Raw genomic sequence first — 72,089 nt, forward strand, 5'->3', positions numbered from 1 at the left:
CTACTGTGAAACACGCCTACTTAAATAACTTCTAGCGAGGTGACAATTCCCCCCTGAGACAAGAGTCCTTTAGGATGCATTCCATCAACACTGTTTCCAAGAGGTATAAACGAGGAACTAAATATAGAACCTTTTCTATAAAATGTGTTCTGCTCACAGAGTTTATGGCTATACAAGATATAGCTTGTCAATTTGACGTCTTAAGTCGATTTTTGGGGCGTTTTAGCTAACCCTACACTTAACCCAATTGTCCTAACCTGCTATGTTTATTCTCCTAACCTGCTTCGTAAGTTCTCCTAACCTGCTATGAAAAGTCCATTCTGACATAAGCTGTATCCATTCTAGTCAAAACCGCTGATAGGGTTTCCATTTTCCCTATATAATACAGTATTGTATACAAAATGATTGAACACATTGGTCTCATCTGTTTTTAATTTATTGCAAAGTCATCTATATTACTTGACATGGATACACAAACCAACATGTATTCACGTTTTTCCATGTCTACTGTGTAATATGTATTGGTACGTTAATGTACTATATATATGTATTCAATTGACCGGATGAACATGCCTCTCGAGGTTATTTGAGTCGCCGTGTTTCACAGTGGCGTGCGATGTGACGAAGATCCAACTCGGATCAATACGTTGTCTTTTTTGGGCATCTGTTACAATCACCATGGGAGCGTACCAGAGTTGCGGACATTCTTTTCTCGTCAAATGAAACAGAACATGTTTCCCCCATAGTCTGTGAGTACAGTATAGAACTAGGGAATGACTTTTCCCCCTTGAGCCAGACAGGTACATTAACTCAGAATACCAGTATCTCAGAAATTGCTGCAGGGAGGTGTCCAGACAAAAGTCTCGCTTTTAATTTTGTTAGTCGATTTCCATTTTCAGGCCATCACTGGCGATAAGGCAGCCGTGAAAAACTAGAAATGCCATTTCCCTTTTAATTCCTGTATCGTCTCCTCTCCTCCTGTCATCTCTGCTCTCTGCAGTAACCCTCCATTGTCCTCCTGCTGGTATTGTTCTGTGGGCTTTGTCGATATTACTGGCCCCCTGTTGCATCTGCCAGCCATGAGCCATTGTTCAGCGCCATGCCACACAAACAGAGCTCAATTAGGCAGTCCTTTCTGTAGCAACGTGATTGTTTTGGCCAGATCTCCATCGCAGCACCTGTCTCACACATGTTCAACCCATTGATGGACCCGTAACTTCACCCCTCTCAAATTATTACCATATAAATAGCACACGTCGCACATGCCTAGTTCCTAGGGAAAAAAAGGACTCATCTCATGAATACTTAAAACGAACAGTTAGATAGAAAGATGGAAATGACACCCTCTCTTCTGTTGCGTTTGACATTCTATATCCTCAATGAGGATCTTTAATGAGAGAGGGCACGACTGGAGCATCATGCCTTACACCCCAGGTTTGTATCCCAGAAAAGAGCATTGTTGTTCAGGCTGTGGCCGGTCCATCTCTGGGTCCAACGGGGGTCCTGTGGCTGGAAGTGGAAGTCCCCAACGGCTAGTTAGTCAGTCTGTGGGTTGGATGCAGGAAGTACAGAGCGGTGATTGCATAATGAAAGCCAGGCAGTGGGCAGGATCCAATCTTCTTAAAGAGGAACCATGTGGTAGTCCCTTCCTAAAACACAAATCCACCAAGGGACAAACACACATGCATATGTACAATAACACACACACACACACACAGATTACAAATTCACAGAAAGAGTCATGTGCACTCACACACAATACATGCTACACTGCTGAATTGCAATGTCATTATGTACCTCTATATGGGAACCTATGAGCCCTCCACTCCTGTAAGTCAGTGCTGGAGGCCCTTCCTCACCAGTAGGACTGCATTTGTGACCCCTGATCCCTCAGTTGCTGCCACATGTCAAGGTGACGTGACCAGGCCATTACCACGGAACCCTGTTGCCTGTAAGGTGGTGAGATGAAACAAGTGACCTCATTAACCCAACCCATCAAAGACCCATTAATGGCCAATTCATTAGGCCCTTTCAAATGCCTCACCACCACAAACGTCTTAAAAAGGGATATTTCAGGATTCTACTTCCCCAGAGTCAGATGAACTCATGGTCGTGGAAACCATTTTTATGTCTCTGCGTGCCTTTTGAAGGAAGTTGCTAACTAGCATTAGCACAATGACTGGAAGTCTATGGTAACTGTTGGCATGATACTATAGACTTCCAGTCATTGCACTAGCGCTCATTAGCATTGGCTCACTAAACTCTCTGACTCTCTAATCTCGAACTTCCTTCATACTGGATGCAGGAGTTCATCTGACTGAGGAGTAGATAAAGGGATACTTCGGAAAGTTGGCCCTTTAACAATAACAGACAGACGGCAAATAGAGGGGAAGACATGCCTAAGAATATCATGTTAATTCAAGGGAGCATATTTCTCTGTGTGTGTGTGTATGTGTGTGTGCGTGATGTAACAATGTGTGGCTGACACACAAGCATGTCACATGAAAAGCGAAGGGTTTTCTTGTTGTTTGCCATCACAGTGCTTTTAGACACTATAAATAAATAACTGAACCAGTGGTAGACAGTATTAAGAGATATCCATATCCATCCAACTGTTGTCACATCATAAGGTTAATTAATATGTAATAAGATCAGCTATCACCAAAGGATTTATTGTACCTACTCTTAGATGGCACCTTTTTTTTCTAGAACCTAAAAGGGTTCTTCAGCAGTCTCCATAGGAGAACCCTTTGAAGAAACATTTATGGCTCCAGGTAGAACCCTTTTTGGTTCCAGCTAGAACCCTTTTTGGTTCCAGCTAGAACCCTTTTTGGTTCCTGGTAGAATCCTTTTTGGGTCGAGGTAGAAACCTTTCCACAGGGAGGGTTCTACCTGGAACCCAAAAGGGTTCTCTTATAGGGACAGCCGAAGAACCCCTATGAAACCATTTTTTCTAAAAGTGCAATGTGGGGAGGAGGAACTTCATACGATAAAAGCATCATTGTTATTATTTACAGCACAGTTTGGTGCATTCTACATATCAGCATTAAAAGGATCATTCAACTGACCACACAACAGTCTCCACCTCCTCAGAATGACATACCTTTCTGTTAGGTTTACGATGGCATATCCTCGGGACAAATAATAAAGTGTGCTTGTCACAGACAGTTACGTCAGCAATGTGTGCTCCACTTTCTATTAACACCCAAGCTGTGATTATTTCATTCAGTTTTACAGTACATAAAAAATTATACATAAACAGACAAAAACAAACGAGTGCATTAGAAACCGTACTAATGTGTCTGTGTACACATCATTCTGTGGAACACAGTTTTTTTTTTTTACCTATTATCTGAAGAGACTTCAAAAAAAGCTATAAACTATATAATTGATACCATTTATATTATCATCCATTTTGATCAACACAACTACTGCTATCTAATTCAACAGGGTCACCTCTGATGGAATACATATTATCTTGTCACTGAAATAGATACTCTTAATCTCTTCACAAACTTCATGGCTTAAGAACCACAGCTAATTAAGCAGACGAGAAAACAGGAATACATTTTAATATTGATTTTCACCGCCCCCTTTCTCCCCAGTGCATTGTGTGTGTGCGCACGAGTATGATTATGAATATTTTAAGAGCACATTTAACACGGTGAAGCCAGACTGCCTCAGAAAGGGATTTGCGCCCACTCTTCAGCTAATGACCCTGGGCGCTTCCAGCAAGCTTCTTCATATTTTAAAGAAAGTCGATAGCGCACCAGCCCAGTCAGCAGCATTAAGATTCATACAGACGCCACGGGACCTGGAAAAATTAATAACACGCGTGCCTAACAATCCTTCCTGCGATTTAGTGGAGCACTGAACCCCTCTGCTTGAAATGCAAAGTGGTAATGAATACACAGACAAGATGAATTCTGAACACGCATCCCCCTCAACGCAAAAGCTCACATCCTTTACCTACACACCCTCCTCCCCCACCACCACCACTCAAAGTACACAGAGGAACAAAACAAAAAAGTTCAGAGCCTCTTTAAGACTTGAGATACGGCGCCTCTGAACAAAAGCTTTTCACATTTCACATCTCTCCCTCTGATGAATTTTTGAAGACTTCGTATTTGCAGCTGTGGGGAGGCATTGGCAGGTCCACTCGCTACAAGGTCGACCATTTTCAAGAATCAATCCCAACAGCTCTCTGGTTGTTAACGACAGACGTGAAGTGTTCACTAGTATGGAGGGCTTTCTGAGGCTCCCTTGTTGAAATATGGGACAGGTCTGTCAGGAGCTGGCAGCTCACAGAATGAAGACAATAATAGCCGAGGGTGGAGTCACAGTGCACAGCTACACAGAGGAGTCTGCCCTCAGCCACAGAGAGAAGGTGAGGACACAGAACTAGAGGACAATGATGAAGATCCACTGTGGGATTAGAGAGAGGCTCTGTAGATACGGTGTGTGAAGTTTCTGGATGGAGGGACAAGTTAACTATGTCTGACTGGATATTGACTATACTATATCCCTTACAAAAAGATCCTTGAGTTAACATTTTACAGTATACAGTTATAATGCTTGATTACTTGTTAAGCATGTATGAGCCTCAAGAGAGCTTATAAACTCTGTGATGATAGACTCTTCCATGTACAGCCACAGCCCCAGCCCAAGCCCCAGCCCAAGCCCCAGCCCAGGCTCAGCCCCAGTACTGTTACGTTCTCCCTGGGAGGCTAGACAACATATGGCACTGTCTCTCTGTGAACACACCACCCAAGCAGAGTGCCAGTCTCAGATAGAGGGGGAGAGAGAGAGGGGAGGAGGTGGGTAATGTAATGAGAGAAGAGTGAAGCGGAAGACAGACGGATGTCAAGCTTTGTGCAAAGAAACAGGATAGGGGAAATAAAAACAGTGCTCAGTGTTAAAAGAGGAGGATGTATGTTTCAAGTGATTTATTTCTCTCATGTCCACATAAACCATAAACATCAGGTATTGCAAACACATGCAATGCCTTAGACATAATAAACACAATCCCTCCATTTGAATTTAGGAAGGAATTTGGCAATTTTACTTTAATTGGGAACATGTTGTGAAAGAGGACGTATATGGATTCGATTAAAGAATCAAAGTTGACATCTGGATGTAATATAACAGCACGTGCAGATGAATTAAATACTTTAACGTGCAAACCCCAAACAGAGCAAGACATTTTGTTTGGTGGCTTGCGGTGAGTCCTCATCTCTAAAAGTGTCTGCTAAACGACATATATCTCGGAAAGTTAGAGTTAGTCTGGGAGTACATTTGGGAAAAGTCCCGATTGTCGGTCCTGCTCCATTGTTTCCATTTCCTTGGAAGGATGTTGAAAGGGAAAGAAGGGAATCTATAAGTCATTAGTGGGGAACCATCAGCCGGTCCATTGCTCTATGAAGTTTATAATAAAGCCAGTGGAGCAAGCCCCTCGGTGTCTGATTGGTTGAGGATACCTGCTGGAGGCACCTTCACTAGTTATCACACTACTGTTTCTACCTGGTGCCTAACTGTACAGACACTATACGGTCACTGTGTGACCTGGAGGAAACAGCTCCCACAAGGCTATCATTTTAGCCCTGGCCTGGCCTGGGTCACTTTGTTCATTTTATTTCACCTTTATTTAACCAGGTAGGCCAGTTGAGAACAAGTTGTCATTTACAACTGCAACCTGGCCAAGATAAAGCAAAGCAGTGCGACACAAACAACAACACAGAGTTACACATGGAATAAACAAGCGTACAGTCAATAACACAATAGAAAAAAAGAACGTCTATATACAGTGTGTGCAAATGGCGTGAGGAGGTAAGCAATAAATAGGCCATAGTTGCGAAGTAATTACAATATAGCAGATTAACACTGGAGTGATAAATGAGCAGATGATGATGTGCAAATAGAGATACTGGTGTGCAAAAGAGCAGAAAGCTGTTGGCCCGGGTTTGGGATAGCCAGGAGGATTGCATGGCCATGGGGGTCTATAACAGGCGACAACAGTGAGAGACTTATTTCTGGAGAGATTCATTTTAAAAATTAGAAGCTCTAACTGTTTGGGCATAGACCTGGAAAGTATGACATAACTTTGCAAGCTATCTCTGCAGTAGATTGCAACTCCTCCCCCTTTGGCAGTTCTATCTTGACGGAAAATGTTGTAGTTGGGTATGGAGATCTCAGAATTTTTGGTGGCCTTCCTAAGCCAGGATTCAGACACGGCAAGGACATCAGGGTAGGCGGAGTGTCCTATTGCAGTGAGTAAAACAAACTGAGGGAGGAGGCTTCTGATGTTAACATGCATGAAACCAATGCTTTTTCCAATTACAGAAGTCAACAAATGGGAGTGCCTGGGGACACGCAGGGCTTGGGTTAAACTCCACATCACCCGAGAGACTAAGGAGGATTAGGATGAGGGTACGGCTAAAGGCTATCAAAACTGGTTGTCTAGTGCGTTGGGGACAGAGAATTAAAGGAGCAGATTTCTGGGTGTGGTAGAATAGATTCAGGGCATAATGTGCAGACAGGGGTATGGCCAACAAAAAATCAGAGATCTCCATACCCAACTACAACATTTTCCGTCAAGATAGAACTGCCAAAGGGGGTAGAGTTGCAAGCTACTGCAGGTGCGGGTACAGTGGAGGTAAGCCCAGGCACTGAGTGATGATAAGAGAGGTTGCATCTCTGGACGTGCTGGTTATACTGGGTGAGGTCACTGCATGTGTGGGGGGTGGGACAAAGGAGGAATCTGAGGCATGTAGAGTGGGACTAGGGTCTCCACTGTAAACTAAAACAATGATAACTATCCTAAACAACAGTATACAAGGCATATTGACATTTGAGAGAGACATAAAGCGAGGCATAAAGCAATCACAGGTGTTGATTGGGAGAGCTAGCTAAGACAACAACGGGTAAGACAACAGCAGCTAATCAGCTAAGACAACAACAACAGGTAAAATAGCGATGAATGGGCAGAGAGGGTCGGTTAACTACACACAGGGCCTGAGTTCGGGGCTAGGGCCGACAGATATTTTTGTTTGTTTATGTTAATGAACAGGCATCAGCTATGTAGCCAAGTTATCATAGGGTCCAGTGAACAGCAATAGATGGAACAGGGAAGCCGCAGGGCAGTCGTTGCTACGCTAGCACGCGGGAGACACAGCGTTTAAAGTTAGCAGGCCGGGGTAAGTATAAGCGTCTGCTCCGACTTCCGGCAACGGTCGGTTGAGGGCACAGCGGATGGAATTACGTCTGCGGACCAGTCGTGGTGGTAGGCGGGGCACCGTGTCGACAAAGGGTCTGGGCCAGATGGCGAAATAGCTATTGTAGTTGTAGTAATTTTGTTTGCGCCTGGCTCGCGGCTAACTGTTGCTAGCTTCGGGGCAGGGGCGTTAGCCACTATAGCCACTCGGTAGCAGCAATGATCCGCTGCAATGGTCCAGAGCTTGCGGCAAGTACTTTGAATGAGTCCAAGCTCATATACAGTAAATAGGTAGTAGGCTAGAGAGCCATTAATCCCCCATGCAGACGGAGCAGCTCTCCAAGGCCATCAGCAGCTCACATAAGCAGCTCATCACCAGCCTGGTGCTCCATATGTGCCTCACACACCAAGGTCCCAGTGGGCCTCAGCCCTGTGCAATGATACTGTCTGCATGCCTGTCTGCCAACAAAGCGTATTTTTAAAGGCTCTAGTGCCACGGCCCTGGCTAGTGAGCTGCATGGCTAGTCTGCCAACCCCATGGTTGTTTTTTGGCCAGCTCAGTACTGGAGGGTGGGGAGACAGGGGGGAGTCAGAGGTCAGACACTGAGCAGCTGGGCCAATGACAATGCACACATTATAGCCAATACTAGATTGGCAAAACACACACACATAAACACATACTGTACAAACAAAGACACATATACACCACACGCATGCCATAACCTAATTTTAGCAGTTGCCACACAAAGGAGTACCCCTCAGGAGGAGGGGGGTTTTTCCAAATCCACCTCCAGAGTGAGTGTGATTCTTGGGGGCCAGCATTGATGACATATGCTGTGGGAAGATGGGCAGACACGAGATGGGTCCAGTGTCATATCTGCAGTGTGTGTTTCAGAGTCCCGAGTGGTGATGATCGCTTATCCCCCTGCCACAGCACATATGTCAGGGATGCGGAACAGTTGGACGTGGCCGAGGGCTAAACTGGGTCAGAGTGACACAGATGGAGCCAAACTCCCAGTGGGTCACTATCAGCAGAACACGAAAAATAACTGCCTTTGAATCTTGACAGAAATTATCTGTTCGGCTACAAAGTATTATTCACTGTAAAAATCCAGAATGAAACAAGCACTTGAAATCCAAATAAGGTCACCTATCTTGCTAGAAGCAAACCCCAGGCTCCAAAATCATGTGGATGTCTGGATCTCTTAAATATAATAGAAGATGTGCTTTTGTCAAAATCCTCTACCTGATGTCAGATCTCAAATACGTGGTTAATGCAAAATCCTGTAAAAAAAAAGTTGTTTTGCACTACATTCGAGACTCGAGGTTTCTTTTCATGTTACTTTGAAAGAACACGACAGAGTTATCCTGAGAAGAGACACTGTATTTCCTTACAACTGGTGTGAGTACTCTGTAATCACTGTAGGAGATGGAAGTGCTGACGTTTTGGAAAAGGGTACAGTAGTAAAGCTCAGGGAATTGCCCCAGAAAGCTAGCATGTGGGCCTTTCATAGTAGACATTTTAATTAACGGTTCAGCATAAACCAAACATGTTTTTGCACAGATGGGGAGCATTAGGCATCAGTGAGGTCCCAGTCAAGTTCCAAAGAGTGTATGGAGCACAGCTATCCAGTCATAGCAAAGAATGTGATACAATTCCTCTCCAGACAGCTCTGTGGGAAGATAAACACTGTGTTAACCAAAGAGAGTGTCTCTTGTTCTGTTATTTATTTCCTTTCTGAGTTGAAAATATTTCTAAGAGCTTTTCTAACAAATGACCTCGGTGCCTCCGCATCGATCATTTTGAAGACTCAAAAGAGAGTGGAAAGGTCATCCATTCATTCGTAATCATTCCTTAGCAAAAGATTGAATGCATTTTGTTCGCTTTGTACAGCAAAATCCTCAGCTGGCTTTTGAAAGCATCAACAACTTCTCCCAACAAGAAAAGAAGCAGTTTCTCCGTCTTTCGCCTAGAATAAACCATCGTCCAAGGAAACATATCCCAGTACGCTTGGGTACAGCCCAAACGCAGTGGTCCCGGCCGTGGTGGTTAGTATGTGGGTGGTGTGAGATAGTCATATGCTTACAGTGCTACATCTCTTGGATGTAAGTCAAGTTTGCAGCTGCAGCACGGAATAATTCATCACCCCCTCCACGGCCGGGAGGATCCACAGGTAGTTGATGAAGTGGCAGTGCCAAGCGTCCCAACTGGCGAAGACAAAGCGCAGCTGCTGAGAGTCAACGCGGCCAGATGCCACTGCCGACGTACCATGTGTTCCAAGTGGGGCAAGAGGGGGAGAGTAGAGGCGCTTGCCAAGATCATTCTCACATGGTGCCAACCTGACACATGTTCTGGCACTCCCGAAGGTTTCTTCTCCCAGCTCGCTCCTCTCCTTCCCTCAGATATGAGGGGGGTCCTCTCTCGCTCTCACGCGCTCTCTCCTGTCTGAAATCTTATATGCCTGTCCTGTGCCAACCGAAAGGGGAGTTGTCGCCCGCTGCCGGCCAAGTTGCTCGCCCGCTCCGGAGCTCCATCAAAACGGCAGGCGCTGGCTGGCATCCTGAGAGGAGAGCGGAGTGCCAAGAGTCTGTTCGCTAGGTCGCCATGCCCCCCATTGTATCCATCCCAGTATGTCTCTCCAGAGCAGCTCCATATCTAGTGCTGAGTGGCTGGAATTCCAGATCTGCCTTATGCTATGTGTCAGCAACATGGCTGACCTCGACAGCCGCAAATAAGCCGTTTTAATCCAAACAAACATGGTATTTGTGACCAAAGTACAAACGTAGAAAACAAAAATATGTATCCACATTCGACAGTCTAGGTTGTATCAGTATAGCGGTGTCATCTGTATGAATAATTACTGAGCCAATATTGTGATAAAGGGATGCTCTATGAAGATGATATAGCTGCTGGTGGCATCTTCTCGACTGGCGTTTCCTCTGCGAATGGAATGGCTCTCCCTTTGACGATACTACTTCTGAAACTGGAGGGGAGTTTTTCTGAGACAAAGCCTCCAGTTTCATAGGAACATGCCATCCTCGTTTGCAATGTAGGGGTTCAGGGAAGTGAAAACTTTTTGAATGAGTGCCATGTCTGAACAATTCTTATCTGAGGCCCGCGACTGCCAGCTGGTGGCTGAATGTGCCCGGCTCTGTGAGATGATGCCAAGCTAGTTGGCACGCTGGAGAAGTGGCATAGAGTGATCTAATGCCAAAACAACTCTGTGTGGTGCATATCCCACTTTCTCTCTTCCATCTCCCTCGTGCCCCATGTCTCAGTTTGAATTGACACGTGTTCACAAAATAAGTCTTAGTGAGATTCTCAACAACAGATGCCACCAGGTTGAGGCAAGAGGAGGTGGAAAGAGATTCAAGTTTTCAAATTCAACACATTGAGATTTGTCACAGTTTACATTAATGAATGGGTTACTCACAGTCATAGAGGTTATATTAAGAGGTCAGTGAAGTCTTCTACCACTTGATTCCTCTCCACTCTTGATCCAGGAAAAAAATAAAATAATAATAGAATTACCATATTGCATAAACATAGCTCAATTAAATGTACAACAATCTAGCAAGAGGTTATTGACTCTTTTGTGTTCAAGTGGAGTAGCATCTCCTCCTCCTCCACATCTTTTCCTGGAAAGTATAGCCTAACATCATAATATAGCACAGATACATCTGTGTTTTAAAGTAGTCAAGCATTGCTGTATGAAAATGACTTGTTTGTACTATTGTTTATATATCCTGCAAATTTAACAAAACTCACTCACCTGGATTTTCAGTCTCAGATTTCTTTGTTCCGTGTTTCACAACCAGAACTCTAAACTCTAGCTCCAGTTTCCATTCGGGAATTTTATTCTGACGCACCGTCACAAGAATGACCGGTGTTTGGGTAAGGTGAATATTTACATTAGCAGTAGGTTTGAATTACCAGGTTAGCAAACATTGCCCTCTTTGAGAAAACGGATATCGTTTAAGCATACTAACATCGCATGTTAGAATGTAAAACACAGTCGGGGTTTCTCGCTAAAATTAGTCTTCACCAGCATGAACTGGCTAACTGCTATGTATGAGCATATTCATTGATTGGTGTTACGTTAGTTAGCCAGTTAGCTGCACCATTACCCTCAAGTCCAAAGACCAAAGATCAAGTCAGGTGACAGACTGTTTGCTAAAGTTGCAGAGCTACCTCACTATCTGTAAAAGCTTGACTATACCAAAGTAACTTGAAGCAAAAACCAACACTGCGCTCACGCCACAAACTGATTATATTCTGTGCCACTGCCTGTCCCTGAATGATTTATCCTTTCAAAATAAACAGTGTGGCACAGCAAAATATTTGCTAGCAGTCTAGCCTGCACAGTATTCATAGAGGTGTCACTGCAGATAAAGGCTAACTGCAAGCCTGTCAGAAATACAGTCTTATCACTATAGCAGGGATAGCGCCTATTCTTATCATAACAATTTCACTTAGCCTATGTTAATTATGAATCTCTCAAAATTAACAGGTACTCCAATGCGACCATTGTGTGGCTTGACATCATGAGGATAACATTGGTAGCTTTGAGCAGCATAGTCTCCCATCATGTTGCCAGGGGCAGTACGTTACTTGGTCCCTCTGTGGCTCTCTGCTTTGACTGCTGGCTGGTTACAGTGTGAGGCAAGGCCAGGGAGATGGCTGCTGGGACAGGTCTTGAGGAGAGCCTACACCTCCACAAGAGCAAGGCAGGCTGCAGCAGGGGACAGTGCCCCTGTGTTTTCCAGAGCCCGAGTGTACGGGGACAAGCTGGCCATGGTGGACGACAGTGGGAGCCACAGCTACAGGGTGTTGTATGGCAGTAGTAGGGGCGTATCAAGGCAGTTCTGGACTGTCCCTCTGGGGACCTGCAGGGAAAGCGCATCTTCTTCCTGTGTGCCAATGATGCCTTGTACACGATAGCCCAGTGGGCGTCCATCTGCCCCCACCTACAGCCTCAGCTGTCTTCTGGAAGCCCCAGAGACCCAGCCTGAGCCTGGCATCACAGACTGGGCCCAGCGTCCTGCCATGATCATTTACACCAGCGGCACCACAGGCAGGCCCAAATGGGTTCTCCATACTCACAGCAACATCCAGGCCATGGTAAATAGATTATTCAGTTGTTATATGCATGAATTGTGAGCTTAAGATGAATATTGGTGTTATTCTGTACACTGCTATTTATCATAATGATGTTCTGAGGCATGTTGAATATTTGATCAGTCTGAAGGTTGGACTGAATTTTAAAAGCTAAACTTCAGCTTTTTTTCATTACTGATACTAACCAGGTTTCCATCCAACCCTTTTAGAGTAAAGTACATATCGGATAATAAAATGTCATGACAGTCCTGATGGAAACAGAATTTTGTTTTGGTAAAGGTGTCATAAAATGAATTATGCAAGAAATGTAGGTGGAAACACTTTTATGAGAAAATACTGACATAAATAATCATCATATCAAAGTAAACTTGGAGTCACGTGATGACATGTTGTGTGGTCAGGAAAGCATGCAGTTTAATAGGCTACAGATGAAATAAATGATGCAGAACTTCAAAGGGTGGTGAAAGTGCACGGTGATGAGCTTGATGCTCCTTTCCAATAAATATTGAGAATCTTATTCTGGTGACATGATCATCGAAGGCTTGGCTGCCGTTTGACAAATCAAAATAAATCTCTCTTTTTTTCCATAATAATCTCTTCGTGTAGGCAACATTTTTTGAGACGACCGTCAGTAGAGTTGAAAATGCGATTTAACTTAATTTTTTATTTGGTACATGGGAATTTAACTGCAAAAAATATGTTTATATGCACTACGTCATCACACACAGCCTTTTATCTGCAACAAGTCAATTAGATGGAAACACAACTCATATTGTTTTTTACAAGGATTTTATAATACTCGCATGAAAATCTGTCGCCAATTGAATGGAAACATAGTTATTTTTTTATTTCCTGCTGTCGGTACTGTGAACTTCAGAAGTATTTTTCTCTTGAGGAATTAATAGAGGTTCTATTGAGACAGTTTTCTGTAGCCCAGTGGTAGTATGTAAGGGTGGGTTGTCGGGGGTTACACATGCGACAGACAGAGTGTCGTTTTGCTTTTGTTCCACGTGAGCTTTCTGAATAATCACCCAAATTATTTCATTACATGGGGCACTTCAGGCTATGAGGATTTTTTGGGGGTACATTTTCAACCACAATTGACCTGCATGTCCAATAGAGTAGAACATTACATCACCCTCAATTAAGGAGATTCATTTGGAAATGACAAGCCCAGGGAGGGAGCTCAGTGAGTGAACACGGAAGAGATGGTTCCTGGAAGGTTGAGGGCTTGGGGACACTATCCATTCCCTCTGCTCCTTCCAGCTGTCTGGCCCTGCTGACTAAAGACAGGGGTTTACTCTCTTCTTGCACGGTGGTTACATTAAGTATGTTTGATAAGGAGTGGCAGAACGGAACCTTCAGGCAGGACCACCATGAAAGCTTTTGAGTGAGCTACCCATCATTATATAGAAAGGAAATGTCCAAAGAACTGGTAGGAACACATTGTATGACCAAATAGCTCAGTGGATCTCTCATGGCCTGTCTCCCCCTCTCCCAGGTTCAGGTTCTAGTGTCAGAGTGGGGCTGGTCCAGAGATGATGTCATCCTTCACACCTTTCCCCTGCACCACATCTATGGCATTGTCAACAAGCTGCTCTGACCTCTCTGGGTGGGTGCCACCACCGTCATGCTGCCTACCTTCCAGCCTCAGAAGGTACATTACAACTATAGTACACTACTACTGCTACTACTTGTAATATGCTGTTTCAGTTGACTCCCTCATGTCCTGTCTGTGTGCTGTCAGGTATTCTACTGCTGTCTGCCTTGTGTGTGTTAGCAGTAAGTAGCAGTAAGTAGTGCTCTGTAAGGGACTTCAGTGGAGGCTGTCTGTCCTCCTCTTGCGGGGATGCACTCCACAGACCTGAACAATGGAGACACACCGGGGCGGGAGGCTGGTGGGGAGTAGAAGGGGGCTGCTGTTCAACCTTATCGGCTAGTTGTCAGCCATCGGCGCTAATTGTGGCAGTGTTGCCGTGCTGAAAGCACTGGGCCGGGGATGTCAATAACAGAGCCTGGAGCTGAGCTGACACGGACAGGTCCATGATGCCCCCCGCCTCATCCCGCCGGGCCGCTGGGGGTCATGGGTGTTGGCAGCCAGGCAGGCAGTGCTCCAGGTTGGCAGTCAGTGCTCTCCCCCAGACTGTCATGCTAAGCGTTTGGAGCTGGGTGATGGATTGCCCAGTGTGGCTTTGTATCTGACCACGCCAACTCACAGCACAGGCTTTAGAGCCAGATCAATAGATGAGGTGACATTGAAGGATGATAGTGCTTGTTTGGAGAGGTGGTGGTGGAGTAGGTAAGGGGGGTGGTGTCAGAGGGGTTTTAAGGTCTAGGAGAACTTAATGGGAGTCAAGGGTATGATTGACAGGTAAGTGCTGTAGAGGACAACCAATAAAGAGGAGGTTTACTGTAGTATCAGAGCATTTCACTTTCTTTATACCTAACCTGACCTTGTGTACAAAACAGACAGCATACGCTTTACTCTCACCCCTGAGGATGCCTTGTAGATTTTTTTTTCATTTTCTTGAAGTCATAATGAGAAATAAATCGATATACTGTAATATATTAATATAGCTCTAGGCTATTTCTGAGTGACTGTCTGATAGACCGGTTGGAAATTGTACTGAGAATACACTATATATACAAAAGTTTGTGGACACCCCTTCAAATTGTATAAAATCGAGCACACATCCATGCAATCTCCATAGACAAACATTGGCAGTAGAATGGACTTACTGAAGAGCTCGGTGAGCTCGGTACCGTCATAAGATGCCACCTTTCCAACAAGTCAGTTCGTCAAATTTCTGTCCTGCTAGAGCTGCCCCGGTCAACTATAAGTGCTGTTTATGTGAAGTGGAAACACCTAAGAGCAACAACGGCTCAGCCGTGAAGTGGTAGGCCACACAAGCTCACAGAACAGAACCGCTGAAGCATGTAGCGCGTTAAAATCGTCTGTCCTTTGCTTCAACACTCACTACAGAGTTCCAAACTGCCTCTGGACGCAACATCTGCACAATAAATGTTAGTATAGACCTTCATTAAATGGGTTTCCATGGCCGAGCAGCTGCACATAAGCCTAAGATCACCATGCGCAATGCCAAGTGTCAGCTGGAAAGGTGTAAAGCTCGCCGCCATTGGACTCTGGAGCAGTGGAAATGCATTCTCTGCAGTGATGAATTCCGCTTCACCATCTGGCAGTACGACAGGCGAATCTGGGTTTGGCGGATGCCAGGAGAACGGTACCTTCCCAAACGCATAGTGCCAAATGTAAAGTTGGATGGAGGTAGTACATTATAATGGTCTGGGACTGTTTTTCATGATTCGAGCTAGGCCCCTTAGTTCCAGTGAAGATAAATCTTAATGCTACAGCATACAATGACATTCTAGATAGTTCTGTGCTTCCAACTTTGTGGCAACAGTTTGGGGAAGGCCCTTTACTGTTTCAGCATGACAATATCCCCTTGCAGAAAGCGAGATCTATACAGAAATGCTTTGTCGAGAATGGTGTGGAAGAACTTTACTGGCCTGCACAGCGCTGACCTTTACCCCATCGAACACCTTTGGGAGGAATTGGAATGCTGATTACGAGCCAGGCCTAATCGCCCAACATCAGTGCCTGACCAAACTAATGCTCTTGTGACTGAATGGAAGAAGTTCCAGCAGCAATGTTCCAACATCTAGTGGAAAGCCTTCCCAGAAGAGTGGAGGCTGTTATAGCAGGAAAGGGGGGACCAACTCCATATTAATGCCCATGATTTTGGAGGGAGATTTTCGACAAGCAGGTATCCACATACTTTTGGTCATGTAGTGTATGATGATCATTTTGAAAAATGAATTTATTATTGCCTCTAATGGACATACCTGTGGTTGGAATCCTCCAGTCAACTAGATGAATGATAACCAGTACAGAAAAGGAGACAGAAGGGAGGATAGACATGGAAATTGAGTGCTGACTGACTCTAGGTAGTGTGTGTTTGTGTGTGCAGGGTTTTTTCTGGATAATAATGGGGCTTAGGTGGTGGGTATTGCTGGAGCGTGGCCAATGGTGTGGTCACGGAAATTTTAGAGTGACAAAATGTATCTGTTTTAAAGCAAATTTTCTGAAATTCTACACGTTTTGCCATGAGGCTGAGAATTATTTTAGCATTTTTAAAGCACATTTCCAGCAATTCTACACATCTTGGCTTGGGGCTGAGAGAAAAGTTGTATTTTTAAAGCTAATTTACAGAAATTCTACACATTTTGCCATGGCTTATGCTATCTGAGTGAATCATTGGGGGCCCCATGCCAGGACAAAAACACTCCTGAATGCGTAATTGCATAACATTTTTGATTCTGTCCAGCTTTTATTTTGGTGACTGTTAGTTCTCAAAGATGATCTTATTTAAAAATATATATGCCCATTATATTTTCTACATTTTTTATATTTGGTTTTAGTTTTCCCATCCCGAATATATATATTTTTTATTGGAGCTGGTGGGAGGAGTTATGGGAGGACGCGCTCATTTTAATTGCTGGAATGGAATAAGTGGAACGGTGTCAAACATATGGAAACCACATTTATTCCATTCCAGCCATTACAATGATATATATATATACTGAACAAAAATCAAAACACAACATGCAACAATTTCAACGATTTTACTGAGTTACAGTTCATATAAGGAAATCAGTAATTGAAATAAATAAATTAGGCTTTATCTATGGATTTCACATGACTGGGCAGGGGCGCAGCCATGGGTGGCCCAGAGAGGTCATAGGCCCATTCACTGGGTAGCCAGGCCCAGGGAATCAGAATTAGTTTTTCCCCACAAAAGGGCTTTATTACAGACAGAAATACTACTTTTATAGTGGCCTTTTATTGTCGTCAGCACAAGGTGCACCTGTGTAATGATTAGGGTTGCACATTTCGGGGAATATTCAGAGGTGGAACCTTTTCGTGGGAATTAACGGGAATATATGGGAATTCATGGGAATATATGGGAATTAATGGAAATATATGCAAATTAATATTAATACCATTTAAATGTAGATATTTTTACAATATCATGTGGAGACAGAAACATTAACATTTTACCTTATCATAAGTAGATAAAAAACACATGAGCTGGCGCACACCCAGAATAATAGTTTGTGTGGAGGTGCTGACTAACGGCGAATAAATTATAAACTATCAAAATAAAGAAAGTCGCATACTCCATGTATAATCTCCCAGCAATTTAATGGGTATTTACCAACGTTTCAGGAATCACTGTGCTTTCCTCGGGTAATGTCATGAATACTTGAACCAGGTTATGTAGACACACAGTGCAATTAGTGTAACCAATGACAATAGTGAGGGGTGTGTCATAATGATTATGTTAATTAAAATTAATTAGTGAAACTGTTAAAAAATTATATATGGCATATTAAAAATATTCTGCGATTGTTATCATATAGAAACATAATGGAATATTGTAGCGTCAACATACAGTTGAAGTCAGAAGTTTACCTACACCTTAGCCAAATACATTTAAACTCAGTTTTTCACAATTCCTGACATTTAATCCTAGTACAAATTCCCTGTCTTAGGTCAGATAGGATCACCACCTTATTTTAAGAGTGTGAAATGTCAGAAAAATAGTAGAGAGAATGATTTATTTCAGCTTTTATTTCTTTCATCACATTCCCAGTGGGTCAGAAGTTTACATACACTCAATTAGTATTTGGAAGCATTGCCTTTAAATTGTTTAACTTGGGTCAAACGTTTTGGGTAGCCTTCCACAAGCTTCCCACAATAAGTTGGGTGAATTTTGGCCCATTCCTCCTGACAGAGCTGGTGTGACTGAAACAGGTTTGTAGGCCTCCTTGCTCGCACACACTTTTTCAGTTCTGCCCACAAATTTTCTTTAGGATTGAGGTCAGGGCTTGGTGATGGCCACTCCAATACCTTGACTTTGTTGTCCTTAAGCCATTTTTCCACAACTTTGAAATTATGCTTGGGGTCATTGTCCATTTGGAAGACCCATTTGCGACCAAGCTTTACCTTCCTGACTGATGTCTTGAGATGTTGCTTCAATATATCCACATAATTTTCCTGCCTCATGATGTCATGCCTCACTGTCATGCCCTGGCCATAGAGAGGCTTTTATTCTCTATTTTGGTTAGGCCAGGGTGTGACTAGGGTGGGCATTCTATGTTCATTTTCTATGTTTTTTTTCAATGTCTTTGTTGTTTGTCCGGGTGTGGTTCTCAATCAGAGGCAGCTGTCTATCGTCTCTGATTGAGAACCATACTTAGGTAGCCTTGTCCCACTTGAGTTTTGTGGGTAGTTGTTTTCTGTTGAGTGTTTGTATCACCTGTCAGAACTGTTTTGGTTATTCCTTTTGTTATTTTGTATTTAGTGTTCCGTTTCGAATAAATAATATGAACATGTACCACGCTGCACCTTGGTCCTCACCTTCTTCCTCTGAATGCCGTTACACCTAGCCTTAACAGGATGCTAGTGTAGAGAGGCTAGCACTGGAGTAATATGATCAAATTTTTTGCTTCTAGTCAAGATTCTAGCAGCCGTGTTTAGCACTAACTGAAGTTTATTTAGTGCTTTATCCAGATATCCGGAAAGTAGAGCATTGCAGTAGTCTAATCTAGAAGAGACATTTTTCTGCATAATTTTTGGACAGAAAGTTTCAGATTTTTGCAATGTTACGTAGATGGAAAAAAGCTGTCCTTGAAACAAAAGAGAGATCAGGATCCAGAGTAACACCAAGGCCCTTTACAGTTTTATTTGAGATTACTGTACAACCATCAAGATTAATTGTCAGATCCAACAGAAGATTTCTTTGTTTCTTGGGACCTAGAACAAGCATCTCTGTTTTGTCCGAGTTTAAAAGTAAAATATTTGCCACCATCCACGTCCTTATGTCTGAAACACAGACTTTCAGGGAGGGCAATTTTAGGGCTTCACCATGTTTCATCGAAATGTACAGCTGTGTATTGTCCGCATAGCAGTGAAAGTTAACATTTTGTTTCCGAATGACATCACCAAGAGGTGAAAACAATAGAGGTCCTAAAACAGAACCTTGAGGAACACCGAAATTTACAGTTGATTTGTCAGAGGACCAACCATCCACAGAGACAAACTGATATCTTTCCGACAGATAAGATCTAAACCAGGCCAGAACTTGTCCGTGTAGACCAATTTGGGTTTCCAATCTCTCCAAAAGAATGTGGTGATCGATGGTATCAAAAGCAGCACTAAGGTCTAGGAGAACGAGGACAGATGCAGAGCCTTGATCTGACGCCATTAAAAGGTAATTTACCACATTCATGAGTGCAGCCTCAGTGCTATGATGGGGTCTTAAAACCAGACTGAAGTGTTTTGTATACATTGTTAGTCTTCAGGAAGGCAGTGAGTTGCTGCGCAAAAGTTTTACATTTTTTTTTGAGAGGAATGGGAGATTTGATATAGGCCGATAGTTTTTCATATTTTCTGGGTCAAGGTTTGGCTTTTTCAAGAGAGGCTTTATTACTGCCACTTAGTGAGTTTGGTACACATCCGGTGGATAGGGAGCCGTTTATTATTTTCAACATAGGAGGGCCAGGCACAGGAAGCAGCTCTTTCAGTAGTTTAGTTGGAATAGGGTCCAGCATGCAGCTTAGGTTTAGAGGCAATTACTTTTTTCATGAATGTGTCAAGAGATATAGTATTAAACAACTTGAGTGTCTCCCTTGATCCTAGGTCCTGGCAGTGTTGTGCAGACCCAGGACAACTGAGCTTTGGAGAAATACGCAGATTTAAAGAGGAGTCTATAATTTGCTTTCTAATGATCATGATTTTTTCATCAAAGAAGTTCATGAATTTATCACTGCTGAAGTGAAAGCACTTCCAGTTTGGTGTTGCGCCATTTCCATTCCAATTTTCTGGAAGCTTTTTTCAGAGCTCGGTATTTCCTGTATACCAGGGAGCTAGTTTCTTATGACAATTTTTTTTTGTTTTTAGGGGTGCGACTGCGTCTAGAATATCACGCAAGGTTAAATTAAGTTCCTCAGTTAGGTGGTTAACCGATTGTTGTACTCTGACATCCTTTGGTAGGTGGAGGGAGTCTGGAAGGGCATCTAGGAATCTTCGGGTTGTACGAGAATTTATAGCACCTCGTTTGATGATCCTTGGTTGGGGTCTGAGCAGATTATTTGTTGCGATTGCAAATGTAATGAAATGTGTGGTCCTATAGTCCAGGATAATAAGGAAAAACATTTAGATCCACAATATTTATTCCACGAGACAAAACTAGGTCAGGAGTATGACTGTGGCAGTGAGTAGGTCCAGAGACATGTTGGACAAAACCCACTGAGTCGATGATGGCTCCAAAAGCCTTTTGGAGTGGGTCTGTGGACTTTTCCATGTGAATATTAAAGTCACCAAAAATGTGAATATTATCTGCCATGACTACAAGGTTCGATAGGAATTCAGGCAACTCAGTGAGGAATGCTGTATACGGCCCAGGAAGCCTGTAAACAGTAGCTATAAAGAATGATTGAGTAGGCTGCATAGATTTCGTGACTAGAAGCTCAAAAGGTCATTTTTGGGGGGTAAATTGAAATTTGGTTTCGTAAATGTTAGCAACACCTCCGCCTTTGCGGGATGCGCGGGGGATGTGGTCACTAGTGTAACCAGGAGGAGAGGCCTCATTTAACACAGTAAATTCATCAGTCTTAAGCCATGTTTCAGTCAGGCCAATCACATCAAGATTATGATCAGTGATTAGCTCACTAACTATAACTGCCTTGGAAGTGAGGGATCTAACATTAAGTAGCCCTATTTTGAGATGTGAGATATCACAATCTCTTTCAATAATGACAGGAATGAAGTGAGATTGCTAAGGCGAATACCACCAAGGCAAAGGGTGGCTACTTCGAAGAATCTCAAATATGAAATATATTTTGATTTGTTTGGTTACTACATGATACCATATGTGTTATTTCATAGTTTTGATGTCGTCACTATTATTCTACAATGTAGAAAATAGTAAAAATAAAGAAAAACCCTTGAATGAGTGGGTGTGTCCAAACTTTTGACTGGTACTATATATACATACATACAGTTGAAGTTGGAAGTTTTCATACACTTCAGTTGGAGTCATTAAAACTAGTTTTTCAACCACTCCACAAATGTCCTGTTAACAAACTATGGTTGTCACGAACATCATCAGGGAAATGACCGGACCAAGGTGCAGCGTGGTGAGTGTCATTTTTCTTTAATGTTATAAATGTCAACAAGAAAACACCAAAAACGATTGTGAAGCTGACTAGGGCTATACAAGCCACTAACACAAACAACTACCCACAACTAAGGTGGCAAAACAGGCTGCCTAAGTATGATTCCCAATCAGAGACAACGATAGACAGCTGTCCAGGATTGAGAACCATACCCGGCCAAAACATAGAAACAGAAAACATAGAAATAAAGAAACTAGAATGCCCACCCCAGTCACCTAACCAAAATAGAGAATAAAAGTCTCTCTATGGCCAGGGCGTGACAAGGGTTTTGGCAAGTCGGTTAGGACATCTACTTTGTGCATGACACAAGTCATTTTTCCAACAATTGTTTACAGACAGATGATTTCACTTATAATTCACTGTATCACAATTCCGGTGGGTAAGAAGTTTACATACAATAAGTTGACTGTGCCTTTAACCTGCTTGGAAAGTAAACTTCCAACTTCAACTGTATACAGTGCCTTGCGAAAGTATTCGGCCCCCTTGAACTTTGCGACCTTTTGCCACATTTCAGGCTTCAAACATAAAGATATAAAACTGTATTTTTTTGTGAAGAATCAACAACAAGTGGGACACAATCATGAAGTGGAACGACATTTATTGGATATTTCAAACTTTTTTAACAAATCAAAAACTGAAAAATTGGGCGTGCAAAATTATTCAGCCCCCTTAAGTTAATACTTTGTAGCGCCACCTTTTGCTGCGATTACAGCTGTAAGTCGCTTGGGGTATGTCTCTATCAGTTTTGCACATCGAGAGACTGACATTTTTTTCCCATTCCTCCTTGCAAAACAGCTCGAGCTCAGTGAGGTTGGATGGAGAGCATTTGTGAACAGCAGTTTTCAGTTCTTTCCACAGATTCTCGATTGGATTCAGGTCTGGACTTTGACTTGGCCATTCTAACACCTGGATATGTTTATTTTTGAACCATTCCATTGTAGATTTTGCTTTATGTTTTGGATCATTGTCTTGTTGGAAGACAAATCTCCGTCCCAGTCTCAGGTCTTTTGCAGACTCCATCAGGTTTTCTTCCAGAATGGTCCTGTATTTGGCTCCATCCATCTTCCCATCAATTTTAACCATCTTCCCTGTCCCTGCTGAAGAAAAGCAGGCCCAAACCATGATGCTGCCACCACCATGTTTGACAGTGGGTATGGTGTGTTCAGGGTGATGAGCTGTGTTGCTTTTACGCCAAACATAACGTTTTGCATTGTTGCCAAAAAGTTCAATTTTGGTTTCATCTGACCAGAGCACCTTCTTCCACATGTTTGGTGTGTCTCCCCGGTGTCTTGTGGCAAACTTTAACCAACACTTTTTATGGATATCTTTAAGAAATGGCTTTCTTCTTGCCACTCTTCCATAAAGGCCAGATTTGTGCAATATACGACTGATTGTTGTCCTATGGACAGAGTCTCCCACCTCAGCTGTAGATCTCTGCAGTTCATCCAGAGTGATCATGGGCCTCTTGGCTGCATCTCCGATCAGTCTTCTCCTTATATGAGCTGAAAGTTTAGAGGGACGGCCAGGTCTTGGTAGATTTGCAGTGGTCTGATACTCCTTCCATTTCAATATTATCGCTTGCACAGTGCTCCTTGGGATGTTTAAAGCTTGGGAAATCTTTTTGTATCCAAATCCGGCTTTAAACTTCTTCACAACAGTATCTCGGACCTGCCTGGTGTGTTCCTTGTTCTTCATGATGCTCTTAACGGACCTCTGAGACTATCACAGTGCAGGTGCATTTATACGGAGACTTGATTACACACAGGTGGATTGTATTTATCATCATTAGTCATTTAGGTCAACATTGGATCATTCAGAGATCCTCACTGAACCTCTGGAGAGAGTTTGCTGCACTGAAAGTAAAGGGGCTGAATAATTTTGCACGCCCAATTTTTCAGTTTTTGATTTGTTAAAAAAGTTTGAAATATCCAATAAATGTCGTTCCACTTCATGATTGTGTCCCACTTGTTGTTGATTCTTCACAAAAATACAGTTTTATATCTTTATGTTTGAAGCCTGAAATGTGGCAAAAGGTCGCAAAGTTCAAGGGGGCCGAATACTTTCGCAAGGCACTGTATATGTAAATGCTGTGAAAAAGTATTTTCCCCCTTTCTGATTTTCTCTATTTTTGCATATTATTATTTGCAGATCTTTAATATTTTTTTAATTAAATTAAATAACAAAGTTATGCAACACCCACAACACCCACAACACCCACTACACTCAACTGGTTGTGCCCCCTTAACCTGCAATTACTCCAACCAAATGCTTCCTGTAGTTGTTGATCAGTCTCTCACATCGCTGTGGAGGAATTTTGCAGAACTTTACATGCAGAACTGCTTTAACTCAGTGACATTTGTGGGTTTTCAAGCATGAACGGCTCTTTTCAAGTCCTGCCACAACATATGAATTGGTTCCTTTTGAACCATTTTCATGTAGACTCAATTGTGTGTTTTGGATCACTGTCTTGCTGCATGACCCAGCTTTGCTTCAGCTCACAGGCGGATGGCCTAACATTCTCCTGTAGAATTACCTGATACAGAGCAGAATTCATGGTTCCTTTTATTAAGACAAGTCGTCTAGTACCTGAAGCAGCAAAGCATCCCCAAACCATCACACTACCACCACCATGCTGACCATTGGTATGAGGTTCTTACTGTGGAATGCAGTGTTTGGTTTTCGGCAAATATTGTTTATTCTGCGGGCGGTCAGACAGACGACTTTGGGATGAAAATCTATTCTGTTATCCCACACATTATTTAGAAATGTTCCTCTTTCTGCTTTGTATGCGTTAACCTACCTATTGTATTAAAAGCACATATTTGTTGCATTATTCACACATTCAGAATTCGCTGTTTCAACTTCAGTAGCCTACCTCTCCTCGTTGGGCGTGAAAGCTCAAGTATGCCGAGTATGTGTGGTCCCATTGAAATATAGTATGCTGCTTAGATGGGCAGAGAATCACGGGGCAGTTAATTTAAATATGAAATGAACTTAAATATGATTCTACTGTAGTTCACTACAATGTCTCTGGGGCGCTCAACCAACGTGGGTCGAAGTGCAATCAAAAAATGTAATCATCATTGAAATGAAAAAGGCACAATGCGCACATAGGTAGGCGACTATGGTGAGCGAGCGTTGGTCCTTTTCATTTTCAATAGGTATTGATTACCCATTTATTTGTCTCTGCCGGCAAATCGTCCTCCTAACAGGTAGGCTATATCCTATAGGCCTATTCAAAACGTAGCAAGTGTTGCTGTTATCATTCTTGCTGCTTCAAGTTCAGTAACCATACCTGCTCGATCAGGTGCGCGTGTGGTCTCAATTAAATAGAGTAGGCCTATGAATGGGCGGAGAATAGGTCAATGATTAGGGTATAGTTTACTATAGCCTAATACTATAAATATTGATCACCTATATTTCTCCATCTGAAGATCTTCCGACTCCTAAAAGGTAGGCTATGAAAATAGCTCAAGAGAAAGTTCAAGACGTGTTATTTCTTACATTAGTACCCCAGGTCATCTTAGGTTTCATTACATACAGTCGAGAAGAACTACTGAATATAAGATCAGCATCAACTCACCATCAGTACGACCAAGAATATGTTTTTCGCGACGCGGATCCTGTGTTCTGCCTTACAAACAGGACAACGGAGTGGATCCTATGCAGCGACCCAAAAAAACGACTCCGAAAGAGAGGGAAACGAGGCGGTCTTCTGGTCAGACTCCGGAGACGGGCACAGCGCGCACCACTCCCTAGCATTCTTCTTGCCAATGTCCAGTCTCTTGACAACAAGGTTGATGAAATCCGAGCAAGGGTAGCATTCCAGAGGGACATCAGAGACTGTAACGTTCTTTGCTTCACGGAAACGTGGCTTACTGGAGAGACGCTATCCGAAGCGGTGCAGCCAACAGGTTTCTCCACGCATCGCGCAGACAGGAAAAAACATATTTCTGGTAAAAAGAGGGGCGGGGGCGTATGCCTTATGACTAACGTGACATGGTGCGATGAAAGAAACATACAGGAACTCAAATCCTTCTGTTCACCTGATTTAGAATTCCTCACAATCAAATGTAGACCGCATTATCTACCAAGAGAATTCTCTTCGATTATAATCACAGCCGTATATATCCCCCCCCAAGCAGACACATCGATGGCTCTGAACGAACTTTATTTAACTCTCTGCAAACTGGAAACAATTTATCCGGAGGCTGCATTCATTGTAGCTGGGGATTTTAACAAGGCTAATCTGAAAACAAGACTCCCCAAATTTTATCAGCATATCGATTGCGCAACCAGGGGAGGAAAGACCTTGGACCATTGTTACTCTAACTTCCGCGACGCATATAAGGCCCTGCCCCGCCCCCCTTTCGGAAAAGCTGACCACGACTCCATTTTGTTGATCCCTGCCTACAGACAGAAACTAAAACAAGAGGCTCCCACGCTGAGGTCTGTCCAACGCTGGTCCGACCAAGCTGACTCCACACTCCAAGACTGCTTCCATCACGTGGACTGGGAGATGTTTCGTATTGCGTCAGATAACAACATTGACGAATACGCTGATTCGGTGTGCGAGTTCATTAGAACGTGCGTTGAAGATGTCGTTCCCATAGCAACGATTAAAACATTCCCTAACCAGAAACCGTGGATTGATGGCAGCATTCGTGTGAAACTGAAAGCGCGAACCACTGCTTTTAATCAGGGCAAGGTGTCTGGTAACATGACCGAATACAAACAGTGCAGCTATTCCCTCCGCAAGGCTATCAAACAAGCTAAGCGCCAGTACAGAGACAAAGTAGAATCTCAATTCAACGGCTCAGACACAAGAGGCATGTGGCAGGGTCTACAGTCAATCACGGACTACAGGAAGAAACCCAGCCCAGTCACGGACCAGGATGTCTTGCTCCCAGGCAGACTAAATAACTTTTTTGCCCGCTTTGAGGACAATACAGTGCCACTGACACGGCCTGCAACGAAAACATGCGGTCTCTCCTTCACTGCAGCCGAGGTGAGTAAGACATTTAAACGTGTTAACCCTCGCAAGGCTGCAGGCCCAGATGGCATCCCCAGCCGCGCCCTCAGAGCATGCGCAGACCAGCTGGCCGGTGTGTTTACGGACATATTCAATCAATCCCTATACCAGTCTGCTGTTCCCACATGCTTCAAGAGGGCCACCATTGTTCCTGTTCCCAAGAAAGCTAAGGTAACTGAGCTAAATGACTACCGCCCCGTAGCACTCACATCCGTCATCATGAAGTGCTTTGAGAGACTAGTCAAGGACCATATCACCTCCACCCTACCTGACACCCTAGACCCACTCCAATTTGCTTACCGCCCAAATAGGTCCACAGACGATGCAATCTCAACCACACTGCACACTGCCCTAACCCATCTGGACAAGAGGAATACCTATGTGAGAATGCTGTTCATCGACTACAGCTCGGCATTCAACACCATAGTACCCTCCAAGCTCGTCATCAAGCTCGAGACCCTGGGTCTCGACCCCGCCCTGTGCAACTGGGTACTGGACTTCCTGACGGGCCGCCCCCAGGTGGTGAGGGTAGGCAACAACATCTCCTCCCCGCTGATGCTCAACACTGGGGCCCCACAAGGTTGCGTTCTGAGCCCTCTCCTGTACTCCCTGTTCACCCACGACTGCGTGGCCACGCACGCCTCCAACTCAATCATCAAGTTTGCGGACGACACAACAGTGGTAGGCTTGATTACCAACAACGATGAGACGGCCTACAGGGAGGAGGTGAGGGCCCTCGGAGTGTGGTGTCAGGAAAACAACCTCACACTCAACGTCAACAAAACTAAGGAGATGATTGTGGACTTCAAGAAACAGCAGAGGGAACACCCCCCTATCCACATCGATGGAACAGTAGTGGAGAGGGTAGCAAGTTTTAAGTTCCTCGGCATACACATCACAGACAAACTGAATTGGTCCACTCACACAGACAGCATCGTGAAGAAGGCGCAGCAGCGCCTCTTCAACCTCAGGAGGCTGAAGAAATTCGGCTTGTCACCAAAAGCACTCACAAACTTCTACAGATGCACAATCGAGAGCATCCTGGCGGGCTGTATCACCGCCTGGTATGGCAACTGCACCGCCCTCAACCGTAAGGCTCTCCAGAGGGTAGTGAGGTCTGCACAACGCATCACCGGGGGCAAACTACCTGCCCTCCAGGACACCTACACCACCCGATGTCACAGGAAGGCCATAAAGATCATCAAGGACATCAACCACCCGAGCCACTGCCTGTTCACCCCGCTATCATCCAGAAGGCGAGGTCAGTACAGGTGCATCAAAGCTGGGACCGAGAGACTGAAAAACAGCTTCTATCTCAAGGCCATCAGACTGTTAAACAGCCACCACTAACACTGAGTGGCTGCTGCCAACACACTGACACTGACTCAACTCCAGCCACTTTAATAATGGGAATTGATGGGAAATGATGTAAATATATCACTAGCCACTTTAAACAATGCTACCTTATATAAATGTTACTTACCCTACATTATTCATCTCATATGCATACGTATATACTGTACTCTATATCATCGACGGTATCCTTATGTAATACATGTATCACTAGCCACTTTATACTATACTATGCCACTTTGTTTACATACTCATCTCATTTGTACATACTGTACCCGATACCATCTACTGTATCTTGCCTATGCTGCTCTGTACCATCACTCATTCATATATCCTTATGTACATATTCTTTATCCCCTTACACTGTGTACAAGACAGTAGTTTTGGAATTGTTAGTTAGATTACTTGTTATTACTGCATTGTCGGAACTAGAAGCACAAGCATTTCGCTACACTCGCATTAACATCTGCTAACCATGTGTATGTGACAAATAAAATTTGATTTGATTTGATTTGAAGTCTCTCCTACTCGGCTCTTGTCAAACTACATCTAGCATATTGGCTGATATTGTCCAGTAATACAGATAGCCTACACTCAAAAAGTGTGTTGAGTAAATATTAATGATCAAATATAGATTACTACTAAATAGAGTTAGGTACATCTAACACGGTTGTATTGAGTGAATGCTATAGATAGCGTTTTTATTAGCTCACTTCTAAATCCTCTACTTATGTTGAATTTACCTAGTGTGATTAAATTCCACTTGAGTTCCATAGTGTTTTAGTAACGGCAGTGAGTCACATAAATACAACACAAGTAACTTTGGTTTAGTTGACTTTATTGACTTCACTTCAAGTTATTACCAAGGTAACAGGCAACGAGAACGAAGTCATCAGCTACACATGAAAACAAACAATGGCAAGCACACTTGCATCAAAGTGAATATTTCCTAATCATTTAGATTTGCTAATAAATTCATAAAAAATCCTACAATGTGATTTTCTGGATTTTTTTCCCTCATTTTGTCTGTCATAGTTGAAGTGTACCTATGATGAAAATTACAGGCCTCTCTCATCTTTTTAAGTGGGAGAACTTGCACAATTGGTGGCTGACTAAATACTTTTTTGCCCCAGTGGCAGTGTGGAGTGCAATAGAGATTGCATCATCTGTGGATCTGTTTGGGCGGTATGCAAATTGAAGTAGGTCTAGGGTTTCTGGGATAATGGTGTTGATGTGAGCCATGACCAGCCTTTCAAAGCACTTCATGGATACAGACGTGAGTGGTACATGTCGGTAGTCATTAAGACAGGTTAAGGCTTTTACAACTTGGTGAAAGAGCGCAACACATACACACTGAACTTTACTCAAGCCTGCTCTGTGGTGTCCACGCGGTCCGAAATCCAGTCGACTGCTCTGAGGCGTCCGCATGGTCCTGAAACACATCTTTGCCACATTTTGCATCATATTGCATTAATAAAGCTGGGGGGACAACAGTTTGGGAAAGTTGAACTGTATACTAATACTCAGAGAAATCGCCTTGCTATTGACCAATCGAAGCTCACTATAGTTTCCAGACTACTGGTTTGGCTGTTGATACCTAACACTACCTAGCCTGCTTGCTAGCACTACCTAGCCTGCTTGCTAGCACCAACATTAGGGTGAAACAAGCGTGGCAATCCAGATTTACATGTTAAAAGGATCTCGCCTATATCTTCACAACACCCTTCTTGTCTCAACATTTTAAATTATACTCAAGACACATTATCTTCACACATATTTTAGATGCTTTTCACTGACAGCCGCAACTCATTTATCAACTTGGCCTATTGCCATGTGCGCTGCCCAAATTGCAGGCTTCTCAAATAGGCATAGGCCTATAAGCTTGTGATTTGAAACAATTCACATTGTCACACCCTGACCATAGTTTGCTTTGTATGTTCTATGTTTTGTTTGGTCAGGGTGTGATCTGAGTGGGCATTCTATGTTGGATGTCTTGTTTGTCTGTTTCTGTGTTTGGGCCTGATATGGTTCTCAATCAGAGGCAGGTGTTAGTCATTGTCTCTGATTGGGAGCCATATTTAGGTAGCCTGTTTTGTGTTGGGTTTTGTGGGTGATTGTTCCTGTCTCTGTGTTTGCACCAGATAGGGCTGTTTTGGTTTTTCACATTTCTTGGTTTTGTTAGTCTATTCATGTATAGTTTCTTTATTAAAGAACCATGAATAATAACCATGCTGCGTTTTGGTCCGCCTCTCCTTCGACACAAGAAAACCGTTACACATCTTTTTTTTTTAAAGAAGCTAATGATTTTGAATGATTTTATTTATTTCTGTATAGACAGGAGTAATTAGGCCTATATAGCCTAATTTTGGCAAATGTATTTGTTTTCATATCAACCTTCTTTCCTTGTCCATGCAGAAGCCAAAGGTACAATCCTAGTCATATTAGCAAACCATCCTAGTTGTTGCATCTTTAGATTCCCCCTCTTTCTAAGTTTCTAAGAACTGCGGAACAACTCTCATCAGCTGTTTAGAATGATGTTTTCGAACGAATTGCATCGGCTGCTTCATTACAGTAGTTGCATGTTCTGTTTGGATTAATTACCATAATCTAAATGTGATTTATTGAATTCTGCGCACCGTGGCTGGACACCCTAATGGGTTACGCAACCAATGCATATGGGTTTGGTAAATTTCTCAAATGGCGGGAAATTAAAATATTCCCAGTTAAGCAGCATGTTCCTAACGGAAACCCTGGTGTGTGAGTGGGTGGAGGGATGGTTGGAGGTCCCTGTGTATGACTGTCTCTGACCCCAGAGGAAGGAGGGCTCTGCTCGGTCAATCAAGCAGAGGAGTGGGTGTGTGGCTCCAGCAGGCCCCCAGTGTCCAGTCTGGAGCGTGAAATCTCGAGATCTGCTGGTCGGCTACTGTGTAGCAACCTAGCAGTTCCAAAAGCCCCCAGTCTGCCTTAGAAAACCTATTTAAATTACGATCGCCAGAACGGCCAAACAAAAACAATTCCGACCCCCACAGTGAATCATTTTTTAAATTCGCTACAAATCGAGATATATTTGTATCCTGACGTCTACATTTGTCAGCACACAGGATCACGTTCTGACAGACCAATTATGGGCTGGCAGGCTATGAGGAGGCTCGCGCCCTCATGCCGTAAACATTAAGGTTGACTCTCTCAGACAAGATGAAAACGATTACATCGACCATGATCCTTTGCTAGTTATGGCCACTTTAACTATGATCCTTAGCGATTTTTGGGGGTACCACTCAGCAATATGGCGCACTTCAAATACTTCCAGCTTCATGCGCCATCGGGAGTTTTCCATAGGAATAAGTGAATGACGTCAACGCGACTGGTTTTAATGTCCATGGGCCCCAGCCATGAGTACAGTAGGAGAGATAACAGAACATATCAGGACTGGACTCACAGACCAGAGGCCAGGAGAGCAGAGGACAAGAGGTTAATGGCTGGGAGGTCATGATCCATCCTCACAAAACTGAACTGAACTATTGTGTGGTGGTGGAGAAAAGGTACTGGCTACAGGGCTAGTATAGAGTAGCTGGATGCTGCTGGGTTAAGGGCTGTTTGGGATGCAGGCTGCAGCCGAGGGTCTCCAACATACACTCCCCCAGGTGGAGGGCAGCTCTTTGACGGACATAAATTGGCTTTTCCCCCCTCCTGAGTGGCTGCTGGGGGAAGCGCTCCACTGCGCTTGATAGACACGGCCCAGAATGCCCAGAACAGACACAGGAAATAATATTCCCCTCTGAACCCCGCTATCTAGTCTGTCCGTGTGTGCGTGTGGTTGTGGATGTGTGTGGCTGAGCAGATAGATAAAGTTTTGTGAGTTTGCGTGAATAGATGGGTCTCTGTGGGATAGTCCACGCTTCTGCCTGTTTATTTAAGAGACACATCATTTTTCAACCTTAATCTATTTTGATATTGCAATATTTAGAGCTTGATGAAGGGAAGAGGAGCGAAAAGGCGGGGTTGATAAAATGACAAAGCAGGTAAGTTGAGAAGGGGAAGTTAACTAAAGAGAGTAGGCAGTAAAAGAGGGTGATTTAAGAGGACAGGGAGGAGGGGAAGCTGAGGAATGGGTGGCAGATGAGGAGAGAATCAGTGTGGGGTGTGATGGAGAGAGGGACAGACAGAGGAAGACTGATAAGAGTAGGGGCAGTGAAGCAGGAAATTATGAAATGGAGAGAGTGAGGGTGTGGGAGAGAGGATGAGGGAGAATGAGGGAGGAGGTTCTAGGAGGGAGAGACGTGCGCGTGCTCCCAGGGGGGACAGAGCCAAGGAGAATCTGTCGTTCACCTTCAATTAATTCACACTGTCCTCCCACTGTGTGTTGGGGGTGCAGCCAGGCGTGCCGGGGGGGGGGGGGGGGGGGGGGGGGGGGGGGGGGGGGGGGGGTGTATGAGGGACTCGTAATATCTCTGTGTGTGTGTTTGTATGTGTGCGTACTGTGTAAGTAGATTTGTCCTTGCGTGAGTGTATACGAGGCGCTTATGTATAAATGTGTAGCCATGTGTCAGTTAGTCTCTGTTTATGTGCATCCGTCTCTGAGTACGACTGAGAAAGAGAAGGAGGAGGGCTCTTGGCTCCACATTTGTTTAAAAAAATAATAATAATTAAAAGCGGGCAAAAGGTATTTTTAAAATTCAACGTGCCACAGCGTTATGACTGACCTCAATAACATTCCTGTTGAATCCCTCTTTAAGAAGCTGTTAGACTGACCTTTACCGATCCTGTCAACGTTTTTGTAATAAACTAGCCTGTTGACAGTTTTCATCTTCAGCCATGCCCTCGCCTCGATCCTCATTCACTGTAAATAATGTACACACAATACCATGGCACCCTATCCATCTGTTTTACATATTGTGATCTCACAATACCATGGCACCCTATCCATCTGTTTTACATATTGTGATCTCACAATACCATGGCACCCTATTCATCTTCTTTACATATTGTGATCTCACAATACCATGGCACCCTATTCATCTGTTTTACATATTGTGATCTCACAATACCATGGCACCCTATCCATCTGTTTTACATATTGTGATCTCACAATACCATGGCACCCTATCCATCTGTTTTACATATTGGGATCTCACAATACCATGGCACCCTATTCATCTGTTTTACATATTGTGATCTCACAATACCATGGCACCCTATCCATCTGTTTTACATATTGTGATCTCACAATACCATGGCACCCTATCCATCTGTTTTACATATTGTGATCTCACAATACCATGGCACCCTATCCATCTGTTTTACATATTGTGATCTCACAATAACATGGCACCCTATTCATCTGTTTTACATATTGTGATCTCACAATACCATGGCACCCTATCCATCTGTTTTACATATTGTGATCTCACAATACCATGGCACCCTATTCATCTTCTTTACATATTGTGATCTCACAATACCATGGCACCCTATTCATCTGTTTTACATATTGTGATCTCACAATACCATGGCACCCTATTCATCTTCTTTACATATTGTGATCTCACAATACCATGGCACCCTATTCATCTGTTTTACATATTGTGATCTCACAATACCATGGCACCCTATCCATCTGTTTTACATATTGTGATCTCACAATACCATGGCACCCTATTCATCTTCTTTACATATTGTGATCTCACAATACCATGGCACCCTATCCATCTTCTTTACATATTGTGATCTCACAATAACATGGCACCCTATCCATCTTCTTTACATATTGTGATCTCACAATAACATGGCACCCTATTCATCTGTTTTACATATTGTGATCTCACAATACCATGGCACCCTATTCATCTGTTTTACATATTGGGATCTCACAATACCATGGCACCCTATTCATCTTCTTTACATATTGTGATCTCACAATAACATGGCACCCTATTCATCTTCTTTACATATTGGGATCTCACAATAACATGGCACCCTATTCATCTGTTTTACATATTGGGATCTCACAATAACATGGCACCCTATTCATCTTCTTTACATATTGGGATCTCACAATAACATGGCACCCTATTCATCTGTTTTACATATTGGGATCTCACAATACCATGGCACCCTATTCATCTGTTTTACATATTGGGATCTCACAATACCATGGCACCCTATCCATCTGTTTTACATATTGTGATCTCACAATACCATGGCACCCTATTCATCTGTTTTACATATTGGGATCTCACAATAACATGGCACCCTATTCATCTGTTTTACATATTGGGATCTCACAATACCATGGCACCCTATTCATCTGTTTTACATATTGGGATCTCACAATACCATGGCACCCTATTCATCTGTTTTACATATTGGGATCTCACAATAACATGGCACCCTATTCATCTTCTTTACATATTGGGATCTCACAATAACATGGCACCCTATTCATCTGTTTTACATATTGAGATCTCACAATACCATGGCACCCTATTCATCTGTTTTACATATTGTGATCTCACAATACCATGGCACCCTATTCATCTGTTTTACATATTGTGATCTCACAATACCATGGCACCCTATCCATCTTCTTTACATATTGTGATCTCACAATACCATGGCACCCTATTCATCTTCTTTACATATTGTGATCTCACAATACCATGGCACCCTATCCATCTTCTTTACATATTGTGATCTCACAATACCATGGCACCCTATCCATCTTCTTTACATATTGTGATCTCACAATAACATGGCACCCTATTCATCTGTTTTACATATTGTGATCTCACAATACCATGGCACCCTATTCATCTGTTTTACATATTGGGATCTCACAATACCATGGCACCCTATTCATCTTCTTTACATATTGTGATCTCACAATAACATGGCACCCTATTCATCTTCTTTACATATTGGGATCTCACAATAACATGGCACCCTATTCATCTGTTTTACATATTGGGATCTCACAATAACATGGCACCCTATTCATCTTCTTTACATATTGGGATCTCACAATAACATGGCACCCTATTCATCTGTTTTACATATTGGGATCTCACAATACCATGGCACCCTATTCATCTGTTTTACATATTGGGATCTCACAATACCATGGCACCCTATCCATCTGTTTTACATATTGTGATCTCACAATACCATGGCACCCTATTCATCTGTTTTACATATTGGGATCTCACAATAACATGGCACCCTATTCATCTGTTTTACATATTGGGATCTCACAATACCATGGCACCCTATTCATCTGTTTTACATATTGGGATCTCACAATACCATGGCACCCTATTCATCTGTTTTACATATTGGGATCTCACAATAACATGGCACCCTATTCATCTTCTTTACATATTGGGATCTCACAATAACATGGCACCCTATTCATCTGTTTTACATATTGAGATCTCACAATACCATGGCACCCTATTCATCTGTTTTACATATTGTGATCTCACAATACCATGGCACCCTATTCATCTGTTTTACATATTGTGATCTCACAATACCATGGCACCCTATTCATCTTCTTTACATATTGGGATCTCACAATACCATGGCACCCTATTCATCTGTTTTACATATTGTGATCTCACAATACCATGGCACCCTATTCATCTTCTTTACATATTGGGATCTCACAATACCATGGCACCCTATTCATCTGTTTTACATATTGTGATCTCACAATACCATGGCACCCTATTCATCTGTTTTACATATTGTGATCTCACAATACCATGGCACCCTATTCATCTGTTTTACATATTGAGATCTCACAATACCATGGCACCCTATCCATCTGTTTTACATATTGTGATCTCACAATACCATGGCACCCTATTCATCTGTTTTACATATTGAGATCTCACAATACCATGGCACCCTATTCATCTGTTTTACATATTGTGATCTCACAATAACATGGCACCCTATCCATCTGTTTTACATATTGTGATCTCACAATACCATGGCACCCTATTCATCTGTTTTACATATTGGGATCTCACAATACCATGGCACCCTATTCATCTTCTTTACATATTGGGATCTCACAATACCATGGCACCCTATTCATCTGTTTTACATATTGTGATCTCACAATACCATGGCACCCTATTCATCTTCTTTACATATTGGGATCTCACAATACCATGGCACCCTATTCATCTGTTTTACATATTGTGATCTCACAATACCATGGCACCCTATTCATCTGTTTTACATATTGAGATCTCACAATACCATGGCACCCTATTCATCTGTTTTACATATTGTGATCTCACAATACCATGGCACCCTATTCATCTGTTTTACATATTGAGATCTCACAATACCATGGCACCCTATCCATCTGTTTTACATATTGTGATCTCACAATACCATGGTTTTACACCCTATTCATCTGTTTTACATATTGGGATCTCACAATAACATGGCACCCTATCCATCTGTTTTACATATTGTGATCTCACAATACCATGGCACCCTATCCATCTGTTTTACATATTGTGATCTCACAATACCATGGCACCCTATCCATCTGTTTTACATATTGTGATCTCACAATACCATGGCACCCTATTCATCTGTTTTACATATTGTGATCTCACAATACCATGGCACCCTATTCATCTGTTTTACATATTGTGATCTCACAATACCATGGCACCCTATTCATCTGTTTTACATATTGAGATCTCACAATACCATGGCACCCTATTCATCTGTTTTACATATTGTGATCTCACAATAACATGGCACCCTATCCATCTGCATTACATATTGTGATCTGGATGAAATTATTATTTTTGCATTAATATGGGGTAGATATTCCATCTACGTACAATGGAAAAGACTGTTTCTGACTCCCCCCCCCCCCCCTCAGGTATGGAAAGTCCTGCTCAGCTCCAAGGTTCTTATGGTGAATGTGTTCATGGCTGTTCCAACCATCTACTCCGAGCTTATCCGGCACTATGAGCAGCACTTCTCCCAGCCACACGACCAGGACTTTGTCAGGGCTGCCTGCAAGGAGAGAATAAGGCAGCAAGAACCGTATAGTCTACTTATACTAGTGTCAATACCTCAGGAAATGAGTAGATCTCCATCATTCGCAGTATCATAATATTCATATAACTGGACAAATATCTTTAACAAGCTCATTGCTTATCTATTGTGATGAAATTGCTTTCTTAAAATCTCTGACAAGACATCTTCAGAGCGAATGGGTTCTCATGAATCTGGACAGTGGTTTCTCATTCCGTCAGAGAGTGAAGCGATAGTTTGAAGGGGAAGGGATATGTGTCAGAGATCAAAGGGATGGGTTTTAAAGAGAGACGGGGCTTTGTAGTGAGATGTGACAGATGCTTTCTCCAAATGTGCCAGGGCTTATGCTCAAGAGAGAGTGAAGAAAGCATTGGGACGTGACAGATGGAATAGAGTTATAAACTCTATGTAAAGCCTAGCACTTATGTTACCCCAACCTAAAGTTGCAAAGCTACCGGTAATTTACCAAAGTGACCTGAATCTTCGGTAATTTGGGGTAATTAACAGGAAATTTATGGTAACTTTGATAATTTATAACTGAATAATAACAAAAAAATGTTAATATAAAGTATAAACGTTTTATGTTTCTAGTGGATAGACCATATGGTTCAAGAGAAAATGACCTAATTAATGGAAAAAGCATCTAATCAACAATGGCATTGTTTTCAATTAACTCTGCGACTCTTCAAACTATTGCTACCAGTTTACTATTGCTACCACCGTTGCTACCAGTTTGGCGGCAAAACATTTACAACAAAGACATATTGGTGTGTGACCGTGGCAAAATAGGTTTGACATTGGATAGCCTATCTTTGAGGTTAGTTAGCGACCTTCAAATAAATGACACAATGTAAATAGGACAATATTATAATGTTGCACATTAAATGCTTTCAATATTGTAAATTAATTTCTACAATTTATAGTTTGTTTAAGGTTTTTAAGTAATTGAAATTTTGAGCTTTTGTCATTTTAAAATCTTGTCCCATGTACATTGTGTAATTTACTGATGGTCCTTCACTAGCCCCATAGGGATATTGAACGTCAAACCAAATTGGCCATGGGCGTTATGATTGGGTCGCGTGCAGCTGCTCTCTGAATTGATGATTACTTGGGTGCTGCCAGCTGTGGGCATGTGGGCATGATTAAAATAAATCCAACCCACGGAAAACTCTTACGGTACCCTTCATTCTGTAACATACCATTTTATCCTATCATCTCGCAAATCTTCGTTTTCGATGAGACTGACTTTATGACCAAAATTATACTATTTACACTTCGCAGTACATTTTGACACTAGAATAAATGTTTTTAACTCATATCGATGCCACATAGGCTGTTTTCAAAGCGAGAAGTTGCTTTTCAGGGGCAGTCGCTCTTCAAACACCAATGGTATTCACTAAGTTGATGGTTTATATTTAGCCCACAGGCCGATACATTTTTTTCTTGAGCGGTTGGTTGGGGGGCCGGAACTTAATTACAAATAATTTGTAGACTGCAAATTGACCGCAAGAAACCCAAACAGATATCATATTTGACTGAAACATAATCGTTTTAAACCTTTGAGGGGGGGGGGGGAATAAAGCCACCCGTGGGCCAAATTTGGCTCATGGGCCAACCAGTTGGGGAATCTTGATTTAGGATAATGTTTTAGGCCACACAGGGCCAGAGATAATTAGACACATGTAATAATCTGAAGTACCCCAAAAGGCCACTAGATGTCATCTTGTAAAATTCACCCAAAAACTTGAAAGTCACCAAAATTATGGTAGTTCACTGGTAAACTTAGAAAGTTTACAGTAATATACCCTCCCTTTGCAACCCTACTCCCTCTTGAAGCTACTCCAGTCAATGCTAAGGCCATTGAAAAGAGATGGCTTCATCAGAGCCTGGGCCTTTACTGAGTGTGACCCAGACTTCCCCCTCTAACCCCAGGCTGATGGTGTCTGGCTCGTCCGCCCTGCCTCAGCCCACCCTGCTACGCTGGGAGGAGATCACAGGACACACCCTGTTGGAGCGCTACGGCATGACAGAGATAGGCATGGCCCTGTCCAACCCCCTGGAGGGTCCTCGCATCCCAGGTACACACACTATTGACCACCACCATGTTCCTTTGTACAGTGATGTCATAACCTCACACACATCCAGAAACTGTATGACAGTGAGACTGTCTTTAATTAATATTACAACATGCAGACAGGCTCTGTTGGAGCGCTGTCTTTTTGCCCTGTCTGACAGTTGTCTCAGTTGTCTGAGGAACATGGTGTTGATCAGACTATTTCTGTCTGGTTTACCTATGTTCTTATTCCAGGTGGTTTAGTATCAAAGCTCTATGCTGCTGTTGATGTTTCTGGTTCCATCCTCAGGTGACTGGAGGGCTGTGTTCCTTTCTTCAGTCTTTCCATTCCCCTTCTAGTCTTTTGAGTGGAGGATCTTCAAAGCAGCATTATGACAAGGCAGGCTAATTTGACTGTCAGTAGCTCAGCTAATGCAGTGTCTGTTGTTGTGAGCGCCTGTTTGAAATAAAGAGGCAGGTTCTATTTAATCCTGGGAGGTGGTTATTAAGACCAGCCCTGAGACGCTGCGGTCGCATCGACGTCTTTCCAGCAGCAGTCTATGAGACACTTGTGGAAGAGCGTGTGCGATGCCGTCTCCTTTTAAAGTAGGTAAAACAAATCAATAACAACCATAGAGCTCTCAGAAAAGAACACTCCAGCCCCCCCCCCCCCTTCCTCCACAGCACTCCACCTCTTCAAAACAACTGTTAACTAATCAACTTGTGTTTTATTATGAGTTTATTTAAGACAGTCTATTAAAGACATGTATTGTTATTTTATGAGTGAGTATACACAGAGTTGTATTTGTGTCATGTTGGTGGTCGTAATTTGATTTATGTTTGGCTTCACACTGAGGAGTAGGCTATACCTTAAAGCTATCTCTCTCTTAATCTATTCATCTCCATCTCATTTGTATTTTTTTCTTTCATTCTGTTTTTGTTTCCTCTTTTGTTTCCCCCCTCTAACACCAGCCCTGGCAGGAGACACATGTCCCCTTTCAGCAGAATGACTTTGAGCATCTCAACCCCCACCCTTTCACTTCACACCCTTTCACCCTCCCCCTTCTCTCCTCTCCCCTTTCCCCCTCTCTCTCCCCTCTCCATCTCACTTTCTCCCTTCCCTGTGCTTTGTGTTTGGGGGAGGTTGTGGGGAGGTTGTTGGGGGGTTTGAGCAGCAGTGCTCCAGCAGGGCTCCAGGGGGCGCAGGGCTGTCAGTTCCCCAGGGCAGCCCAGAGAGAGCACAGCATGAAGGAAGGCTGCTGAATTATGCATGGGGAAGGCAGGCTTGGAGCTACACAGCTCTCTGCTCTCCCTCCCTCCATCCTCACCTCTCCTTTTCCTCCTCCTCTCTGCCTGGCTGGTCTCATTTGAAAACTCTAGCTGGCTGGTTGAGTGTGTGGCTGGCTGGCATGGCTGATGCTGCAGTCGTAATTAGAGGTTCAGATGGGCCCACTGATGGAGCCTTGTTAATGGGCCTCTGTGCAGTCAGGGGAGCTATTGTGTTTCTGACAGGGCTGTCGCCACAGGGCCGGCTACATTCCACTACACACACACACACACACACACACACACACACACTGTATATCTATAAAGCTATATTAATTCAACTCTGCTTTAATAGGCATGAAGAAAAGGGCAGTAATGAGGACGTCAGCATAATAAGATGTTATCTTATTCCTAATACCACTGGAATGTTGTTGTTGTTATTGTTTGAATTGATTATTTATGCTATTTTCGCCAGAGGGCTGATGTTGGCCATATCAGTTTATTAGTCATTTCCAGCTGTCACTCAACGACCTTATGTCCCTCTCAATGCTGTCTTCATTCCCCTGCATGGTTAGTAATTGTTCCCTGTGTGGAATGTGGGTAGAACACGGCTCTGTAATATTTCTATCTTCTATTTTGAGTTTCTAGTCACTCGTTTAGCCCTCGTCCCCTTTTTGTAATTCCCCTCCAGTCTTTCTGTTCTGCCTGTAGCCTTTGAAGTGGCAGTCAATCTCAATTATCAGTAAAGTAACGGTGACTTGAATGCTACATGGCTCCAAAATATGTCTGGCCTCCTTCCTGAATGGAGAGAAAAAGCGAGGGAGACCAAGAGGGGAAGAGCGAGAGATTGCTCAGGCTCAAGTATAAATGGATTTTGTTTAGTTTTGTGATTGAGGGGAGAAAGCTCTTTTTATCACCCCGTCGTTGGCAGCTTTCTGCTGTGTTTGGAGAGTGAGGAGGAATGAGGACACGCTGACGATTACCCAGCTCACTGGGACACAACCCTGGGAGAAAAACAACAGGACAGGGACTGAGATGGACGTCATCCTCTCACACAAACAAACCCTTGAATGAAGGGGACAGGAGGGATAGGACAGGAAGTGGCTTTAGAGAGAAGACTGACTTGACAGAGATAAACTAGGCTGGTCTGGTTTTGAAACGATGGGAAGAGAGCTTGTATCTCTGTGCTTCTTGCTCTGCTGATGAAGTGGAAACGGAGTGTGTTTGATTGGCATTGCCAATCAGGGCTAAAGTTGATTAGATCAATATGAAGCAGGGAGTTATTTTGTAATCATGGCCTGTCTGCCCTGTTCTTTATTGGGAGAGCAGTGGCCTGTGAAATGACATGGCCCACAGTGTCACACACACACAGAGAGAGAGAGAGAGAGAGAGAGAGAGAGAGAGAGAGCAGGCTGCACAAAGGTTTCCTTTGGCGGAGGCAGTCATTAGAGCTTATCTCTCTATAGGTCAGACAGAAGGAGAAAATGCCTCAGGAGAGGGGAATGTGTGTGCATTCATATGTGTAGGAGAAGGATTGTCATTAAATCACTATATTTCATTTATTTTTGTTGATGCAAATATTTTGGACGTGAAAATGGTTTTACTTAAAACCATTCGCATTAATTGTGAGAGTGTAATTAGTTCCATTGTGTATGCTTGTGTGTGTGTGCAGGTGCAGTCGGTATCCCTCTTCCAGGAGTGGAGGTTTGCATCGTCATGACGAAAGCAGCCAGCACCACCGTCGCCGAGGGCAACAGCAGAGAAACTCAGGTATTCAGCAGTCAGAAACACAAAATATATGTCTAAGGAGAATGTTCATGTTGTTAAAAAACATATACGGTTAGCATGTCCAGGACCCTGTCTGTCTCAGCCATCCACTGTAGTGTGTGTGTGTGTCTGTCTGTCTCTCTGTCTCTAGGTGCGTTGGAGGGGAAGGAGGGGGAGCTGATGGTGCGGGGAGACCAGGTCTTCACAGAGTACTGGAACAAACCAGAGGCCACCAGGGAGTCTTTCACTGAGGACGGCTGGTTCAAAACAGGTACAGTACACTGTCTGTCAGCAACACACTGTCATCTCATGATTTATTGACTGGTATGCAGCTACAGGACACAGGCTCATACCTTGAGGGACCTGATGATACAATACTACGAGAGGGCTGCGAAAGACTAGTGAATATTTCACATGACCACTAGCTCATGTGAAATATTGGCTAGGGTTCACCATGTTCTCTACTTCACCAATCACACCCAGAACACTGGATGAGGCACATTGTCAGAACTACGCTTGTCATGACCTCTCTTTCTCCAGGAGCTGTATTTAAACATTTAGGAAGAAGGCGTCTCACTCCCCTTCAGTGACTGGCTTGTGATAAATGGAGGATGTGTGTTTTTGGTGCTGGGAGGCATTTCTCCTCTCTAAGTGGTTGTGACTCCTCTGTGGGTTGGGGAGAAGAAGAGCAGAGCTGTCAGTGGTGCAGAGGCCGACTAGGCCCTCTCTGGCCCAGTGCATTCCCCCAAGGAACCCTGCTTTAGAACAGGGCTACAGGGAGAGAGGAGCTGCTCAGAGACAGAGAGATGGGCAGGGATAAAGGATGGAGAGAAGTGGGCAAGAAAGAGTGGAGGAGGTACAGATGGAGAAGGGGCTGCAGGGGGAGAGAGTTCGGGAGAGCTGGCAGGGAGGAAGGCGGGAGCTGGCAGGGTGGAGTGGGTTTAATTGGCTTTTAGGGCTGGAAGGACAGAGTTCCAGTGCGCCGCACGCTGCTGTCACACTCCATTAGGCCCACTGGCCGGATAATGAGAGCCAGCACAATCAGCTCCCAGCAGACAGAACAGCCAGCAAGTCAGTCCCCTAGCCAGCCGCTGCTACTGCCAAGCACCCTGCCTGCCTGCCTGCCCACCCGCCTGCCTGCCTGTTCCATCCTACATACACATGCACACATGCACACATGCACACACACACAAAGTCACACGCACCATCACCTCAGGCAGCCTGCTTGCCATGGCGACCCTGCATCCACCAGCTCCATGGGCAGCTATATCCTCACTACCAGCGGAGGTTGGTGGGAGGAGCTATAAGAGGACGGGCTCATTGTAATGGCTGGACTGGAAATGAAGCGGAGTCAAACATTTGTTGGATTTGTTTGATACCGTTTAATTGATTCCATTCCAGCCATTACAATGAGCCTGTCCTCCTATAGCTTGTCACAGCAGCCTCCTCTGCTCACCACAGCACTACTTTACATTTACTTTGACATACCCTATATGCCCAGGTCTATTCACTCTATTCTGCTGCCCTTCTAGGTGTTAGGAGTGTCAGATCTGATGTCACCTCATCTGAAGGCTTCTGGCCAGTTCATGTATTTGAATAGGGAGGCTGGAGAAGGTGCGCAGATAGCCTTATTTGTAATGATAAACTCATGACACAGTGTCAGTTTTCACAATGCTACTCCCTGTCCAGTGCCTGGTTCTTTGTTTGTCACTATGTATGATCTTGGCTCTGTTGGTAGGCAGGGTGAAAAGGTGTGAGATTCAAGACGAGTACTACTTACACTCTCCCTCACTTCCACCGACTTCCTCTCACACTCATACCCTTTTCACCCTCACACCTACTCCCCCTCTTACACTCTCCCCCTCTCCGCCAGCTCGCTTCTCCATCTAACACCCCTCCTCCCTCCCTCCCTCCCTCCCTCCCTCCCTCCCTCCCTCCCTCCCTCCCTCCCTCCCTCCCTCCCTTCCCTTTCCCTTCCCTACCCTCACCTGAACTAGCTGTCTGTCTCTCACCATCTCTTAAACCTCTCATCCTCCTATTGGATTTGACCCTGTGTGCTCACCCTTTACCACACACACAGACTCCCTCAGGCAGAGGGGGGGGGGGGGGAGAGAGGGAGGAAGAGAAAAGAACAGGGAGAGCCAAGAGGTCAACATGGTTTCTGTTTGCCTGGCGGTCTCTTTAATTGGGTAAGTGTGGCCCTGCTGCAGCCTGACTGGCACCTCTATGGATAAGCTGTCACCCTGTTGAGCGCTCACTTTGCGCCCATCTCCACACCACGTTTGTTCCCATTGATTTTCCTCACTTCTCTTTGTGTCAACTCACTCACTCGGCCTCTCTCCTCTCCTCCAATCTGCCCTGCTTTCAAATGTACTCCTCAGTAGCTCCCTTTCAGCTGTCTGTGTCTGCTAGATTACCTACCAAGGAGAGGGACAGTGTGTGTCAGTCTCGTTAACTGGCCAGGGACTCCAGGCCACCTTTTGAGCAGATCATTCACACTGGTTTAGAGTTACTGACTGTTTGACTGGGGTCTACCATGCCAATGGCCTCCCAAGTATACAGCACTAATGATGAGCCAGTCTCTGGACGTGGTAACTGAAACCTTGCCTCCGCTAGTCTCATCCCTCTATCAGGATCTTAACATCTTTTCAACCTGGTGACACACAAGCACGCAGACGGTGTGAGGAACCCTGCCAAGGCCTAACGCCATCATGAATTTATAACCAATGTTGTGGATGGATCGTTATCTTCGACTCTCTCCGTGAGATATTGACTGTTGTGGTCAGATTTCGTCTGCCTCTGGTGTTTGTGTGCAGGCTGCCTGCCTGTGTGGTTAGGCTCTTACTAATAAGGTTTTTCCATTGTGCCAGTGGAGTCCTTAAGACTGTTCCTCGTAAACAAGACCATTAATTTTATTAGCGGTAGGGCTACAGAGATAGAAATGGAGAGAGGGGGAGACTGGGAGAAGTGGGGTTCAGCTGGTCTCCAGCGCTCTAGCAGGACAGCTCACTCTTTTTCCCCGGGAATGGATTATGCGCTGAAAAACAATAAATAAATAAATATATCAATAAATAAAGATGGCTGGGAGGGAAAGCATTAGCAATTTTCCAAATGCTGCGTGCACATACTTATGAATAATGGATGCGTCCTAAAAGTTGCCAGTGCTCGGGTAAGCACTGTTTGGGGACTGCACATTAGCCTTGCTGTGCTCGTAAATAACAGGCAGGCTTGGATGTGGGTGTGCAGGCCACTGGAGGGAGAGGGGAGAATGTTAACTAGGAGGAGAGGAGAGGAGTGGAGCTCATCCTCCCTCAGCTCATCTCAGGGCAGAGAGGAGAGCAGAACCTCTCACAGAGCCAGGCTCATTACCATTACTTTACCACACACGCACGCACACACACACGCATGCATGCACGCACACACACACACACACACACACACACACACACACACACACACACACACACACACACACACACACACACACACACACACACACCACAAGTGCACATACACTACAGTGCATTTGGAAAGTATTCAGACCCCTTCACTTTTCCCACATTTTGTTACGTTACAGCCTTATTCTAAAATCAATTTTATTCCTCATCAATCTACAAACAATACCCCATAATGACAAAGGGAAAACAGATTTTTAGAAATGTTTGCAAATTTACTAAGAATAAAAAACATACCTTATTTACATAAGTATTCAGACCCTTTGCTATGAGACTTGATATTGATCTCAGGTGCATCCTGTTTCCATTGATCATCCTTGAGATGTTTCTACAACAGCATGATGGCTGCATCATGCTGTGGGGATGTTTTTCAGCGGCAGGGACTGGGAGACTAGTCAGGATCGAGGTAAAGATTAACAGATCAAAGTACAGAGAGGTCCTTGATGAAAATCTGCTCCAGAGCACTCAGGACCTCAGACTGGGACGAAGGTTCACCTTCCAACAGGACAACGACCCTAAGCACACAGCCAAGACAACGCAGGAATGGCTTCGGGACAAGTCTCTGAATGTCCTTGAGTGGCCCAGCCAGAACCCGGACATGAACCCGATCAAACATCTCTGGAGAGACCTGAAAATAGCTGTGCAGCGACGCTCCCCATCCAACCTGACAGAGCTTGAGAGGATCTGCAGAGAAGAATGTGAGAAAGAATGGGTGTGTAAAGCTTGTAGCGTCATACCCAAGAAGTCCCGAGGTTGTAATCGCTGCCAAAGGTGCTTCAACCAAGTACTGATTAAAGGGTCTGAATACTTATATAAATGTGATATTTCAGTTTTTTTTCATGCATTTCCAAAAATTTCTAAAACCTGTTTTTGCTTTGTGATTATGGGGTATTATGTGTAGATTGATGAACAATGATCAACAATTGAATCCATTTTAGAATAAAGCTGTAAGGTAATAAAATGTGGATAAAGTCAATGGGTCTGAATACTTTCCTCATATACTGTATATTTGATTATTTTTTTTATACTTGAAGTTATAGAATCAAAATAATATTGCGATACTCTCATTTATAGATTTTTTTCCACAATCATTAGTCTGTGGTCCGTTGATTTTGTGTGTAGTTTGTTCTATGGCCGTATTTGTCATTCAATCAGCGAATATATTTTTTACATTTGTGTGTGTGTGTGTGTGTGTGTGTGTGCTCAGTGCTTGTTAGGTTTGAAAGTTTTGTCAGTCTTAACCTCTCAGCTGAGGTGAAACTAGAGTCTGCAGGACAGACAGACACTCAGCCAGCAGTGTGCCTTATTTTCCAGGCAGGCAGCCATCACTCGTGATTTAAGCATTCCTTCCCTCTCACCCTCCCCGATGTCACATTTCACCTCCTCTGGTCACAACACAATGCCCCTCCCATGTCATGTTCCCCTCACGACTCTACCATTCACCCTCCCCTTGTTCCATTTCCCCTATGGTAAGGCTATACGTCCATTCTAATATGTTCCAATCAAGGTGTTGACATGTGGGACTCAGTGTATCCAAATACTCTGGTACAGGTATTGCAATTCAACACATTAAGCACTTGTGTCTGCAGGATATGTGGTAAACCACTAGTTCTACATTGAAATGCTATAAACATTCTGTGTGCCCAAAGAAGAAACAAAGACTCCGGGAGGACAGCCCACATTAGATTTATTGACCTACTCTACTTTTGTCTTGGCATTGATTTTCTCTTTTTTACTGGAAAGACTGATAGATGAATAGTGAATATTTTCTGAGCTGGCTGTCAACGGTGGGCATGCTGTGGCTGATGGCAGATGGAAAGGGATGGAGGGAGCGCTTTGTGTTGTTCTGATAGAGGTGGCCATGAGAGGAAAGGATGGAGGTATCGGTAGGATGGAAGGAACAGGCTGTAAGTATACCAGCATTACCGCTACAGTGTAGGTAGTGTGCTGCCATGTTGATCTCTGCTATGTCTTGGCATACATGGTTTCGGTTTAGATTCTAGGGAGCTTGCTACTGCACCGGCTCTGTGTGTCAAACATGGTGAACAGTTGCATGCAAACTGTAGTCAAGTAGTTAGTTTAAGTACACGCCAGATCTCCCGGGAGAGGTTATCAATCGTAAAAGTTTGTTCGCTATCTCACCAAGACGATAATCAACCGCGAGCAACATAGTCAGTAACATTAACATAAAGCAATACTCTCCCTTTAATTGCATTGTATTAAACAAATGAGATCACTCATCCGAGTGCGAAGCCGCTTTCTTGTACGATATTAATTACGCAAAAAGGAGCTGTGACAAAAGTTAAGGATGATAAATAACATCAGAGCTGGTGATTTTTGTCAGCGGTTGTCTGTTATTCATCCTCATTAGCTGTTCCATTTAGCCGCCTGAGTTTTAATGTTGGCATTAATATTAATGTCTCCCTGCTTTGTGTTGACTGTTGTTCTTAAAGAGAGATGGCTGTGAACAGAGTAACAGAGTAGCAGACCCCCCCCCCCCCCATTCATCCAGCTCCGATAAGGCCTTCCCCTCTTGCTGTGATGCTGGATGTTCTCACTGAGAACATGGCTACTGGCTTATCTTCATCACTACACTACTTAGTTGGTTGATGGCGTCTTGTGTGAGGTGAAAATGCTGACTGACTGATACAGGACTGACTTGATGTCTTTCAACTGGCACAGACGTTGTTCCATGTGTCCCTCTCTAACACCTAGAGCAGCGGCGCCTGGAGTTGACAGAAGTGTGTGTGTGTGTGACGTTGAGCGTGGCCTTTGTCATTTGTCTCACTCTGCCCTTTCTAGAGCCCCCTCGCACACCAAAAACCTCCTACGGTGTAACCTGACCACTGAGTGTGCCCAGAGCACCCAGAGACAAGTGTGGGTGTATGTTTGTGCCTCTGTGTTTTCTCTGGCTTTGGGCAGTGCTGACTGTCACTTCCCTGCCCTTTTCCCTGTCTCAGACTTGGCCAGGCTTGAGATCATGGTGGCAGGCAGGGGGGAGACAGACACTGGCAAGGTGCTGAGAGGTGGGAGGAGTGGAGACATGCCACTGCAGACCAGGAACTTTCTCTGCACTCCATCTTCTGTTCCGTTCTTTCCTCACGCCACTGTTTTTAATTTCTTCCGTTCCATCCATCGCTTTTTTTCCCCCATGCCTGCGAAGGAGATGAAAGCCCAGCGCAATTAGGCTTCTTATCGTTTTAATTAAGAAAGCCACTCGTCCATATCTCCCTCCTCCTCCGCTTGTCCTCCACAACAGTACTGAGACTGGGATGCCAAATCACAAGTATTCTTCAGTGTGTCCTGGTAACACACTTCCAAAAGCCATTTTTATCGGTTTCTTCTCCAATCACTATTCCCAGTGGTCCCTCATTCCAAACAGGCGCTGTTTCTCTCTCCTTATTTTCCCCTTCCTCAAAGACAGAAGGTCACAACAGCCATTGTCAAGTGAACACCAAGTGTCTCAAAGTCAGCTGAAGTGTGTTTGACTGTACTGTATGTTAGTAATATGTCTGTCTGCTGTGAGCGTAGACCCCTTTCCCCTCAGACATCATTGAGCAGTAAAGAGGGGTGAAGTGAAAAGCTATGCATATATTCCCCTCCAACCCCATGGCATTCCAGGCATCTGTAGTCATGTAAAACATGTTCTCATTCTACTTTCTATTTACATGAGAACGGGGCTACACGCCTGTGACTAAATTATTCCTGGCTTTTGGGGTTTTCTTCCTTAAAACCGAAGGGAAGGAAGGGGAAACTGTAAATACACTATTACTGATGTTAACACCCATCCAGTTCCTCTCCTCCCCTCACCCTCCCCTCCTCCCCCGTTGCCCCGGCCTATCAGTGCAGAGCAGTGGTCTGTGAAGAAATTCCCAATATCTAAATTTACACACTGTATCAATCTTGTTTAATAGACTGGAAAGCTTATTGCTCCGGCGCGGAGCCGGGAGAGAGGGCAGCGGTGATAAATTGCGGCGTCCCTGCGACAGCCGCCCGTGATGTATAATGAAATATTTATGATTTATCCCGGCTAATAAACTGAAATGAAGTGCGTGATGTATGGGAACAGATGGGCCCTCTATTGATGCTGTGCTCGGTGGAGGCAGGGAGGAGAGAGAGAGAGAGAGAGGAGGGGAGAGAGAGGGAGGGAGGCAATGGGAGAGGAAGAGACACTGTAGAAAGGAGGGTGGAGGGGAGAGAGAGAGAGTGAGAAAGGGGAGATGGAGGGGATGGAGGAGTCGCAGTACTGAAAGAGGAGCGTGCTGAAAGAGGCAGGATGGATAGAGAGATGGAAAGATGAATGTATTTTGGGAGGTTGAGATGATTAAGTGCGCGAGTGATAGAGAGGAGATGAGAGACTGTAACTAAACTGGTTTTGATTTATGCTCAAGTCTTTATCTAGTATTTCCTTACCTTGATACCATATACGATGGCAAGTGTGTACTATGCATATGATAATGTACACTGATATGATCTGAGTCATAGAAGGTAGAGGTGACTATATCGTCTGGTAAAAGTGAGACTGAATAGAAGGTCATGTCGTAGTTCTCTTCTCCTGATGCTGTATCTCCAATGAAGGCAGTCAGAGAGAGAGACAGAGAGAGAGAGAGGCTGAGTGACCTTGTGGATGTGTCACCTGCTGCACCTTCCACTTGTCCTCCATCAGTCACCACCCACCAGCCTTGGGCCAGGCCCCGTTCTCAAGCACCTGCTTAACCCCCTCACAAATCCTAATACATCCCCACCACTCTCACACAGCCCAACACATCCCCACACCTCTCACTCTGCCCAACACATCCCCACACCTCTCACTCTGCCCAACACATCCCCACACCTCTCACTCTGCCCAATACATCCCCACACCTCTCACGCTGCCCAATACATCCCCACACCTCTCACGCTGCCCAATACATCCCCACACCTCTCACGCTGCCCAACACATCCCCACACCTCTCACTCTGCCCAATACATCCCCACACCTCTCACGCTGCCCAATACATCCCCACACCTCTCACGCTGCCCAACACATCCCCACACCTCTCACGCTGCCCAATACATCCCCACACCTCTCACGCTGCCCAACACATCCCCACACCTCTCACGCTGCCCAACACATCCCCACACCTCTCACTCTGCCCAATACATCCCCACACCTCTCACGCTGCCCAATACATCCCCACACCTCTCACGCTGCCCAACACATCCCCACACCTCTCACGCTGCCCAATACATCCCCACACCTCTCACGCTGCCCAACACATCCCCACACCTCTCACGCTGCCCAACACATCCCCACACCTCTCACTCTGCCCAATACATCCCCACACCTCTCACGCTGCCCAATACATCCCCACACCTCTCACGCTGCCCAACACATCCCCACACCTCTCACTCTGCCCAATACATCCCCACACCTCTCACGCTGCCCAATACATCCCCACACCTCTCACTCTGCCCAACACATCCCCACACCTCTCACTCTGCCCAATACATCCCCACACCTCTCACTCTGCCCAACACATCCCCACACCTCTCACTCTGCCCAACACATCCCCACACCTCTCACTCTGCCCAATACATCCCCACACCTCTCACTCTGCCCAATACATCCCCACACCTCTCACGCTGCCCAATACATCCCCACACCTCTCACGCTGCCCAATACATCCCCACACCTCTCACGCTGCCCAATACATCCCCACACCTCTCACTCTGCCCAATACATCCCCACACCTCTCACTCTGCCCAACACATCCCCACACCTCTCACTCTGCCCAACACATCCCCACACCTCTCACGCTGCCCAATACATCCCCACACCTCTCACTCTGTCCAACACATCCCCACACCTCTCACTCTGCCCAACACATCCCCACACCTCTCACGCTGCCCAACACATCCCCACCTCTCACACAGCCTTCATTTCCCTCTCCCTGCCTCAGCTGGGGACTCTGTAATGGTCCACCAGGACTCTCGCCTTCTTCACACCTCCCCCTCACCCTCTCTACCTCTCTCAGTCCCACACTCATCCACCACAATGACCCACTTCCCCCAGCCCCAGCTGAGCCCTCACACTCAATAACCAGCCCCCACCCACCCAACACACACACACACACATAAACTCTCCCTTCCACACACCACTCCCAAACACACACACACCCATCCAGTACTCCCCCGGGGTAACACCAGTAGGTGTCTAGCATGGCTCTTCTGTCTGAGGTCACAGTATGACAGACAGTCAGTGTTCCTCTCCTCAGCCTCTCTCTGAGCCCTGGCTGGTAGGTGTGGCGTTTCCACTAAGAGAAAGTGTTACCTAGTGATGAGGTGTCAGGTGGCCTGGATGTCAGCCAGCTCCCAGATATAGTCCACGGTTGTTTGTGTTTTTATATATTATATAGGCTGTTGTTCTTACAGTGCCACTGAGACAGCCCAGCGCAGTCTTGGCGTTGTGCTGCTAATCAGTGGTGGGCATGGGGGAGGTAATTAAGGGGAACTCCAGCTGAGCTGCTCTCTCTCTCTCTCTCCCTCTCTCTTCCCTCTCAGCTATTTGCCCAAGAGATAGAGGCAAAGCAGGTTGAATGCATCAGCAGCCTGGGTGTGTGTGTGTTTTCATGCCTGTGTGTAGTGTCCAGGATATTGCCATTCACCTGCTGATTGATAGAGCTCTCAGTCTCAGCTGTTCTGCTGTGGTCTGTGGACTGTGCTGGCCATGTTTACTGGGGTTCCTCTGAGTCTCTGACGCACTAATCAAGCAGGCCTGCGTTGTGGTACTGTGAGTCTCAGACACACTGAGCAGGCCTGCGTTGTGGTACTGTGAGTCTCAGACACACTGAGCAGGCCTGCGTTGTGGTACTGTGAGTCTCAGACACACTGAGCAGGCCTGCGTTGTGGTACTGTGAGTCTCAGACACACTGAGCAGGCCTGCGTTGTGGTACTGTGAGTCTCAGACACACTGAGCAGGCCTGCGTGGTTATGCCACCCACCCTCTCTCCCTCCTCCACACACAAGCCTATATTACACCCAATATGCCAAGTCATATGACAACCCGGTGGGAGTAGGGGTTGAATGATGGAGTGTGTGCTTTTTTTCAGTACATGGTAGATGTGCATGCCTTTGATAAATGAGGACTGTTAAGCAGTTTTTGTTTAGCGTGGGCTTGTTTTTCTGTGTTTCTACTATCTATCCCTTGTTTGTATGGTGTCCTGCAGGGGACACAGTGGTCTATACGGATGGAGTGTACTGGATCATGGGCCGCACCTCTGTGGACATCATTAAGAGTGGAGGCTATAGGATCAGTGCTCTGGAGGTGCAGCGACCCCTGCTAGCCCACCCTGATACCACAGGTAAACACCCCCTCCATTGGCTCCTTCATGGTGCTTTTCCACTGCAGGGACTTACACTGGCGCTTGGCCTAAAGACTCAGACATTTGTGTTTCCATGGCTGGCACCATTAAGATTAGCACCATTTTTTAGATTGGTTGGATTTAAACAACATTAATCATTTGACTCGTTGACATATTACAGTAGCTTTCAGAGTGTTGTCCATGTGTGGTGACCCCTGACCTCTCAGATGTGGCTGTGATTGGTGCTCGGGACGCCACCTGGGGACAGAAGGTGACATCGGTGGTGCAGCTGAAGAGGGGGCGGAGCATGACCCTGTCAGAGCTGAAGACCTGGGGCAGGTTACAGGCAAAACAAAGGACATTATTGTCACACTAGTTTTATAGCGCCATGAAGCAGCATTAGTAAAAATATAAATATATATATTAAAACTCCCAATAAATGTAGAGGTATTTATTTGCTTATAAATCGTAGATCTACTGTATATTAGATTTGTTGGTATGTCTGCTAGCTAGCTGTGCTTTGTCATGCTGCTCCATTCCATCAACCATTTGGTGTTCATGGTTCTGTGGTTTTACTATTTGGGAACATGCGAAAACCTTAAATTGTGTGTTTTTGAAAATAGAATTTTGTCCACTGCATTTATTGAATTAGAGGAAGACTTCACTGCTCAGTCCCCCGGGGAGTCATCCAGACTTGTTTATAGTAACTGCTGCTGAAGCCTCAAAATCAATAGCAACCTAACTACTGGAGAGAGAGAGAGAGAGAGGCCACTCTCATTTAACTGAAGGGGCCAAGGGCAGATGTGGACTGATGAAAGGAGCAGAGGAGAGAATAGAGAGAGAGGGAGGATGAAGAAAGGAGGGATGATGATGGAGGTCTGTCAGGCAGGCAAGCCGTTGCTGTTTCGGTCTTGGCTTCTTTTTTGCTCTAAATGTCACTGTGGTTTTATTTTGCCCCCCAACACTGGCAGAAGACACATGTCCCTTTCTGTGGAATGGCTCAGGCCATCTCTCTCCCTCCTTGTGCCCCCCCCCCCCCTCTCTTACTCGCTGTCTGTATTCTTTCTTTCTGTCTCCCTCTGTCTATCTCCCTCCATCTGTCTTTGTCTTTCTATCTATCACTCTCTGCCCACCCTGTGTGTGTGTGTGTGTGTGTGTGTGTGTGTGCGTGTGTCTGTTTGTGCTGCGGGCTCCATATGGTGTGGGGGTGTGCCGGCCCTACTGCTGTGCCCTGCTGGTCCTGCATGGTGGATTAGCAGCGCTGCCTGTCTGCCAATGACCCTGTCACCCCCCACCCACAGGTGCTGCCTGCGGACGGGCAAGCACAGGGCCAAGGCAGGGCCAGCCAGGGTGAAGGAGATGGAGAGGATGAACAGAAAGGGTGGTGGAGAGGGGGGGGGGGGCAAACAAGTGCATGGATGCTCACTCCTCAGTGCCCCGGCTTCAGCTGTCACCCTGTATCTGTGTCAAGCGCTGTGTTCCTCACTAGCTAGTGCAGACACACACAAACACTAACATACACACACATACATACATACATACATACATACACACACACACACACAGGCAGAGCCTCTGAGAGATGGGTGTGTGAACAAGCCCCATTAGAGAGAGAGAGACACACACACACACACACAGTTGTCTGACACAGCCATGCAGCCACATGTATAGAGAGAAATGCAGAGAGAGAGAGACAGACCCATCTGCTGCGAGGGACAGAAGTACGCTATGCTACAATATGATTTGTTGATTTACTATTCTCTGTCTATCGCCACAACACAGCCATTAGATAATAAAAAACGCTGCAGGCTTCACGACTCGACATAACAACCATGCATTCAAAATGGCAGACATTTAATTAGCTCAGCCTTGACTATTTGTTTTTACTTCATGCTGATTGTATTGTTTTGTATTAACCAAATAGGAAATGTCTTGAAGCAGTCTGGGGGATATTACTGAGGGAGAGAGACGCTCTAGTGCGTATGAAGGACGTTGTCTTATCTCTCAAACTGACTGCAACACCAGGGGCTCAGCCTTTGTTCCACTGTAATTGTTATTGTGTGTACGCTCAAGAAGTGTCTCATGGCTTTGTGCCTGTGTGTGTGTGCGTGCCTGTGTGTGCGTGCCTGTGTGTGCGTGCCTGTGTGTGCGTGCCTGTGTGTGTGTGCCTGTGGTGTGCGTGCCTGTGTGTGCGTGCCTGTGTGTGCGTGCCTGTGTGTGATTGCCTGTGTGTGCGTGCCTGTGTGTGCGTGCCTGTGGTGTGCGTGCCTGTGTGTGCGTGCCTGTGTGTGCGTGCCTGTGTGTGCGTGCCTGTGTGTGCGTGCCTGTGTGTGCGTGCCTGTGTGTTAAGCGCATTCCATTTATGTGTTTCAGTCCTGTGTGTTAATTGTCATGTGTTGTGTTTCAGTCCTGTGTGTTAATTGTCATGTGTTGTGTTTCAGTCCTGTGTGTTAATTGTCATGTGTTGTGTTTCAGTCCTGTGTGTTAATTGTCATGTGTTGTGTTTCAGTCCTGTGTGTTAATTGTCATGTGTTGTGTTTAAGTCCTGTGTGTTAATTGTCATGTGTTGTGTTTCAGTCCTGTGTGTTAATTGTCATGTGTTGTGTTTCAGTCCTGTGTGTTAATTGTCATGTGTTGTGTTTCAGTCCTGTGTGTTAATTGTCATGTGTGGTGTTTCAGTCCTGTGTGTTAATTGTCATGTGTGGTGTTTAAGTCCTGTGTGTTAATTGTCATGTGTTGTTTCAGTCCTGTGTGTTAATTGTCATGTGTTGTGTTTAAGTCCTGTGTGTTAATTGTCATGTGTGTTGTTTCAGTCCTGTGTGTTAATTGTCATGTGTGGTGTTTAAGTCCTGTGTGTTAATTGTCATGTGTTGTTTCAGTCCTGTGTGTTAATTGTCATGTGTTGTGTTTAAGTCCTGTGTGTTAATTGTCATGTGTGGTGTTTTAAGTCCTGTGTGTTAATTGTCATGTGTGGTGTTTAAGTCCTGTGTGTTAATTGTCATGTGTTGTGTTTGAGAGCACATGGCTCCATACACCATCCCTACAGGCCTGGTCCTTGTGGAGGAGATACCCAGGATCCAGATGGGGAAGGTCAACAAGAAGGACCTAGTCAAGCACTTATTCTCCAGCTAACTAGTAGAGAAGCCTGCACCTCCTTCACGGCCCACTTCCTCCATGACACCTCCCTCCAGAAGGAGCAGAGACCCTCCTCATACTACAGTGAACCATCGAGATGTGCTCCAAGTGACTGACTCACCAGACAGTGGTCTGGGGAAGAATGAAGAGGCCTCATTGAGGATCCCACTAACTACACCACTGACCCCACTCAGCTCTGAGTTACCGTAGGACTGTTCACTGCTGGGCCTGGAGGCACTGAGCTCAACAGTGCTGTCTTACACGTGATTCAACTGCTGTGGAGATATATTTAGTTTGGCTGCTATGACAGCGAACTGATTTAATACGATAAGGCTGTGGTGCCTTCTTTAAAGACTGAGTGCTGCGATCATTAGCATGACTGGAGATCATGACATGAATAATTATGCCAACACACAAGTACATTAGGAAACCGTGAAAATGATAAGAGCAGCAAGAGATCCTTGACATTATACACAGAAGAAGAAGAAGAGGGGAGTACAGTGCATTCTTAAATTGTTCATAATTACCATCCAGATGGATGCCCTTGAATTGGCAATGAAGTTTATTTTAATGTAATAAAATGGGTGATGTATGGACATGCCTTTTTTTGGTGTTTGGTTATTGATTGCAGCCTTGCTTAATATTCAGCTACTGTGTAAGGGGTGACATAGCGTGTGTGTGTGTGTGTGTGTGTGTGTGTGTGTGTGTGTGTGTGTGTGTGTGTGTGTGTGTGTGTGTGTGTGTGTGTGTGTGTGTGTGTGTGTGTGTGTGTGTGTGTGTGTGTGTGTGTGTGTGTGTGTGTGTGTGTGTGTGTGTGTGCAGCTGTGGGTACACAGGTGTGATGAGAGCCTAGAGGCAGAGAGGAAGGAGTCTAGATAGAGAAGTGTCCCACAGCTGAAAATCCTCCTCCTCCTTTCTTCTCCATCATCCTCCTCTCTTTTCATCTCTCCTCCCACACGGGCTACTGTGAGAGACAGTGACTACATCCTTCGTTGTTTGACACCATCATCATGGGTCAAGAACAGATAACATGAGCATTCCCTCTTAGCAGAATGGCGACATTTCATATACTATACTGAATAAAAATATAAACGCATCATGTAAAGTGTTGGTCCCATGTTTCATGAGCTGAAATAAAATATCTCAGAAGTGTTCCATATGCACAAAAATGTATCTCAGATTTTGTGCATAAATGTGGTTACATCCCTGTTAGTGAGAATTTCTCTTTTGCCAAGATAATCCATCCACCTGACAGGTGTGGCATATCAAGAAGCTGATTAAACAGCATTATCATTACAAAGGTGCATCTTGTGCTGGGGACAATAAAAGGCCAAGTTTTGAGGACTTGTTAATTTGGCATGCTCACTGCAGGAATGTCCACCAGAGCTGTTGCCAAAGAATGTAATGTTCATTTTTCTACCATAAACCGCCTCCAACGTTGTTTTAGAGAATTTGGCAGTACGTCCAACTGGCCGCACAACCGCAGACCACATGTAACCACTCCAGCCCAAGAACTCCACACCCGGCTTCTTCACCTGCGGGATCGTCTGAGACCAGCCACTCGGACAGCTGATGAAACTGGGTTTGCACAACCAAATAATTTCTGCACACTGTCAGAAACCGTCTCAGGGAAGCTCATCTGCATGCTCTTCATCCTCACCGGGGTCTTGACCTAATTGCACTTTTGTAAACAACTTCAGCTGGAAAATGCTCACCTACGAGGGCCACAGGCATGCTGGAGAAGTGCTCTTCAGGTATGAATCCCGGTTTCAACTGTACTGGGCACACAGCATGTATGGCAAATCTAGCGATTTGCTGATGTCAACATTGTGAACAGAGTGCCCCATGGTGGCTGTAGGGTAATGGAATGGACAGGCATAAGCTACGGACAATGAACACCTTTTTTAAAAAAAAATCTATGGTAATTTGAATGCACAGAGATACCGTGACGAGATCCTGAGGCCCATTGTCGTGCCATTCATCCGCTGCATCACCTCATGTTTCAGCATGATAATGCACATACCCGTGTTACAAGGGTCTGTACAAAATACCTGGAAGCTGAAAATGTCCCAGTTCTTCCATGGCCTGCATACTCACCAGACATCACCCATTGAGCATGTTTGGGATGCTCTGGATCGACTTGTATGACAGCGTGTTCCAGCTCGCTCCAATATCCAGAAACTTTGCACAGCCATTGATGAGGAGTGGGGACAACATTCCACAGGCCTGATCAACTATGTAAAGGAGATGTGTTGCGCTGCATGAGGCAAATGGTGGTCACACCAGATACTGACTGGTTTTCTGATCCACGCCCCTACTTTTCTTCAAGGTGTCTGTGACCAACAGATGCATATCTGTATTCCCAGTCATGTGAAATCCATAGATTAGGGCCTAATTCATGTATTACAATTGACTCATTTCCTTCTATGAACTGTAACTTAACATTTTTGAAATTGTTGCATGTTATATTTTTGTTATGTAACTACACAAAGACTCCATGGGTTCTGAGGAAGACCGACTCAAAAGTACTGCTACCATTGATGTGTTGGCTTGTTAAGGGCAGCCAGAGGCAACATCCTGTTCAATTTGAATATAGAGTTTGTATATCATTTAATATACAATTTGATAGTCTGTACACACCCTTGAAAATAGCAGAGTAAAATTCAGTTGGAGGTGTCGGAGGCAGGGGGAGATCTGTGTAGTTAGCCGATGTATCAGAGCCCCAACGTTGCTTCTCTTTGTGTTAGCATCTTTGGGAGTGATCTTGTGTAAATGATGTTACGGTATGGCGCAGCTCCATATCAATAAATCAGCACAATTACAGTGTGTGTGCCAAGCAGCAGGCAGGCAGGGCTGGAGCCTGGCAGCATCAGGCTGGGAGCCAGTGGTGCTGCTGGGCAAACCTGGGATACTGGCTCCCTGAAACCTGACAACCTGCTAACACAGATACACACTACAGTACAGCGTGGAGAGAGAGGTACAGTAGAGAGAGGAAGACAACACAGGTACCTACAGTACAGAGTGGAGAGAGGGGTACAGTAGAGAGAGGAAGACAACACAGGTACCTACAGTACAGAGTGGAGAGAGGGGTACAGTAGAGAGAGGAAGACAACACAGGTACCTACAGTACAGAGTGGAGAGAGGGGTACAGTAGAGAGAGGAAGACAACACAGGTACCTACAGTACAGAGTGGAGAGAGAGGTACAGTAGAGAGAGGAAGACAACACAGGTACCTACAGTACAGAGTGGAGAGAAGGGTACAGTAGAGAGAGGAAGACAACACAGGTACCTACAGTACAGAGTGGAGAGAGAGGTACAGTAGCGAGAGGAAGACAACACAGGTACCTACAGTACAGAGTGGAGAGAGGGGTACAGTAGAGAGAGGAAGACAACACAGGTACCTACAGTACAGAGTGGAGAGAGGGGTACAGTAGAGAGAGGAAGACAACACAGGTACCTACAGTACAGAGTGGAGAGAGGGGTACAGTAGAGAGAGGAAGACAACACAGGTACCTACAGTACAGAGTGGAGAGAGGGGTACAGTAGAGAGAGGAAGACAACACAGGTACAGTACAGTGTCGTGTCTTTGGCTATGCCGGATTAAGTGATATGACATGCTATTCTATAAAATAATTTCTACGTAATTAATATTACATGATTGAGCTAATCACGTAAATGTAATTAACTAGAGAGTCGGGGCACCACGAAATACTATTTATAGAGCTGTTATCTTCCGAATAAACTCTTAAAGACCTAGTAATATTTTACATCAATAGCAGTCAATATTAATCGTCACCTTAATTCAGTCTCATCTGAATGTTGTATATTCTTGGTTATCTTCATGAACCCTGGCTAACAAGTTGAATCAGCAATACAAAATTGGGTTTAATTATTTATTTACTAAATACCTAACTAATCACACAGAATTACACATACACATAATTAATCATAACTTGATTACAAAGTACGTCATAAAGGAAAACGTCCCTAGCGGGCGGAACAGATGTGACAGATTGTTACACAAAAGAAAAGGGTCTGGGTTTGAGTGAAAGAGCGAGAAGACTGAGGAACAAAGGGCGAAGCTGTGCTATCGTAAATACAGTATCTTATGCATTCTAAATTACCGCCCATTTGGAAAAGGAAAATGCAATAATATTTACTCTGAGCTGCGCTTCGGTAGGTTGGTGATAGATGGAAGGCCGTGTTGCCCAACCGAGTCCTTTGTCCTTTGAAGAATGTCTCTGCTGGTAAATTGGCTACGTTGTAGTAACGTCGTTGTGTGGTAGACGGGATACTCTGTCTGTTCCTTCCTAACCTGCGTTTGCAGCTGCTGTTGCTAACTCAACAGCTAGGAGGTATCACTTCTGTAGTGAATATGAGTTCAAAGTTCATACCATTTGCAACCAAAACTCACGCTGATGTTGGCTTCGTTCTGTAGTTATTATCTGAACCATTCTGACATCGGACCGTCGTCCTCACATCCTCGGAACAGGAGGTTATATTGTCGTCAAGGCTTTATATAGGAAGGGAGAGGAGGGTGTGTTTGAAAAGTTTTATAGCCCATGTCCCTTCACAGGGGCGGGCCACTGATTGAGTATAGCCCTAACCTTATGAAAACCCAAATCTCACATTTTAGAAGCTAAAATCCCATTTCATCTCATCACGAATAATTTCATATTCAAACATTTAAATTGAACAACAATTCCATGTGAATCCGATAACTCTGTGTAGACTTTACACTGTAGAGTTTATGTCATCTTATCATTGATGAGAATGTCTCAGATGACAACCGAACTGACATCATATTCATTAAGTACCACTGCATATGTTCAATTGGTCGGGTTACCAGAATATAGTTAATTTCCCCCCACCTGCTGATGTTCCCAGAACCTCTTTGTTAACCAAGGGGTTTACAAATGAAACATCAGTAGGGTAGAGAGAGAGGAAAAGGGGGGGGGAAGAGGTATTTATGACTGTCATAAACCTACCCCAGGCCAACGTCATGACAACAGCGTGGAGAGAGAGGTACAGTAGAGAGAGGAAGACAACACAGGTACCTACAGTACAGCATGGAGAGAGAGGTATAGTAGAGAGAGGAAGACAACACAGGTACCTACAGTACAGCATGGAGATAGAGGTATAGTAGAGAGAGGAAGACAACACAGGTACCTACAGTACAGCGTGGAGAGAGAGGTATAGTAGAGAGAGGAAGACAACACAGGTACCTACAGTACAGAGTGGAGAGAAAGGTACAGTAGAGAGAGGAAGACAACACAGGTACCTACAGTACAGCGTGGAGAGAGAGAGGACGAGAGGGAAAGAAATAGGAATATAACAAGTATGGAGTAAATGGACAGGAAGGGAGGAAAAAATAGGAAAACAAGAGAGTGGTAAAGAGGTGGGGAGAGAGAGTAGAAGGAATGAGCCTTCCTCCTCTACCCACAGTCACCAGAGACCTGATTAAAAGAGCAGGTCTATCGATCTGTGGGCTGGCAGGGCAGGATGGATGTGCTGGGAGGATTGCTGGGGCACCAGTGGACAGGCTCTGTGCTCGCAGCTCCCACACCGTGGCTGGGCCTGGCAGCATGGCAGTCACTCAGGGTGGGCCCAACACTCAGGTGGTGGGAGGTCACTCCCAGGACTCGTGATGGAGTGCTTGTGCCCTTGGACTACTTCCTCCTCTTCCCCCCCCTGCTCTCCCAAACACACACACAGATACACACACCCCCACCCCACTGGCTGTGTAGCCGCTGGAGCGTGGTGGTGGAGGTTGTCTGCAGATGGCTGCTTATTGGGCTCCAGGGCCCGGAGGGGCCACCAGGGAGAGAAGGCAGAGAGAAGGGCAAGCACCGCCCGCCTCTGTCGCGTTTCACTGGGCTCATCTTGTCTCCTGCACGCCTGCCTGCCTGCCTGCGATGAATACTGCTATAGCTGCATGCAGAAAGACAGACAGCCTCTCCCCTAACACACAGGGAGAAGAAAGAGAGGGAGGAGACTAGAGCAAGCCAAATGCCATCGCAATCTAACACTGAATTGAAATGAGCGAGGGGAGTTTAATATTTGAAAGAGTGTGGGCTTTCAAAGAGAATGCCCTGCTGCTTTGTATTGATACCTGGCTAATTGAGAGCTTTTGTATTTCCACTCAGTTGTTGAGCTCAAGGTGTTTCTTCATTTTCCCCTCCATGTTTCTTTTTCAAACTTCTCTCTTTTGAGTCACTCGGCACATAAAAGGGATCCATCATAAATGATTCAGAGAGAGAGAGAGGTTCATGCTGGATCTTCTTTGAACACTCCTACTGCAGAGTAAACAGGTCTGACTGTTTGAAGTAATTGTGAGATACAGAAAACAACAAAGAATAAGTCAGGGAATGAAATGTATTAAAAACATAGTACATAGATGGTATGTACTGGCCGAGAGGGAGGGAGAGGAGGAGAAAAAAACAGCCTGCAAACATATACAGTCAAACATGCACACGTACACACTTTGACAATAACAAAAGGCTGTGTTCAAAAGAACATTGCAGTGCCCGAGTGCCAAGCTGGTGGCTAATTGATTAATGTGACAGAGCTAATAAAACGTAGCGAAGTGAGGGATGGAAGGATGACAGGCCTCGTGTTGTCCCTCAGCCTCTTTCCAGCCACGGGACACGGTGGGGGGCACACACCCCTCACCTCCCCGCTCACCCCCCAGTGTCTGCTTGGGCTATATGCTGTGGAAGCCAGATCACTCAGGCAGTACAGTGCTGCTGTTTGCATGCTAATGTTTATTCTGTTCTACCTCTGTGGCTCTGCCCAAGGCTTGGTTTTCATTAAACTCTTGCTGACTTGGGATCTCTTTTAAAGGGATAGAGAGTGATCGACTCTTCGTCACCACTGACACAATGTTACAACTGGCTGAGCTCTCATGGGGATTGGATTTGAAGTATACTATATTACAATAATAAAGTGTCCTAACAGATTTATGAATGTCTTGAAATTGTCTATCAATTCTATAAGGGATTGAAAATGATAGAGAAAAATACATACTGTAAAGAAAGACCTACTGTAAAGAAAAATACATACGGTAAAGAAAAATACATACGGTAAAGAAAAATACATACGGTAAAGAAAAATACATACGGTAAAGAAAAATACATACTGTAAAGAAAAATACATACGGTAAAGAAAAATACATACTGTAAAGAAAAATACATACGGTAAAGAAAAATACATACGGTAAAGAAAAATACATACGGTAAAGAAAGACATACTGTAAAGAAAAATACATACTATAAAGAAAGACATACTGTAAAGAAAAATACATACGGTAAAGAAAAATACATACGGTAAAGAAAAATACATACGGTAAAGAAAAATACATACTGTAAAGAAAAATACATACGGTAAAGAAAAATACATACGGTAAAGAAAAATACATACTGTAAAGAAAAATACATACGGTAAAGAAAAATACATACGGTAAAGAAAAATACATACGGTAAAGAAAAATACATACGTATCATTTCAGTTGTCGTGGTTATTTCGTTCACACTTACTTTGTCACAACTATAATTTGCATGAGATATGTTACGGGTCTCATTATCATCCCCCCCTAGACTGTCGGGCCAAAAGGGATTCGTAACAAAAGACATACTGTAAAGAAAGACATACTGTAAAGAAAAATACATACTATAAAGAAAGACATACTGTAAAGAAAAATACATAATATAAAGAAAGACATACTGTAAAGTAAAATACATACCATAAAGAAATACATACTGTAAAGAAAAATACATACTATAAAGAAAGACATACTGTAAAGTAAAATACATACTATAAAGAAATACATACTGTAAAGAAAAATACATACTGTAAAGAAAGACATACTGTAAAGTAAAATACATACTATAAAGAAAGACATACTGTAAAGAAAAATACATACGGTAAAGAAAGACATACTGTAAAGAAAAATACATACTGTAAAGAAAGACATACTGTAAAGAAAAATACATACCATAAAGAAAGACATACCGTAAAGAAAAATACATACGGTAAAGAAAGACATACTGTAAAGAAAAATACATACTATAAAGAAAGACATACTGTAAAGAAAAATACATACTGTAAAGAAAGACATACTGTAAAGAAAAATGCATACGGTAAAGAAAGACATACTGTAAAGAAAAATACATACTGTAAAGAAAGACATACTGTAAAGAAAAATACATACTATAAAGAAAGACATACTGTAAAGAAAAATACATACTGTAAAGAAAAATACATACTGTAAAGAAAGACATACTGTAAAGAAAAATCCATACTGTAAAGAAAGACATACTGTAAAGAAAAATACATACTGTAAAGAAAGACACACTGTAAAGTAAAATACATACTGTAAAGAAAGACATACTGTAAAGAAAAATACATACTGTAAAGAAAGACATACTGTAAAGAAAAATACATACGGTAAAGAAAGACATACTGTATACATACTATAAAGAAAGACATACTGTAAAGAAAATACATACTATAAAGAAATACATACTGTAAAGAAAAATACATACTATAAAGAAAGACATACTGTAAAGTAAAATACATACTATAAAGAAAGACATACTGTAAAGAAAAATACATACTGTAAAGAAAGACATACTGTAAAGTAAAATACATACTATAAAGAAAGACATACTGTAAAGAAAAATACATACGGTAAAGAAAGACATACTGTAAAGAAAAATACATACTGTAAAGAAAGACATACTGTAAAGAAAAATACATACCATAAAGAAAGACATACTGTAAAGAAAAATACATACGGTAAAGAAAGACATACTGTAAAGAAAAATACATACTGTAAAGAAAGACATACTGTAAAGTAAAATACATACGGTAAAGAAAGACATACTGTAAAGTAAAATACATACTATAAAGAAAGACATACTGTAAAGAAAAATACATACGGTAAAGAAAGACACACTGTAAAGAAAAATACATACTATAAAGAAAGACATACTGTAAAGTAAAATACATACTATAAAGAAAGACATACTGTAAAGTAAAATACATACTGTAAAGAAAGACATACTGTAAAGAAAAATACATACTATAAAGAAAGACATACTGTAAAGTAAAATACATACTATAAAGAAAGACATACTGTAAAGAAAAAAACATACTGTAAAGAAAGACATACTGTAAAGAAAAATACATACTGTAAAGAAAGACATACTGTAAAGAAAAATACATACTATAAAGAAAGACATACTGTAAAGTAAAATACATACTATAAAGAAAGACATACTGTAAAGCAAAAAACATACTGTAAAGAAAGACATACTGTAAAGAAAAATACATACTGTAAAGAAAGACATACTGTAAAGTAAAATACATACGGTAAAGAAAGACATACTGTAAAGAAAAATACATACTGTAAAGAAAGACATACTGTAAAGAAAAATGCATACGGTAAAGAAAGACATACTGTAAAGAAAAATACATACTGTAAAGAAAGACATACTGTAAAGAAAAATACATACTATAAAGAAAGACATACTGTAAAGAAAAATACATACTGTAAAGAAAAATACATACGGTAAAGAAAGACATACTGTAAAGAAAAATACATACTGTAAAGAAAGACATACTGTAAAGAAAAATACATACTGTAAAGAAAGACACACTGTAAAGTAAAATACATACTGTAAAGAAATACATACTGTAAAGAAAAATACATACTGTAAAGAAAGACATACTGTAAAGAAAAATACATACTGTAAAGAAAGACATACTGTAAAGAAAAATACATACTGTAAAGAAAAATACATACTATAAAGAAAAACACACTGTAAAGTAAAATACATACTGTAAAGAAAGACATACTGTAAAGAAAAATACATACTGTAAAGAAAAATACATACTATAAAGAAAAATACATACTATAAAGAAAGACATACTGTAAAGTAAAATACATACTGTAAAGTAAAATACATACTGTAAAGAAAAATACATACTGTAAAGAAAAATACATACTATAAAGAAAGACACACTGTAAAGTAAAATACATACTGTAAAGAAAGACATACTGTAAAGAAAATACATACTATAAAGAAAAATACATACTGTAAAGAAAAATACATACTGTAAAGAAAAATACATACTGTAATTCTATTATCTTGTTTTTGATGTTTTCTTCATCGTCCATTCCCAGAGGTTAATTGTTTCCATTTCCATATTTCTCCTTTCTGCATATGTGAGAATTCAAGTGGGTGTGTGTGTGTCTGTCTGTGTGTGGGTGTGTGCGTGTGTGCGTATGCATGTGCCTCTGTGCCCGAATGTGTCTGTGTGTTTGCAGTTTTTATCTGTAATGGACAGAGGATCTGGGCTGCAAACTTTTTGAGGAGCAAAAGGGATCAATATTGAATTATCATGTTCCAGCACTCATAACTCGCTCTTCTCAACAATTGGGAGAGACAAGGTCATGGGAGAATAAATAGCAGGCAGACTAGCTAATGATCTATCATTCTGGACAAGCGCAGGCACCCAGGAGCTGGGCGGCTGACAAGATCATTAATAAAAGCTGCTGGGAGCGTGATCGATCGCTCTGATGGATGATCACAGCCACAAATACTATAAAACATCTGGCTGTCCCGTCATCCCCAGCCCCAACCCCAGCCCCAAGGTGAGCTAGCCTGGTCAGAGATGCTCCTCTCCTCTCAGTATCCTCTTCAGTCCAATCAAAACTCCTCACAAACAGGCGTCTCTATCAGACCAACCTGCTGGGCAGATGGCTGTGGTGTGGAATCCCTTTAGTGTGTGAAAGAAACGGTCATTTTGTTTCTCTCTCTAGTGGTTAAGCTAGACTGCTGTGTGGCTGTGTCTCTGAGTGTGCTGCTGTGTAGCAGAGAGGCCCACTGTGAGGATCATTGTCGGCTGATGAATAGATACAGGACAAATCTGATGGTAAATCTGGGAGTCAGCAGGTGCTGGAGTAACGCCGCACACACTGACTGGAGAAATGGGAGGGAGCTATTCATTATTGACCCGTTTGCACTGACACTAAACTCTGGGTTGGTAACATCTATCTCCCACGAGTCTCTCTCTCTCTCTACTTCTCTCACACCCGTTCCTCCCTTACTCAGCAGTTAATCTAGATTCACAATCTGTATTTGAGGGAGGGAGAATGAGTACAGGGGATGTAGTTAGCAGCTCCTTGCATGGGTGCGTGTATCAATATCTGTACATTGATCTGGCCTCTCGTCCTCATCCATCCAGATAGGGATTGATTTTCTGTGCAGCTATCTGACTGATGAATCCTGCTCTCAGAGCATGATGCACGGTCTTGTTCTGTTCCTCAGACATACAGCCAGTAAGGCCAGGGGCAGGACAGTCTCTTCAGTAAGGTGATCAGGCAGGCCTGGGGTAAGGGATACATGGAGGATTGGTGCATGTGATTGAGTAGTATTATCTTCCAGAGAAAATTGCAAGGATATTATGTGGGTCTCACAATAGTGCAGATTGGCTGTGTGACTGTCCATGGTTATGAGTCATGGGCTGTGCCTCTTAATGTCTAATGTCATGCCTGTTCTCTCCACTAAGACGGAGCTGAGTGTCTGTGCCGAGCCGGGTGGGTTGTCGTTTAGTCCTGATCATAAATCAGAGGGGGCATTGAGATCGCCACACGGGTGCTCTATGTGTAATTACAAAGCTGACATTTAAACAGGACCAGCCATATTTCAACCCTCTCCAGCCTAGCACCAGACCCAAAGTGTACCACGGACCACGTCAACGTTTTTTTTATTTTTCAATAAGAGGAGGAAAATCAATAAGAGGTAAAATGCATTCTAATGCCTCGTTAATGGGTCTGGGTATTAATTATTCAGCGGCGCCCATTTTATCTGCTCATTAAAGTGGCAGCTGGGAGGAGAAATATGCAGCATTGTGCTGCAATGGCCAGGGTCATTACCACAATCTCCTCCACAATGCAGGAGGAGCACACGCACACATGCAGGCAGGCAGGCAGACAGACAGACAGACAGACAGACAGGCAGGCAGGCAGGCAGGCAGGCAGGCAGGCAGACAGACAGACAGACAGACAGACAGGCAGGCAGACAGACAGACAGACAGACAGACAGACAGACAGACAGACAGACAGACAGACAGGCAGGCAGGCAGGCAGGCAGGCAGGCAGGCAGGCAGGCAGGCAGGCAGGCAGGCAGTAGGACAGACAGACAGACAGTACCAGAGCACTGATGGAACAAAGGTTTTGGTCAATCTCATCTCTTGGGTTTTGGCACTGTTCGTGTGTATGTGCATTCCTGTATCTGTCTGGAAGAGTTTGTGTATTGGTTTTTGTACGTACGTGTTATATATAATAGATCAATCTTTGATATACAGATGCATATCTCTACATAGCACTGTCTCCACAACCCCATCCATCTAGCCCAGGACATCTTTAATGCAGAGGAATGGCAGTGTTGGAGGGGAAATTAAAATTCCTCTTTGGCCCACTGTCGACCTGCGTAAGCAGCGTGATGTGTCAGTAAGGCTGCGTGACAGGATTTCTAATGACACTGCAGCCGTCCTGGGCACAAATTGCTTTGACTTGATTTATTTCTCCTTCTCATACCACCACCATCCCCCTTCACCACACTGCCATTCAAGCACAAAGCCAAGCAACACAGACATGTACACACACACTCACACATGCTGAAATCTCCTCTCCAGTACTATGCCAGTGGCAGAGAACATCTGTCTTTCGGTCCCCCTGCCAAACAGCGTTAGAGTCAGGGTAGGTCGCTCACTCGAGTGGGCTGTCTGGGAAGGCCTCTGGGCAGAGCTGGCTGTGGTGGGGCGTCCAAGCGGAAACTTGTCTTGTGGTCCATCCTGCCTGCCCCTCTCCCTTTGTGTGTTTGGGCATGGGGATGGTGGACATGGACAGGCATGGGGATGAACTGGAGTGGACCCGGATCAGGGGGCACTAGGGCCTTAAAAACATCCAAGGTCTCCCAGGCTATTCTGGTTTTGGTTCTGTCAGAGTGTATGTATGTTTGTGCTTCTCTCGGGCAATGCTGCAACCGCCCTGAAAAGGACGCTGCCGTGTGCTCAGTCACTGTTTGACCAGTTTTAATCTCTGCATTTAGACTGTTTAAATTGTTTCAGTTCAGTTAAATTCCTATTTATCTAACCAAAGTGGAATCCTATCAGAGCAAGCAGCCAGGCGTCTGTCAGTCAGGCTGCAGATAGCTCGCTCATGCAGGAGCAGCGACAGATAAGGAGGGAGAAAATGCTATTTAATCAAAAGGGGGAGGAGAGGGAGGAAGAGGGAGGCTGAGCGCTGGGGAGGCAGGTGTGCTTTAAGGACATTTTAGTTCCACTTTCAGGGTCTCTCTCTATCTCCATTTCTCTTTCCCTCCCACTCTCCTTCTCTCCCTCCATCTCTCCTTGCCCTTTACCTCTGTACAGGCAGAAGTGGGTGAGGTATTTATCATCTTTATTCCTGGAAGTTTGAGGGCCCTGCGTGGACCTGATAAATGGGGCAGGCAGTGATGTGCAGCCACCTCGGGGGTGGGGGGGGGGGGAAACGAGACAGCTATTTAGTGGCTGAACAAGACACATCACTTTTCTTTTATTGTCTTCAAACCGCATGGAGGAGGATAAAACAGAGCCGAGGCAATCTGAGGGGGGGATCAACAGGAGTACTATCTTTTCCCAGAAAGGAAACCACAAATAGGCCCAGGATGGGCCAATATCCATATATACTGGAAAATTGCCTTGGGTATCACCATGTTGACAAATCTTTTTCTATTTGACAATGATTACTCTGTTATAGCACACATAAAGCATTTAGACAGCCTCCCTACCAAAGAGACCACTATCTCTGGGAGCAGAAGGGCCGCAGGAGGTGGCAGGAAGTGTTTTCAGGCCCAGGGCAAGGGCACTCATAGTCAGGGCCCATCCGTGTGTGTGTGCGCGTTTCTGTCTCTGTGTGTTTCTGTCTGCGTGTTAAGGTTATTATAGTAAACGAAAACTGAAACAAAAACTAATCATGACAATTTAGTCAACTGAAATGAAATGAATGAACAAACCCATTTGAAAAACTATACTGAAACTATGAACGTTGGCTCCAAAACTAACTAAAATAAAAACCATCATGAATTATGTTTAGTTTACATTTTTGGGGGGGAGCAAAAATCAAATGGGGTATTTCAATGGGGTTTTCAATGGGGTTTTCAATGGGGTTTTCAAGCTTCTGAATCTGGCGGGTCACATTGAGATTGACTTAATATATAGATAGACTCTGCGAGATGACGATGCCACGAGCTGCCCTGTAGATATTGTGCGCGTTTCAGTGGTAAGACTAAAGCAACCAATGTGGTTTTCCAACAGCAAGACTCAGATCAACATGGCAGTGTTGCCATTGTTTATGTAATGTTGAAATAAACATGTATCTAACCCCCGTATTACACACTCACAAACGGAAGTCATAATATAATATCATGTGTGTACACATTGTAAAATGAATTAGTGATAGAGTACATGTAAACAGGGGTGAAAGTAAGGCGGTATGGTACGGTACGGCGTCCCGGAAAAATAAATAGTGGGGGTACGCTGCATCTGTAAAACATGAGTCTATCATAATAATTCAAACAAAATGTCATGAAAACTATAGCCTATTACACCACTTATTTATCATTACCACATGTCAGAGGCATGAAAAATGTGGGAATGGACTTGAACAGGTGGTATAGCCTACGCTCCAAAATGAGATGTGGTTCCGCGAGAACACTTTTTCCAAGGCAGAGATGCGTGGCGACACCGAGACAGCAGTGGACGCACACATTATGGCCTAATGACAATAGCCAAATGTCATTGCACTTGTATGTCTCTTTCCATTCACCACAGTTTGGAGGCTGGAAATGTGTTGCGAGTGGATGAATGTTCATGGGTAGCCTAGTAAATGAGCCCTTTGAGGTATGAATGTTAGAGAATCAGATGAAAACATTATGACTGGATGTGTTTATGCCACAATAAAAGGTAATACATTTGAAAAGTTAAATTATAAATCTTTAGGACTAGGCCCTTGGAGATCCTATTGAATTAATAGGGATTCTTTTTGTAATTCTATGATTAGGCCCATAAAAAATACATATATGAGTTCCCTTAAATTAATTCTACTTTCACCCCTCCACATAAATCTCGACAAACTGCACACATAAACAGTTGTGTAAAGTACTTAAGTAAAAATACTTTCAAGTACTACTTAAGTAGTGTTTTGGGGTATCTGTATTTTACTTTACTATTTATGTTTTTGACTACTTTTACTTCGCTACATTCCTAAAGAAAATGGTGTACTTTTTACTCCATACATTTTCCCTGACACCCAAAAGTACTCGTTACATTTTGAATACTTAGCAGAACAGAAAATGGTCCAAATCACACATTTTCAAGAGAACATCCCTGATCATCCCTATTGCCACTGATCTGGCGGGCTCACTGAACAAAAGAAGATTGTGCCATCTGGTTTGCTTAATATAAGGAATTGTAAATTATTAATACTTTTACTTTTGATACTTAAGTATATATTTTGGGGTACTTTTTCCACCACTGCACATAAATCACAACAAAGTTCCTGTTTCTGTCATGTCTTTGGCCACGTTCACGTAGGTCAAAAACACCCTAATGATTGGTTGATAATAGAGCCTCCAACAATGCAGGAAATGGCTGCAGGATGAATGCGTGTTCAAAACAACTGATGTAGATAATAGTAAAAATAAAGAAAAACCCCTGAATGAGTAGGTGTGTCCAAACTTTTGACTGGTATTGTAGATATTCTAAACAAAGTGTTTTAATAACTTTCAAATGTAGTAACAGGTCCATATAAAATAAACAACCCTTTTCATGACACCAAAGAAGCAGTGTTATGCCAATATAACAATGTGCACCGTTCATCTTTCATTTTCATTCCCAGCCGATACAGATACTGTACTGTGCCTATCTGCATTTCTTCTGGTGGTAATGGGGCTACCTTGGCAAACCAACTTGGTCTCA

The 72,089-nt window shown here is 43.8% G+C and overlaps 1 long non-coding RNA gene and 1 pseudogene across 1 annotated transcript; one reads left to right on the plus strand and one right to left on the minus strand.

The window, feature by feature from the left end:
• Positions 1 to 1,813: 1,813 nt before the first annotated feature.
• LOC139411395 (uncharacterized) lies at positions 1,814 to 11,110 on the minus strand. The gene is made up of 3 exons (XR_011634596.1): positions 10,984 to 11,110; positions 10,645 to 10,704; positions 1,814 to 1,942 (listed from the first exon to the last, which is right to left on the minus strand). It is a non-coding gene; the product is annotated as an uncharacterized lncRNA (long non-coding RNA).
• LOC139411394 (malonate--CoA ligase ACSF3, mitochondrial-like) lies at positions 11,086 to 53,396 on the plus strand (annotated as a pseudogene).
• The last annotated feature ends 18,693 nt before the right edge of the window (positions 53,397 to 72,089 follow it).

The sequence above is a fragment of the Oncorhynchus clarkii genome, chromosome 6, assembly GCF_045791955.1.
Source record: "Oncorhynchus clarkii lewisi isolate Uvic-CL-2024 chromosome 6, UVic_Ocla_1.0, whole genome shotgun sequence".
NCBI classification, from domain to species: domain Eukaryota; kingdom Metazoa; phylum Chordata; class Actinopteri; order Salmoniformes; family Salmonidae; genus Oncorhynchus; species Oncorhynchus clarkii.